The following is a 72089-nucleotide window of genomic DNA, read 5'->3' on the forward strand; positions in this document are numbered from 1 at the left end:
CATCAAAAACTGGCCCTCTTTGGAACTGCTATGAGGGATGCAATGTCCTGGGGCCTCTATGGAGCAGCCCCCCAACCACATTCTTTAACTTCAACACACCACAGCAACAATTCAACCAACTTGCAACACACAAGGAACATGGGTGCAGCAGCCTGCAGCTCTCTTTGGTGGTAAGGATTGTTGGTTGTGTTTGTCTATGCAGGTACCCCAACTACAGCCCCCTCCTGGAGAATGCATTGATCTCCATGATCAATCATTCTCAACTTCACCAATGCAGCTGGCAGACTCCCCATGCTAAAAAGACTGCAGTATCTTGGGGCTGCTTTGGAGCAACACACTCAGCTTGCCAAACACATTCTCAACTACTAACACATTCCACCAACAACTCTATCAACCTGCAACAGACAAGAAACATATACAAGTTTGTTGTTTTTGTTTTTCTGTGCAGGTACTCCAAGAGGCCTAACCACCTCAAAACAAAGACCAACAAGCAACCTAGGGAACCTGCAGCCACCTGCAGATTGGCAGCTTTGGGTTTGGTGTTTTTGTTTTTGTTTGTCTGTGCAGGTGCAGATCCTCATAATTGTAAACAATTGGATACTAAAGCATGGATCATCTCTCCATGCATACCAGATGCATTCCATCAACATCTGCAACAGCTCCACCAACTTGCAGCAGCCAAGGAACAAATACAAGCTAATGCTACAGCAGCTTGCACACCTCTTTGGTTGTATGTATTGTTGGTCTTGTTTGGCTGTGCAGGTACAAGAATGAACCACTTCAAAGCAAGGACCAACAAGCAGACTAACTACAATGGCAGCAACAAGGAGTTTGTACAACAGAACTCTTGGAATTGTTCTTATAATTGTGAGCTTGCTTGTTTGTTTTCTTCTTTGTTTATGCAGGTTTTTGGAGATACAGCCCAGAAGGAACTCCAACACCCTCATAGACAACATCCAAGGACCAACAACAATATCATGAGCAGCTGTAAAAGGTTACACCTCCATCAACTCCAGATACATACTGTGGGAACACAGCACCAAACAACTACTCAGCCACACACCAAACAACAACTCAATCACAGAGCTAAAGCTGAAAGTGCGGAATTGAAAGATGAAGTTCAACAGCATCAGCAACAACAGATGCCAAAACCAACACACCCATGTACAGCAACCTCCAGACTTGGTTGCTTGTGTAGGTTTCTGGTTTTGTCCATCTGTGCAGGTGTAGGTCTGCAGCAATCATACATTTGGACCGCCATGCAGGTGTTCGAATGCAGCTACACTTTCTTCCACAACAAATCAAAGGTTGTTGGCTACTATAACTCCATATACTTCCTATCCTTCCAGCCCCCATAGCTGGTAATCATGTTACTGATACAAAGGCATATTTCACCGGGATTTACTTGGTACGACAAGACTAAAAAGAGCAAAGATGAAAAGAATTTCCCATCCCATGCGAGATAGAAGTTTCGTATACTTGTTCTTCTTCAATATAGCTATGTCTGGTACGTAGCATAGTTGGAATAGGACTAGGTTACTTTTCTTTTTTCTCATGGAAGGGGAGAGTCGCCCTCATTTATGATTTCATAGTTGAATTGTACCGGGAGGAGTCCTCTCACAGGTTTACTGCTTTCTAGTTATAGTTAGTCTCTTTTTTGTATCGGGGATGAGTTAGCCGACCTTAATTGGTTAGTCGACTTATGAACCACCATAGGATCGGAGGTAAGGTTTATGTCCCCCTCCTTGTATTTTTTATTTTGATTATTTATGTTAAGGCTTGGGGGTGTTGCTTAACCCCTGACTGTGCACGAGAGGTGGGAGCCTCGTGTAGGGTCTGTTCCCATAAAAAAAAAAATAAAAAAAAAATACATGGCACCCTATAAAAAGTAAAATAAAAATAAAAATACTATCAATAATTTTTTTTTTTTTTAATCGAAATTTTCCTCATTATATAAAGCAGAACGAAAGAACAAGTACAAGGAGGGGGACATGAAAAGCCTTACCTCCAAAAATAAGATGGATGAGAAGCCGGCTTTAAGGTCGGCATACTTATCCCTGGTACAAAGGTGCTATCTATGTACTAGAAAAGCGTTAAATCTATGAGAGGACTCCTCTCGGTACAATGCGACTAAAAAGAGAAAACATAACTGAGGGAGGATCGATTTTCCCTAAATCCAGAATCAGCCTCACAACTCAGTTTTGGAGTACTAACTTAACGCATTTGCACGAATGGTCTATTTCTTATTGTAAAAGGGTTTTAACTTTTGGAACTGCCTCTTTTGTCATTTCTTGTCTTTATTTGATGCTTATATTGTAGAAATTATTGGTTCTCTGTGTTGTCTTAAAAGTATATGTATTTAATGGTAAAAAAACATCATTTGAATCTTATAATTTTTTAAAAAATAAAACAAAAGGTATAATTAATTAATTAAATTGAAAGTATTAATTAATGATGCTTTAGCAAAATTAAGACTCTATCAGAAGAGTTATGAAAACCAGGTTAAGCATTTTTACTTAGAATTTATAATATTAGGTGACCAATGATATTTAATTACTCACCAAGGTCGAAGAAGCACATGATTAATATTAATGGCATAAAGTAACAAATATTCTTTATCATTTTTTTTAGACTAATCAATTGAAATTTTTTTTAAAACAACTTTTAAGCATATTAGCAGAAGAACTAGAACTTTTAATTAGAAGAACATAAGATGGCGCTCAAAGTTTCTAATTATTCCCTCTGTTAAATTTTACTTGTTTATTATGAATTTTATTCACTTTTTTATGAAATAATAATTAATATGAGTATTTTACTATAATGTCCATATTAATTAATATATAGTAGGGCTCGTTTGGTTGAGGAACAAATCATCTCGGAATTAGATATTTTAGGATTATTATCACACCCTTAATATGGGATAAAAATAACACGATTACTTGCGAATTGCGATAATTAATTTTGAAATAAGTTGTTCCACGAATTTATCCCAACCAAATATGGAATAAGTTTATCTTAAAATCAATTTCTTCATATATGTTGTATCAAACAAACCTTTAGGTCTTGAGAAATGATTTGAACAATAAATAATTAATATTGATAATAAAATATTTTATTTTTTTTGATATATTAGAATAAAAATCTATTTTTAATATATTGCACAAGTAAAAATAAATGGAGTGAGTAATCTAATTAGAGTTGGTAAGGACAATCTTTAAAGCATTTTAATTAGCAGAATCAATGTTGCATGTGCCCTGCCCTAGTGATTGAAAGTACATCCTTCCCTTTGTTTTTTGTGAAGAAACTGTTATAAAAACTTTTGGAATTTGTTGTTGAGATCATGATGAATTGTTTGTTATTCCTCCGTTTTTTTCTTCGTCAAATTTTGATTTGATACATTTATTAAGAACACAATGATTTGATTGATATAGTAAATTACGATTCGAATCTGGGTGTGATGGCACTCATCTCAACCCACCGAGATAAGTCAGCCTAATACTCAACAGAAAATAGATGCGGAAGAAACGTAAATAAATCAAAATTTAACTTAACCGAAAATATGTAAAACAACTTAAACTCCTCCAAGATTGATTGTCATGTGTACAAGCCACTAATACATTAACGAAGTACGAAAGAAAAATACAGTCACAATGTCTTTGTCCCTAGAATAGAACTAAAACATATTAAAAGAGTAAGAGGTGTCCACTAGATGGATGTAACAGCTACCTCAACACTCGAGATGATAGCCTCGAAAGTTGTAGGAAACACTAGGAGATCAAGCAGGTCCAGACTCACAACCTACACAAGTGTAGAAGCAAGGGGTGAGTATCAAACAACACGGTACTCAGCAAGTGGATAACTAAATCTAAGCAAAGCTTAATAGATACAAGTACTCCTGTCATCCCAACCGAACCTCCTTAACTACAACTTGCATAAAATCAGCCTAACTCTACACTCTACACAATAATAATAATACAGTCCACGAATACTCATCAGTAGTCTCATCAAGTGAATCATACAAGTCAAGTTCAACATATATAGAGTAGTAAGTGATAAACACGAATTCACAAATATCAACGAAGTGCGATGCAATGCAATGAGATGATGCATGTCTTTCCTATCGGTACACATCCGCTGAATTACAGTCCGGAACCCATTGGGGACATTTCTGTCCATGTCACCTGCCACAGAGCGTGTGGCCCGTCCCCTCAACATACATATCCTGCCACGGAGCGTGTGGCCCGCCCCTTTTATTTCATAATACCTGCCACAGAGCGTGTGGCCTGACTCCTTTATTTCATATCATTTTCAGTCTTAGCACAGTATGTTAGAACCAATGCAATCAATTCATGTTCATATGATTCACGATAATAACATGACAACAACAATAATTTTTCCTATCTCACATCAACATAGTCATTAGATCACCATTTTATACCCCTCATCTTCATTTTTAAGTCCAATCATACAGTCAATGACCCAGTCCAATTCTCATTACTCCTTAGTGCACATAACAAGGATATACAAGTATCTACAAGCTTAAATTAAGGTTTAGAAATTCACTTGCCTAAAATAATCAGACAATCACTCTGGGACTTGAGCCTTCCCCTTTCGTTAGGCTTTTAAATCAACGTAATCTAATCAAATATATAATCACAATAAGATTTCAAAACTAACAACACACATATTACTATATGTCTAACCTAGACCCAAAAACTCACACAAATCTATAATCAAATTCGTAATTTTGATGTCACTTAACATGTCAACTCCCATATTTTTTGAATTTCAAGCGTAGGGTTAAGTTCTATTTTCTCCAATATCATAAATTTAATTGAATTCATATCACGTGATACACCTAACATTTAATTACCTATCTCAATATATTAAAACTTAATTTATAATCTAAAAATAAAATAAGAAATAATTAAAATTGAAGCCACTGGTTAAGAAATCAGTGGCAAAAACCATGATCTGAAATACCTTATGCCCTTTTGATCTAATACCCAATTACACGTGACATGCCTTCCAACAATTGGTACCATTCCTATACCATTGTCATATAATCAACCCTCCATTAACCCTTTAATTGTATTTTTCAAATGAAAAAACAATAAGAACATCTCTATTATTCTTCCACCTAATATTACAATACCCAATAATCATATAATAATCAACATACCTTGGATAAAAAAATGAGTACCTACAAAACTCGTTTTCCTTTTCTGTTTACAACATGCCCTCGTGTGAATTAGGTGTGGAAGCAACAGTTAGTTCTCTTTTCTTTTTTTTTTTCTTTTTTTTTTCTAGATTAATTATGTACTAAAAGTGATAAACCCTACTAACCTATTTTAATATATATAGATCAAGTGGTACAGGGTCTTGAATAACTTAACAATTTATCCCACCAATTAAATTAATATTTAAAATCACTCATCAACTAATTAACTGAAGTTACTGAATAGTCTAAAATTTTTAACTTAAATATATGGAAAGGGTCTTTTAAGAAAGAAGGAGGACTCGTTCTCGAAATGACCTAACGGATCATTACATTATCCACTACTAAAAACCATGTTCGTCCTCGAACATAAAGTAAAAGAAAGTACCTGAAGCTTCAAAAAGCTGGGAATATCTAGCATGCATATCAGCCTCTGTCTCCCATGTCACCTCTCTGACTGAACAGTGCTTCCATTGTACCTTCACTGAAGCTATCTCCTTGGTTCTAAGCTTACGAACCTGCCTATCTAGAATGGCTATAGGCTCCTTCTCAAATGTCAGGTCTGGACCTAACTCCACTGAATCGAGTGATAACACATGGAACTCATTCGGAACATATTTCTGAAGCATGGAAATATGAAACACGTTATGCATAGCCGATAAGCTAGGTAGTAAGGCCAATTTATAAGACACTTTTCCAACTCGCGCCAAAATCTCAAATGACCCAATGAATCGAGGGCTTGCCCTTCTTTCCGAACCGCATAACGCCCTTAATGGACGACACTCGAAGCCAAATATAATCACCTACCATGGACTTCAATGGTCGAACTCTCCGGTCTGCATAACTCTTCTGCCTACTCTGGACTGTCAAGAGTCTACCCTGAATCTTACGAACCTGCTCCATAGCATCTCTAAGAAAGTTTGTGTCTAAAGAGTACATCTTAGCTAAATCAAATCACCCAATAGGATATCGACACCGCCTATCATACAAAGCCTCAAATGGGTCCATCTGGATACTAGAGTGATAACTGTTGTTGTAGGCAAACTCCTCTAGGGGAAAGTGTTGATCCCATTTTGCACCAAATAAGTACACTCTTTACTCCCACCTTAAGGTGTTCTCCACTCTAAATTTCAGAGTCCACTGTCATTCTAGTTACAATTTAAGACCTGTGGGTTATGAGCCTACCATACTACTATTCATTTACTATAATAGTCCCCACCTAACAACCTTAACCACACAATGATTTCACCCAATCGACACTAGTTCTAGTCCAACTGTCTTACAGCATAAAACATATCCATATCACAACCACACTCTCCAACTCACTTGATCTCTAGGTAGCCACTATCCCTACCGCAGTTATTCATGGAAATCACAATATAACACTCTCTAACAACTAGAAACCTCAACTTCTAAGTGTATAAATATAGAATACATTATACCATATAAATCACATCCAGATCTAATAGGGCCCATTCTCTTCTCCACAAATAAGTTTGTTTCAAATCATTATTCCATATAACTAATATCCCTCAACTCAAGAGTTCATTTATAGGTTCTTCGACCATGGCTCATTTACCACTAACTTTATTAGTACCTGGTGTTATGTCAAAAAATGGACAAAGTGCAAAATTAATTTCATCTTTATAAGAAAAAATCAATTTTAGTAAAAAAAAAAGAGTCGCCACTTAATTTTTTAAAGAAATTAAGAAAACTTATTTTAAAAGACTCTAACAGATTTAAGTCTTAAAAATTTAGAGAAAAAGGGTACGAGGTTCATATTACTATTTTAAGAAGGTTTTAACACTTAAAATAGCCGCTAACATGCGATTATCCAACGATTTGAAATTTATTTAACTAACTTTGGGAAATATTAATTTAAAAAAAAACGAAGACTTTGAAATTATTTTTTAGAAAAAAAATAAAAAAATTGATATCTAAGCAATCATGAACGACATAAATAAAATAATTATTACAAACCGAATTAATAAAATAATAATAAAAAAAAAGTAATGAATCTATAAAAATATGTCCCGACACTTAGTTTCTGTACGCCTGGACTAAGCTGTTGGGCCACCTGCGTTTTGGACTTTTGGGCCAATTCTGATGTATATCACAACCGTATATATACTGTATATTGGTGCATACAACCAACAGTTTTCTTGTATATCAGATATACATAAAATTGCATATCAGTCAATTTTGCTCCAGCGCCTGTAGAAATACTTAGTAAACATGTTAATAATAAATAATATAAATAGTAATAAATAAAATAAAAATAATAACAATAATAATAATAATAATACAAAAATAAAAACTGTCTTATGAACATGAGAGGCCTTGGAAAGCAACGGTAACTTCTTCATCGGCCATTTCAACATGTAACATATAATATATAATGTAAACTAAAATTAAAATTTCCGTCTTTAAAATGGAGAGGCCTCGAAACCCGACGGAGAGATTTTTTTATTGGCCAAAATAAAGTCTGTTACATAAGTAGTAGACATGTAATCATTCCTCCAAATAATAAAAACTATTTAAAACTTATTTGAAAGAAGTGGGTACTAACTTTATTTAAAGTAGTAGGGTAATAACTTTATTTAAAGTAGTAGGGTAATAACTTTATTTAAAGTAGTAGAGTAATAACTTTATTTAAAGTAGTGGTGAAATAACTTTATTTAAAGTAGTGAGGTAATAACTTTATTTAAAGTAGTAGGGTAACAACTTTATTTAAAGTAGTGGGGTAATAACTTTATTTAAAGTAGTAGGGTAACAACTTTATTTAAAGTAATGGGGTAATAACTTTATTTAAAGTAGTAGGGTAACAACTTTATTTAAAGTAGTGGGGTAATAACTTTATTTAAAGTAGTAGGGTAATAACTTTATTTAAAGTTGTGGGGTAATAACTTTATTTCAAATTTAATAAAGGGAGACAAGATTAATTGTGATAAATGCCAAAATAATTACTACATGCTAGCAAATTTTATAAAAAATATACTATAATAATTTCCTAACAGTCAAATATTTCAATCAACAAATTATGCTCGATTAACAAAATATTAAACATTTTCCAAATCTAAATCAAGAAAATAAAATATCGGTTATCAATTAGCTAATCAAATAGATACCCAAATTAAAAGATATGCATTTAGACAATATCAAATAATAATAATCTCACCGTAAAAAAAACTTAATTAAATACAAGAATATAAACATTAACATAATAAAAATGTAAGAACATGAATATGAACATGAAACCTTAATTAAATACAAGAATATAAACATGAACATAATTAAAATGTAAGAACATGAGTATGAACATGAATATGAACATAAACATGAACATGAACAACAACAACAACAACAACAAAAACAAAAACAAAAATAACATAAATATGCTTTGCAATCTTAATCAATTATGAATGAACAAAAATCTTTGAATCTCGAGTTTATCAAATCATTTGGAGCAAAAATAAAGAACTAAAGTGGTGTAGTAACATGTGAACAATATGAATCTTATAAGCAAGAAAATAACAATAATGGTTTGAGTAATTAATCAGCCCAACATTTGTTATGAAAACAAAATCAGTAAAAGGGGTCTAACATGAGAAAGATCTAAATCTTCCAAGCAAAAAAACTTATCAAGAACACCAAACACAAGATGTAATCAACCCAACATATACACAATAATAAAAAAAAAAGAATGAACTTTTATATCTAAAAGAACACAACATATATAGTAAAATAAAGTTAAACGAAACCATACCAAGACGGATTTGTAAAGATCCATCTTAAACCTCTCGTCTTGTTAGTATAGCGGCGGCTTGGTGGCTTTTCCTGCGTGGTTCGTCGGAGCTCTCACCGGAGACGAGTGGAAGAGAAGTATTCGGTGGTATGTAAGAGGAGAGAGATTGAGAGATGAGGGGAGAGAATGGTGAGGAGGGTAACTTGTCTTGTTTTCTCTTTTTGAGAAGATGAAGAGTGTAGAGAGAGAGAGAGAGAGTGAAGAAGAGAGTTTTTGAGAGAGATAGTGAAGAAGAGAGTTTAGAGAGAGATAGTGAAGAAGAGAGTTTTTGAGAGAGGGATAGTTGTTTGATAATGGAAAAAGAAAAGAAGAGATTAGTTTTAGGATTTTTTTTTTTTATTATTTATTTATTTATTTATTATTATTATTATTATTATTTTTAGAAAAAATTAAAAATTTCAAAAATACAAACCATAATTGAACTAACCTGACTAAAATTGTATTTAGTAAAAAAAATAAAATCTTTTGAGATAATTTTCGAATAATCACATAAGTAGTAATCAAAGATATAGTTATATAGAAATAGTTAAGAATAATATATATATATATATATATATATATATATATATATATATATATTTATTTTTATTTTTATAAAAGCTAATTATTTCAAAATGTTCGAATTCAAAGAAACTCGATAGCTAATTTGCGTTGTGGATGGTCAAAATTGGGTGTCAACACCTGGAAGTACAGATATCACTTAGTCAACCATATTCAGCAATATCACAACTCAATATTTTCCACATGCTATAACTTCACCCAAGGGTCCTCTTAATGGACCTACAAACAATCAACTTTGTGTCAGAACGTGACACTATAAAGCCGAATGATCTGACTAATGTACAACTGAGCTAGCTTATCTGTTGTATACCTTATCTTAACTGGAATAAAATGGGAGGACTTTGTCAGTCTGTCAACAACCACCCATATAGAATCATAACCACCCACGATGGGAGGTAATCCCACAACGAAGTCCATGGTGATCATTTTCCACTTTCAAGTAGGAATAGGCATCCTCTGATTCACACCTCTAGGCCGGTGGTGCTCACACTTTACCTGCTGGTAAGTCAAACACTTAGATATGAATTTTGTGATATCCTTCTTTATCCCACACCACCAATAGTGTTGGCTCAACTCATGATACATCTCTACTGCTCTCGGATGGATAGAATACCTTGAACAATGAGCCTCTTCCAAAATAAGTCTAGTCAAGTCACCCACCTTAGGCATAATTAAGGTACTTGAGTACACGTCGAGCTTAAGTAGCAAGGATTACATAGGTTCTTAAAGTGAGATGAGATTACGAACCCACAAAAGAGGGAAAAAGAGGCGTAGCACCTACTTAAAATAAGTAGGTGATGCACTTACTTGGACTAAGTAGGTAATGCACCTACTTGGACCAAGTAGGTGGTACACCTATTTGAGGTAGACTCCATGCTGCCACATGGCAGCTTTAGATTGAGAGCATGGATGAGGTGGCACCCTAGGGGCTGGACACGTGTCACCCCTAGGGGCTTCCACGTGTCACCTTCTAAGAAGGTGTATATATGTATATCTTGATGACTAAGAAGTCATTTTCTTCAGCCTTACACTTAGAAATTTGAGAGGAAATTTTAGAGAGCAAGAGAGAGTAGTTATGACCCTTGTTGCTGCCAAGGTAAGGCCTCTGATTTCACTCCATAAATTAATTATCTAAGATATTCTTCGGTTAAATAACGGTGTTTAACAACATAAACTTTATAGCTGGGGTAGCGAGGAGGTTCTTTTTCTTGTTAGCAAATCCATTTTTAGATGGGACTGCCGCTAGTAATATTAGTATAACTCTTTGTGTAAAGCTTTGTTTTGAGTGATTCAAGATTTTTTGGAAAGATATTTCATAGGGCTATAACTTTTATTTAGGATCTAAAACCTAGTTTTGATTTTATCTACTCTAAAAAGGGTAATGAAGTATAGGGGAGGTGCTGCCCAGATTTTGTTTTGAAAATCCTACATGGACTGCTGTTGGTATTTTGGGCATATCATTTTGTACAGAATTGTTGTAGGGGTGATTCGAAATTGTATGCTACCTTAAGACACTGTCTATAACTTTTATTGAGGCCACAAAGCCTACTTCCCCCATTTATCCCTTCAAAACTGAGCAATAATACAAGACAGTAGGCTGTCCAGAATTCTGGTTTGAATAGTTTGGACTGTTTTTTATTAATTTCATGTTTAGTTTCGATATGATGAGACTCTTAAACTTAAGTTGATATTTGATTGTGTATTTAAGGTGTATATGTGCTTATACAAGCTAAGAGGAACTGTTTGACGGAGTGGATTTTGGTTGGTCTATGACAGAGAGGAATTGAGCTCATCGAGTGTGGTAGAACCTGTTGTATGCTAAAACGTCAAGGTTCGTGTATAAAATTGAACTTGGAATATTTTACTTTCCGAAATTTGACATATCTTGATGGGTTGTTTTATTATTCCTTGTCTTGTATTATGGTATGATTAGTATCTCAAGTATTGCAAAACTTTCGCTAAACTGCCCACTTGTACGAATTGCTTGATCATTTTGCATTTTTTTGGGACTTTGTCCTTCTTATTATGGTGACTTGTCATTGATATTGCCATGCCTATCGATTTGGATCTTGCCCATCTTGACTTTGGATTTACATTTTATCTTGACGATGGGGTTTTTTCCATTCTCGAGTATGAGTGGAAAGTCACTTTCAACATGGTTCTTGATTCTTTTGATATTGGATGACGACCCTTCTTGATTTCAGGGCTTTGGTCCGTCTTGATATTGATTGTGCTTCGTATGAAGGCATGAGTACCTATTAGGCGAAATTAATTATTTGACAACTCTTTCGAATTGAATTATAAGTTTCTTGATACTTAAGCCTTCGAATATTGATATTTTGAAACTCTTCAAGGTTTATATTCGATACTTTAATATGCTTGTTCACTTGGGCTTTCTTTGACCTTATTGAGACACCTGCGATAAACAAGGGAATTGAAGAATTTAATGGCTCCAAGCCCAAAGTTTTTACACCACTAAGCTTTATGCTTAGCGATAGTTATTTTCTATCGTAGATGATGTACGGGACGAGGTATGAAGATGGACATTTGGAGTAGACTTTTTGGAGCCCTTGTAAAGATCACATCTGTATATGCATCTAGTTTTTATAAATATTTTGGGGGACTTGTACATGATATATGTGGCACTTATGTATGAAATTTTGAAGTCTTGTGAAAATAAAACTATATGCTTGTAACTTGAACAGGGTGACTAGTTTTTCTATTTTGGAGTGTGCTTTTAACTCAAGTCATGCCTGTACTGCGTTTATATATTGGCTTGTTATTTTGCACAAAGAAAGATAATAGTTTTCTAGTAACTACTGGTTCAAATTTTGTGTATTTTATGGACCCGCAATGGTGTTGACTATTTGTGATTTAAAAAAAAAGTAAAAAAAACTATCTTTTATTTCGTAAGTGGCATCCTTCCAAAGGGGGTGCTACAAGGTCCAACCTCTAACTGCCTCAATCTTAGTTGGATACACTTTAATCCCTTCTTTGGTCACTACGTGTCCAAAGAATGTCACAGAATCAAGCCAAAATTCACACTTGGAGAACTTTGTATACAAATTTTCTTCCCTGAACTTCTGAAGTACCAACCTTAAATGGCGGACATGATCTATCTCAGTCTTGGAATACAATATGTCATCAATGAATACTATCACAAAAAAATCAAAGTACGGGAGAAACACCCCATTCATCAACTCCATGAATGATGTGGGGGCGTTGGTCAACCCAAATGACATCACCAAGAACTCATAGTGACCATAACGAGTCTGAAAATCTGTCTTAGGGATATCTGACGCCCTAATCTTCAACTGATGATAACCGGACCTCAAGTCAATTTTGGAAAACAATGCCGCTCTCTGAAGCTGATCAAATAAATTATCAATACGGGAAAGAGGATACTTTTTTTTAACAGTTAGCTTATTCAACTGCTTGTAATCAATACACATCCTCATAGTCCCATCTTTCTTCCTTACAAACAGAATCGGTGCACCCCAAGGCGACACACTAGGGAAAATAAACCCCTTACTCAACAAGTCTTGCAACTGATCATTCAACTCTTTCAACTCAACTGGAGCCATGCGATATGGAGGAATAGAAATGGGTTTAGTGTCAGGCTCTAAGTCAATAGCAAAATCAATGTCCCTATCCGGAGGAACAACAGGAAGATCAGTAGGGAATACATCAGAAAACTCTTTTACCATTAGAATAGTCTCCATAGGAGGTGACTCAATACTGGTATCCCAAATAAAGGCCAAATAAGACATACACCCTCTATCAATCAACCTCTGAGCACGAATATATGAGATAACCTTACTGGGATAGGAGCCATTAGTACCCTTCCACTCAATCCTCGGAGCACCAGGTATCGCTAAGGTAACATTTTTAGCATAACAATCGAAAATAGCACAATGGGGAGAAAGCCAATCTATACCCAATATCACATCAAAATCTACCATCCCCAGAATAATCATATCTACCCAAGTATCATATTCCGCCAAAAAAATAAGACAGGATCGATATACTCGATCCACCACTAAGGGCTCACCCACGGGTGTAGAAACATGAACAGGCACAGACATACGATCACATATCAAATCAAAGTCAGATGCAAAATAGGCGGACACATAGGGAAATGTAAATCCTAGAACAAATAATACAGATGCAGGTCAATGACAGACTGGGACAATACCTGTGATAACAAGGTTGGAAGCCTCAACCTCAGGTCTTCCTGGAAAAAAATAACACTGAGCTTCCCTACCACCTCCGACCTGCCCAACAGCTCTACCTCCTCCTTGAGGAACTATAGCACCACCAACACCCCTACCAAGAGTGCGACCACCTCTACTAGTCTAGACTCTACCTTGACCTCTGGCCGGTGGCGCTGGTCCTCTAGTTGAAACTGAAGAACTAGGAATGGAGGGAGTAGGACTTAGGAGTACATTTACTGTTACTCTTTCTGTTTTAAAATAATTGTTATATATTTTTTAGAGTTAATATAATTAATATTTTAATATTAAACTAGATTAAATTTATTTGATATTATATAATTAAAATTTAGATATTATAAAATTAAAATTTAAATATTTTAAAATTAAAATTTAGTTATGAATTTGTCTAATTTTTAATGTTAAAATAGATTAAATTGCTATACGAAAAATACTATAAATTATAAATTTTCTCATATAGATATAATGCAAAAATACATCTTAAAATATCAATTAAAATTTATATTATTTGACTCTAAAAAGGAAATCGTGCTAAGTATTTTGAAATGGAGTGAGTATCAATTTGTTAGAAGTAGATTTAGTTTAATTATTTAAATTAGCTTGAATAATCTATCACTACAGGATGTGATGCAGTGGATGAGATTGTTCCTCCTTTAGGCAGAAGTCTAAGGTTTGAGCCTTAATTATAATTTTTTTTTGATAAAGAGCACTGTCAAATGGGCCCGCAACGCGAATCCTAAACTAAAAAACTTGAATAATCTAATTAATCTATAAAATTACATTAAACTATTAGATTAATTCCTTAAATTTAGTCTTAAGTTAATTACATTTAATTTACTTGTATATAAGTAAATAAAATTATTCATGTTTGTTCTCATTCTTTTAATCTCCTTTATATGTGACACTGAAGTTCTAAATACACAAGAGTATCATTCCGTTAGAACATACTAAAAATGAAAAGGTATCATATAAAATAAAAATAAAAATAAAATAATAAATGCGGTGATAATTTAATTTAATTTTAAATTTTGAATTCGTTTTTATTTTTATTTTTTATCATCAGAGGGAATATGCTTGGGGCCAATGCCATTATTATTATAACATATAGAAAATTACCTTTTAAGGGCATCTCCAAATTTTACACCAAATTTGGTGTAAATCAACTCCAATCCATTGCACCAAATTTTATATCAATTTTTTTTCTCTCTTTATTATTATATTATTATTTTATTTATTATTTCTTATTTTATTTATATTTTCTTATTTCATAAAATAAATTTATTTCTAAAAAATATTTACTATATATAATTTTCATATTGTTTCAAATTATAGTCATTTAATATAAAATTATTTTATATCATAATTTTTTAAATAATATAAATTACTAGCAAATATTATATATTATACATAATAATGAATAACACAAATAAAAGTGAAACCATTAACGAAATATAATTAAATAAATATTACACAATTGAAAATTTTATTTTAAGTTCTACATGAATATTCAACTTTCAAGATCACTACGGTACTCCTATGAATGCTCTATTAATTAATGCATTACGTAGTTCAAAATAAGCTTCTTTGTCCTTAATTTTTTCTGTCGAGTTTTATATTTGTGCATATTTAATTTTTTTCAAGGTTAATTTTACTTATATCCAATTCAAATTTATAGTAGAATTAACATAAATTTAATTTCAAAAAAATTCAAGTAAAGGAAAGTAATATATAAAAAAATTAAAATTTTAATCTAAAATAAATATTATAAAAATATTATGTAAAACTAATAAAATTTTATTATTATGAAAAAAAGCATCTGATACATAGAGTCATATGAATCTGATACATACTGACAACATTATTACCATTTTTAACTGAGTTACAGAAATGGAGTTTTGATGTATCATGACAGGAAAAAATATTTTTTTTTAAGAATGTATCAGATACACACATTCATATGTATCTGATACATACTGTTAGATAATATCCAACATCAAAATTTCCAAATGCAGAATATGCGCATACCTTTTACTGTCGGATCTTTTAACCTTGAAATTAAATTCATTATTGATTTTGTATTTGACCATTACATCAACTAGAGTTGATTTATCCTTATAGAATTGATTCTCCTTCACTTCCGCACCATTTGTATCAGTTATGTAGTTTGTCAAATCCAATTATGCTATATAACAATTTACGACATTACCAGATTCTTCTAAACCAAAAATGGGGGACTCATTCGCTTTTGATTCGGCACAAACGATTGCTCCAGATGTACTGTCGAATGATTTTATCTCACATCTTTTTATATCAGAGCTTGATATGCACAGGGGATAATTTACGAAACCAGACTCTTTCTTCTTCAACTCTATGTAAAGATTAACACCCATATCATTACGAATATAAATTGGCGACGAGTTACCTTCAACTATGTATCGGATTTCAATATTTTTCTCTGATTCATCCACACTCAATTCAGCAGCGATTGCTGCTTTTAGATTTGAATAAGATACATTGTCACCGACAATGATTCCATTACTTTTGTATTGTTCATAAGTAATATTGGATTGCCAAACTCCAGAATGTCTCAGTAGTATCGGGATATTCATATCGATTAATTGATGAAACGTGAAGTTTGCTTTGAATTGATGCTCTGTTGTTTTAATTGGAGTCGATGCTCTGACTTTTGGCTTCAAAATTCATGTACATAACTGTCGCCTTCTTTAACCAATTAATCTCATTAATTAGATCAGTAATTGATATAAAGAGTCAATCATAACTTATCTCAATCTTCTATTCATAAATACCTTATGTGCATTAACTATTCTATAGCTAAAGTTATGTATCAGATACATAACTTATGTATCAGCAAAAGTGAAAAAATAATTGAAATCAACTTCGGTATGAATTGATGCTCTGTTTTTTCCATTCGAGACGACGCTCTGTTTTTTGGCTTGAATCTTCATGGACATAACAATTGCTTTTTTTAACAATTGATGTATCAGATACATAACTTATGTATCACCAAAACTGAAAAAAAAATTGAAATCGAAGTTGGTTTGAATTTATGCTCTGTTTTTTTGGCTTGAATCTTCAAGTATATAACCGTTATTTTTTTAACCAAATTAATCACATTAATTAGATCAGTAATTGATTTAAAGAACCAATCATCCCTTATATTAAGATACTATCCATAAATAGATGATCTTCATTAATTACTCATTAGACAATTGATATATCAGATACATCACTAATGTATCAGAAAAGTTGAAAAAAGGGGATATCGGGTAAATTTGATACAATGAGGGATGTATAGTAATTAGACTTTTCCATTATGGGATTTAGGTAAAGTTTACTTATTATTATAACATATAGAAAATTACCTTTTAAGGGCATCTCCAAATTTTACATCAAATTTGGTGTAAATCAACTCCAATCCATTGCACCAAATTTTATATCAATTTTTTTCTCTCTTCATTTTATTATATTATTACTTCATTTATTATTTTTTATTTCATTTATATTTTCTTATTTCATAAAATAAATTTATTTCTAAAAAATATTTACTATATATAATTTTCATATTATTTCAAATTATAGTTATTTAATATAAAATTATTTTATATCATAATTTTTTAAATAATATAAATTACTAGCAAATATTACATATTATACATAATAGTGAATAACACAAATAAAAGTGAAACCATTAACGAAATATAATTAAATAAATATTACACAATTAAAAATTTTATTTTAAGTTCTACATGAATATTCAACTTTCAAGATCACTACGGTACTCCTATGAATGCTCTATTAATGCATTACGTAGTTCAAAATAAGCTTCTTTGTCCTTAATTTTTTATGTCGAGTTTTATATTTTTGCATATTTAAATTTTTTCAAGGTTAATTTTACTTATATCCAATTCAAATTTATAGTAGAATTAACATAAATTTAATTTCAAAAAAATTCAAGTAAAGAAAAGTAATATATAAAAAAAATTAAATTTTAATCTAAAATAAATATTATAAAAATATTATGTAAAACTAATAAAATATTTTAATTAAAACATACAAATTTATATAATATTTAATTAAAAGTATTGTATAATATAATAATAATAAAATATTTAAAAAGTACATTTGGTGTGATGAATAGTGTATCACCAAATTTGGTGCTACACTATTCATCACACCAATTGTCTTTTATTATTATTTTATTATATAATACTTTTAATTAAACATTATATAAATTGTATGTGTTAATTAAAACATTTTATTATTTTAAATTTTATTATTTTTACGTAATATATTTATAATATTAATTTTAGATTATTTTTTTTTATAAATTATTTTCCTTTACTTGAATTTTTAAAAAATTAAATGTATGTTAATTCTATTATAAATTTGAATTGGATATAAGTACAATTAACCTTGACAAAAATTAAATATGCAAAAATATAAATTGGTGGATAAATAATACAATATACTTTAGAATTATCGAAAATAATAAACATTCAACAAACTAGCAACAAACTTGCTCGACATAAAAAAAAATTAAGGACAAAGAAGCTCATTTTCAACTAGGCAGTGCATTAATAGAGCATTTATGGGAGCACCGTAGTGATTTTGAAAGTTGAATATTCATGTAAAACTTAAAATAAAATTTTCAATTGTGTAATATTTATTTAATTATATTTCATCATTTTTATTTGTGTTATCCATTATTATGTATAATATGTAATATTTGATAGAAATTTATATTATTTAAAAAATTATGATATACAATAATTTTATACTAAACGACTATATTTTAAAACAATATGAAAATTCTATATAGGAAATGTTTTTTTAGAAAGAATTTTGTTTTATGAAATAAGAAAATATGAATGAAATAAGAAGTAATAAATGAAATAAGAAATAATAATATAATAATGAATAAAGAATTATTTTTTTTTGGGATAAAATTTGGTGGAGTAGATTGGAGTTGATTTACATCAAATTTAATATAAAATTTGATGTTAGAGATCTATAGTATGAAAGTAAACATCCTTCACAACATGAGCTGGAAAAATCTTGGTTAGTTAGACCTTGTTTTCCTCTTTAACGTAATATCTCTTTCTTTCCGTCTCAGTTACTACATAACGTACAACTTATTAACACAGTACTAGGGCAGAGCCAGAGTATATACTTACGGTTTCGATCAAATTCAATAATTTTATTCAAATTCTATATTCATTTAAAGAAATCTCCATTTATATATGTTCAAATTCTAATGATGTTTTTCGCCTTTTGTTTTCTGGAGTTGAACTCCAAAGTACACTAAAAAGGTCAAAAACAACTTCAATATGGCCAAGTATCATTTTTTATTTTGAAAATAAAAACTATTTTTTTTCAAATTTCACGATTAAACATGGTCAAACACCCACTTAAAATTCAATAACAAAAAATAACTAGCTAAAATTTAGAATTCATAAACTTCAAATTCTGATTCTGTCTCCGTACAATATTGCATGTGTGCTATTTTAAGGCCCAACAAGAATCATTATGTTGGAAGATTAGCTGTGATTAACCTCTTTAAAGTGTGAAGGAAGATCTTAGTTAAATGAAATGATAAATTATATATATGTAATGAGGAGGGGAATCTTGAAAAGCCACAAGCATACAAAAGAGGCAGCCAGAATAAGAGCTGTCTTCTCATTTTTCATAATCAGTGTCTTATCTAGTTGTAAATTCAATTAAATGCATGCATATGGCAAATTCAATCTAAATCATTACTCTATAGAACTCCCTTAGTCCAACAATACTTCTTTACTATTTACTTTCCACAATTCTTAAAAAGTATAAATAAAAAGATAATTTTATCATATCAATTTTTGAATATAATAAATATAATATTTTGAAAAATATAATAGAGAAATGACTACTAATTAATGATAAGGATAAATTAGGAACTTAGTTAAAATTATCTCTTAATTTTATAAATTGAACAAATATTATTGAACATCTATTTTAATATAGTAAACAAATAAAGATGGACGGAGGAAATAGTAAACTAATGTAAAAGGGGACCAATTTTTTTTTAGGGATATGACAATGATAATGTTGATGTTGCAAACGATATCTCATATTACAATTTATTATGAATAAGAGAAAAAAGTTATATATATGTGCGATGTAATGATAGAGATGCTCACGATTCAGTTTCTGATTAAAATTAAAATCAAATTAATTTAATAGGTTAAAATTAAAAATAATAAACCTTCATTGTGGTAAATAAAATAAAACCATAACGACGCGACAAAATATAGTAATGACGTATTAATTATCCAAATCTAAATATTTGTCCGCTTTTGTTTGTTTGTTTGTTTATGGAGTGTTATCAAACCTTACAAATTTAATGTAGACTATGGGTGTGTCCCCAGTATGGATATAAAATCTATTTTAATTTTTTATGTTTGGTTGGTTAAAATTTTTTGAAACTATTTTTCTTATAGAAACAGTTTTTTTTAAAATGAGAAAAATGATTTTGCTAATAAAAGTAGGAATAATAAGTTCCACAAGTGATATTTCACGCCGACTATTTTCCACCTATATCCTCCAATACATTTCATCTTCATCTTATTCATGTAGGTTGTAGGCTTGTAGCTCCATCACCACCACCCCACACCCTTATCCTTGATCCCATAATATTTGTCTAAATTATATGATTATTATTCTTTTTGTTTATGCATCGAATACAAAAAAATTAATTAAAAAATTCACTTATTTTCTTAATTTCTTTTTTTAAGAAAACAGTTTCCTTCGTACTGAACCCACCATATGTTATGATCTTGAATTTCTATTGAAATTACTTCTTCAGTATTTTTTTTAGTGTTGTTCTTTTTCATGCATTATTTTATTCACGTTTGTATTAATTTGTGTGGTAAGGACTTTAAAAAGGGCCTCGTCGTGTTAAATTACATTATGTGACGTATCCAGTAGTGGAAAAAGACTTTATTTGATTAAGACTATTTTTTTTTTCTTTTGTTGTTTTCATGAGTTTTTAATGCCATATATTCTTCGTTGTTTCATAATATAACATACTAATAATAGTGTACTAGTTATTATTATTATTATTTATGGCGGAATCTGCACATGACCATTGGGTCCACTAATCAACTCGTATTAAATTACAGGAAAATTTGACTAATAATTTTTGCATGAAGAGGACGTAACCATTCCCATAAATATAGCAACACAATTTTGAAATAAATGGATCATAAATGCGTATTAAATTCTTCCTTTCTGTAATTGCAAGAGTCCCGTTTCAACTAAAGAATGATGTGTTTATAGTTTATTCCCTCATCAAATTGACAATAATTAAACATAATACCTATGAATTTCAAGAGTCAAAATTCTTACTCTTGACTGTAAATCTAAACATATAATCTTTATATTTATTGAAATAAATTTAGTATTCAAAAATTATATATAAGAATATTATAAATTATTTTTATAAATAAAAAATTATTTCACTCTCGAAATTCTAAAGATATTTTATCTTGTGCATTGGAGAGTAGTGCCCGCCGGATTTTGGGTGACGTGGCTTTCCCAGCACGAAAACCTCTGCTCGCTGTTACATTCTCATTTGTATTGACTATCTGTCTTAAGTCACTTACTAATATAGTAATTAGTAATAACTTGCAATTATAAGTTAAATAATATTGACCTTATATAGATTAATTTGCTAGTACACAGTTGCGCAAGTTAGTGGCGTAGGCAGAAATTTAATAAATTATGTCAAAATTTTGAATAGTAAATATTAAAAAAAATCTATGATATAATGGTATTTTATACTATTTTTAATTAATATATTTTCAAACTCAATTCAAAGTAAAATTACAAAAAATATCTATATGAATTCGAATTTGGGACATCCAACAAGATTCTACAACCATCTGCCACCAAGCTATGCATATTTCTGTCAAAGTTAGGAGTTGAACCTGAGCAGGGCACCATGTAGTTTTTTGAGAGCTTACGCCGCTACGCTACAAGTTTTTTATATTTTTAAGGGTGTTCAAAATATTATATATATTAACTTTATTTTATATTATAATAAAAATTTTCAACAAAGGCGTCTACACAGTAGCGCCGCCCTTTGTGTAAGTTATACCTATTTACATGGTATAAATAATTTTCGCTTTATTTCATTAATATCTCAGTCGTACCCTGCTATACCTTTCTGATAAGGGTATCCATAAGTAGTACATCAAGAAAAGACTCAAAAGTAACATTGACATATTTTAATTTTTTAACATTGAAATACACTAAGTTTATTAAAAAATTGAAGACAAGATGACTGGATTAGGAGGGAGTAGTTGAGTTTTTCAGTACCTTTTTCTAATCATTATTGTTTTATATATTCATGAATTCTTTAATCAAAAGTCTAAAGAGACATATCTCTTCTGTCCAATAAACTCCCTGCCTCGCACCCACCCACGCACCTATCCTCTTGTGGGCAGTTAGCCACCCCCACCTCTCTCTCCTTAAAGAAACATTGCCATTTGCCTTTTCACAACTTGTTTTTTCTATAAGAACGGATCTGATATAGTGGATGAGACTATTTTTGTTTTAATCAGAGATTTTAGAATCGAATTCTGATATGAAAAAATTCTTAATAGGAAGCGCTATCTTCAAATGGGGCTCTACCCAATGTGAATTTAAAATAATTATACTTTAACACAGATATCAAACACCGAGTGAAAATAATATTATTGTTCTCTACAATCAGAAAACAGAAAATTTTATATGATCAAACAGAAATCCCCTCAAAAACAACTGCCACGTGTCATCAAACCATTCTCCATGAGACTCCTTCTAGTCCTCTAACTCTACTCATAACCAAATTTTCCTAATTTCAAAATTTACCGATTCAACTAATTAAGAAATCATATTCATCCCGCTGCCCTCAATACTTATATTAAGGTGTGTCACTCTTTTCTTCAGTCAATCATTTCTGTTAAATCCCATTTCTAAGTCATGCTAAAAGTCCTCAACGAAAAGCTTAAGCGCCTCTGTTTTGGTCTCCGGTGGCCCATGCGCCGCCGTTCGAAAAGCAAAATCAAGATTACTGTGAAACATCTCGGAAAATCGAATTCTCGGTCTCATTCCCAAATTGATCCATCAATTGCAAATGGGTCTGCAGCAATTCATCCCAGCAATGGTGAATTGAGTCGTTCTAAAACCGGACGTACAATACGTGTAGCTACATTTAATGCTGCCCTCTTCTCCATGGCACCAGCACTCCCGAAGAATTGTACTGACAGATCAGCTAGTTTTGATTTTGAAAATGACGAATTTGGAAAAGCTAATAAGTTGAGTGCTTACTATAATTTCAGAGCTAAATCAGCAAATGATCATCCTAAGAGTATACTTAAACAATCTCCTGTTCATCCCACAAAAGAAACCGATACTACTCTTCTGTTAAAAAGGCAAAGTTTCTCGAAATCGAAGTTAAGGGTTTCGATTAATTTACCAGATAATGAAATATCTCTAAAGAAAAGTGGGCAATTGAGGATTTTGGGATGTGATAATGAGAGATTTTCGGGGAGTGGTATATGTAGAGGAAAAGCTCCTTTAAGGTCTACTGTGAGTATGCCTCGGATTGATTGTCAGAGCTATAGAATCACGAGAAGTGTTCTTGAAGTTTTGAGAGAATTGAATGCGGATATTTTGGCTTTGCAAGATGTTAAAGCAGAGGAGGAAAAGGGTATGAAGCCATTATCGGATTTGGCTGTTGCTTTAGGGATGAATTATGTTTTTGCAGAGAGTTGGGCACCTGAATATGGTAATGCTATTATGTCAAAATGGCCAATTAAGTCTTGGAATATCCAAAAGATCTTTGATGACTCCGATTTCAGGTACTAATTAATGCTTATCGAAATTTATATGTGATTACTTTAAACGTGATGTGATCGTATTAATCGTCAGTACAAACCCTTAATGAATTATGTTTCTCTTCTTTTCTTTTTTGTCAAATAAATTACAAATTTGCCGAGGCTGAAACTACAGAAAGCACCATTGTCACTTTTTAGTATTCCCCACAAACAGATTTTTCATGGTAGATACTTTCTGCACCTTATGCTGCAGGAACTTTGTAATTAGTTTACTTCATATTTAATTCACAAAAGTACTTTATGTGTCATACATGTTGTACCTTGCTGTATTTTCTATGTCTTGACAAACTTATGCCAACCTAAAGCAAAAATTAAATGAATTAATAAAGTTACAGAAAGATTAATCATCTAAGCCAAAAGTTTAAGCAAATATAGAAATTCTAACCAGCTAATTTAGCGTGGTAAGATCCGTGTACACTCTACCTCCCCAGACTCCACTTAGTGGGATTTCACTGGGTATGATGTTGTTATTGTTGTAATTTAGTGCTCTGAGAGTATTTTTATTACTTATGAAGTATAGTATCCCAATAAAGTAACAGAAAATTCATAGTTTTTAAAAATCAAATACAGTAACTCACTAAGTTCAATTATCTGGTCTTAAACCTCTGGTAAATTTTATATTTTTCTTATGAAATATGTATGTCAAAATTACTAGTTTGTTTTTTGGCATAATATATATACAAACACTCAAATTTGGCTTTAACTGGCAAGTCACTCCACTTCAACTTGATCTCAATTGGACTAAACAATCCAACTCGTCCCCGTTGTGTCTCGTGGACACCCAACGCTGACTTGGCTCATACATATTTATAGGTGTCTAGATGATCACTTTGTAACTTGGAGTTTTCAACTGACAGCTTGACACTATGGAGACGAATTGAGGTGTGTAGAAGTGCATACTCAAAGTTAGAGTGTTTATAAATCAGTTGAGGCCGAGTTTGAGTGTCTGTTTATGTATTAGGCCTTTTTTTTTGTAAGTGGTTTAGTTTAACTGTTCATTTTGCGCGGATCTAAGGGTAGTATTCTGTATTCATGCAGTAATATGCAATTATGGTAGTTCGTTTGTCAAGATGTACATAAGCACTTGATTCAAATTTTACAAGAGAAGCACAGTACCATAGCGCGAAGTATAAAGAGACTATTGCATCTAATGAAAGGATGTTAATCTTTTATGTGAATGCAGAAATGTTCTAAAGGCAACAATTGATGTTCCTCGAGTTGGAGAATTAAATTTCTACTGCACGCACCTTGATCACTTGGATGAAAATTGGCGAATGAAGCAGATAAATGCAATAATCCAATCATCTGATAAGCCACACATTTTAGCCGGGGGTCTAAATTCTCTTGACGAAACAGATTACTCTCCAGAAAGATGGACAGAAATTGTAAAGGTATATACAATCCTAAATCCCATTTGGAAAAAGGAAAATTAAATCGTATATAGTGTTTGCTTCTTTCCTCATTCTGTTTGAATCATCGTTTTCCAGTATTATGAAGAGATGGGAAAGCCAATACCAAAAGTCGAAGTAATGAAGTATTTGAAGAGTAAAGAATATACTGATGCTAAGGATTTTGCTGGTGAATGCGAGTCTGTTGTAATGATCGCCAAAGGACAGAGTAAGATATTCCTTCTGTTTCAATTTATATGACGATCTTTTTGTATTGTTGGCTCAAATCTTGTTAAAATTGTACAGGCGTGCAAGGAACGTGCAAGTATGGAACTCGAGTGGATTACGTACTCTCATCATCTGATTCACCGTACAAGTTTGTTCCAGGATCATACTCGGTTTTCTCCTCGAAAGGAACTTCTGATCACCACATAGTGAAAGTTGATATGGTAAAAGTAGATACAGATTCTCACCACTACGTCAACAAGAAAAGGCGGGATTCAAAACATAAAGTAGTCAGAATTACTCATTCAAATCCAAACAAGGGTATATGGAAATAGACACGTGAAAACATAGGCAGATTGTTAATTATTGTGATTGATTTATGGCTTTTTGCTTTCTTCTCTGTTCTTTGTAAAAAAAGATCTCTTTGAGAAATCTTTTAGGGTGGGGAAAGTGTTGTTTCCACCTCATTGCACCTTGCTTTATAAAGGAAGATGTAAAAGGAACAGATAGACATAATTTATATGACAGATCTTGTGATTGAACAATTTATCTAAAGCAGTTTGAGCTTAACTATAAGAGCTAAATGTGCTGGTCCAGCTTGATGAATTTGTTCTGTTTCTTTAGGTTAAGCTAGCCTGAGGCGAATCCAAGATTTGAAGTTTATGACTTCCTATAACAACCTATAGTTAATACCTACAATAACAACTCGATAGAAAGTCATTATTTATAAAACTTTAGTGGATACATATACAGGGTCTCGACAAAAACTTATTAAATTTAAGTGAATCCACATATTACATTATTGGATATTGATCCTCACCTAATCACGACAGTGTGCTTACAATGAAGAATTACCTACCTAGTTTATACTTGTTTACTCGAGTTAGTTATGTAGAAGTAATAAATCTAACTATTCTAGAGGATAAACCGTAAGTTGCTGTGGTGTAGTGGTTATCACGTTAGTCTTACACACTAAAGGTCCCCAGTTCGATCCTGGGCAGCAACACTATTGCTGATCTTTTAAATGTTGATGATCACATGATTTTAAAAAGAAGATTTTTCGTAAATTCATTATTCATCTTTTGAAGTTTTTGATGATTGACAAATTTTGTACAGTGACATTCACATTTTTTTTTTGTGAGGACATTCACAGGTCCTCACAAATCTTCAAAGAAGAGACACACAAAGCAACACTGCCAAAGAAACTCATCAGTAACCTAAGTGCTATGGAGATTCAGCAGTGAAGACACTGACCTATGAAGAAAATTTATTTCCCAAAAAATTAAAAAATTTAACTATAGTATTATTATTTATTTTTTTTACATATATTGCCAGACGCCATGTATATAAGTGAATATCGTTTGTGACTTTGTGTTCTTAGTTTATTTTATATGCCATTGAATGAGTAAAATCATATATGCCATTGAGTTTTTCCATTAGTTTGATCTGTAAGCTGGGGTTTATAAGTCAAATGGGGTAAGTTGATTCGCATGAATTAAAATGAGTTAAGTTAATAAAGAAAAGAGAATATTAATTAATCTGTTCAAAAGATTATTTGAATTGAAATAAGCTAAACAAGGAGTTATAATCTAATCCCCTAAATAACACTTACTAAGTTCTTATTTCTTCAAATAACAAATAAAATTAATAAAACTTTTTTTCTTTTATCAAGACTATATATAATGATCAAACAAAATTTTAAGAAAATCTACTACATATGCACAAATTAACCCAACTTTAAATAGGTTGAAATAGACTATCAAAATAGATTGAATAAATAAATGAATGAATTGAGCGAGTCATTCATTTCGCGTTAGATTTGCCATCTTCTAGTCATACTCTTACTTTTTATTTCATTCTGTTTTAAAAAGAATATTTGCGACTCTTCAATTCAAACTTTTCATATAATATTTTTAAGACCACAATATTAAAAAATATGTCGATACACACATTTTATAAATGTTTAGTTTAAGATCATAACATTAATCAAAAATCCTATTTATTTTGTTAAACTTTATGTTAATTTATATAAATAATACTTATTAAACAATCCAAAACCCCACATGAGAAATGCATTGCTAAAAGAGTAGTAATTCCCAGCTACCAATAACTAAACTGTTCTTCAATTACAGCAAATTAAATTAAAAATAAATAACAAGTTCACAGTTGAGCCCACACAATCTATAGACGGTAAAAAGTTATAACTGAAACGGTAATAACAGTTAAAATGACTTAATTAGCTACAGTAAAATCTTTTTGTTTTCAGTTAGCTGCGCGCTCTAATTGTTTTGAGCTTCTTAAATAGTTCCAATTCAATGATTTCTCATTCGTATGGAAAATAACAAATTACAAGAACATTTCAATTTCCATGCAAAACTAGTTCGATCTCCCCGCTTTCTTTCTTACTTTTTTTTTTCATCGATCGATCAATTACTAGTAATTTAGAGAATCTGTCCATTTCAGTATACAAATTCTCTAATTCATTTCAATCTATGGCGAACAAAAACAAAGGCAAGTCTATCGAGTCATCAGACTCCATTGATGATTATAATAAACGACTTGTACCCAACATTTCATTAGATATATTGACAGAGAGCCTAGGATTTGAGAGCTTTAACGAGAAATCAAAATGCATTTTCGATGAAATAGTAGAGGCAGCGGAACGAAGATCAAGATCAAGATCAAATACAAATGCCAAAGAGGAAATAAAATCTACTACTAATGCAGCAGTTAGAGATTTCCCGCCACTTCTATCAAGTTTGTATGAGAGTGGACGGCCCAGATTTAATCTAGAAAAAGTGCGGGAAAACGGACGGTTACAGATTTCAAGCGTGAAAAACACTCGTCCGGAGGTTATTGTTGAACGTACACCTCCAGGTGCAGATCATGAAGAAAGTGATGGCCGAGTCAGAATAAAGTTCATCGATGGAAAAACAGATTGTTCTTCTTCTTCTTCTTCTTCTGGTAAGGAGGAATAATAATACAAGAACAGTAGAAACAAGAAAAATCTTGAAAATGGCAGTTATAGTGAATATTTGTGTTGATATAGTGATAGAACTGATAGTGAGGGTAGTTTAGTAATTTCGTTCTATTTGGATCCTGCATGAAGAATAAATGTAAATGTGTGTGGCATGCAAAAGAAAAAAAAATCAAAAAGATTTTATGGCGATCTTGTTTCTTTTAGATGAATGATGATCTTATTGTGTTTATGGAAAAATATATTGATTTAGAATAATTAAGTAATATAATAAGGTGAAAATATATACTATAGTACATCTTTCAATTTTATTATACGGGAATTTGTTTGATTGAATATGAAATTTGAAAAAAAAAATGGATTTTTGGAATTTGAAATTTGTGATTTTATGTTTTGAGATTTAAAATGTCTATAAAATAATGTTGGTAAAAATAAAATGAAGTTAAATTTTTTTTTGAAGAAGATTGATTTTTTTAAAACATGAAATGGAACATATATGAAGTATTAATTAATAACAAATGAGTAATAATAAAAGATGATTTGGCGTAAATATTGAATGTGATTACGTATTTGGTGAGGTGCATTGGATGGGGAATTTGCATTTGATGTCCCTAATTTTCCATTTTTTTGGTTACTTGATCCATTAAAGAATTTTACCCAACAGGCTAAAAATGACTTTTACCAAAAATTATTTCTTTTGCTCAGTTTCATTTTGTTGTATATATTTAACTGTAATTTTATTTAATGCATCTAATTAATTCTACTATTTAGAAATCAGGCTCAACTCATTCCAGATTGGATAAATTTAGTAGTATTTTTTAATAATTCTAATATGATAAGTTTTATTTTTTGATATTTATATGGATGTATTATTTTGTTAATATTTCAGGACCACCAATATATATTTTTCATGTTATTTAAGTTATATCCCGTTTTTAAAATTATTTAACTTGTAATTAGTATTGATAAACTTCACAATAGGAACCTGCCTAATTTGCCAAAGAACTGCGAGGTTTAGAGGTAAATTCAGATCATACTAAAGCTAAAAAAAAAATATTAATTACTAGCTAGAAGAGATTGTTTATCAAAAATATTACTTGAATTGGTTGAATGATTTTGAAACTGGAATCACATAATTAATTCTAACTATATATTAGTTACTTTGTAATTTTTGAAACTCTAATTAAATAGTAAATACTTCATAATTTCTGAGTATATATTAAACAACGTCCAACCAGCTATCTATCTGAAAGAGATTAATCCCTTGATTTATTTTATTAACCTCAATAGTTTATATACACAAATGCAAGAGTATAATTAGGCTATAATTAAGGAAACTAAATATCTCTATATTATGAACTAAATAAACTAAATATCTCTATATTAGGAACTAAATATATGCAATCTGTTACAATCTGTCAGAATATATTTTCATATATTCTAACACACCCCTGCAGTCGAAGCGGGAGGTTGCCGAATGCTAAGAATGTCCCGAAAATCCTCAAATAACACCAACAGAAGACCTTGGGTGAAAATATCTGTAATCTGATAATGAGAGGGGACATGTAACACTTGAATCTGGCCATAAGCCATCTTTTCCCGTACAAAATGTATATCCATCTCAATGTTCTTAGTGCGTTGATGCTGAACAGAATTACCAGCCAGATAAATGTCACTAACATTATCACAGTAAATCAAAGTAGCCCGTGGAATAGGACAATGAAGTTCCAAAAGCAAGTTTCGCAACCAACACGACTCAGAAACCACATTGGCAACCCCTCGGTATTCTGCCTCTGCACTTGAATGAGACAAAGTAGCTTGACGTTTGGCGGACCATGAGATCAAGTTATCACCCATAAAGACACAATAACCCAAAGTCGAACGTCGTGTATCAGGGCACCCACCCCAATCAATATCAGTATACGAGACAAGAGTGATTGTGGAAGAGGGATAAAGGTGAAGACTATAATCCAAAGTACCTTGTAGGTAGTGCACGATGCGCTTGAGAGTGTTATGTGCCCATCTCGTAGGTCATGCATGAATAAGCATGCCTGTTGCACAACATAAGTAATATTCGGTCTCGTGAATGTGAGGTATTGCAGTGCCCCTACAAGACTCCGTTAAAGAGATGGGTCCTCAAACGGTATGCTCGTAGTAGCCTCGAACTTTGGTTTTGGAGAAATCGGAGTAGGAGATGTCTTACACGATGACATGCCAGCTCGGTCAATGATCTCGGCCGCATACTTTCTCTATGATAAAAATAAGCCACTTGTATGACGAGTGACAACAATGCCCAAGAAATAACTCAACGGGCCCAAATCCTTCATAGCAAATTCGGAGCTAAGAAGCGATATGATAGACCGGCAGAGCGCATCAGAGGAAGTAGTTAAAATAATATCGTCGACATACAATAAAAGATAATCCATAGAAGTACCTTGACGACAAAAAAGCAAGGAATGATCGGTATTACTGTGAGAAAACCTAAGGGTACAGACATAATCAGCAAATCACTTATACCAAGCCCGCGGAGCTTGTTTCATCCCATAAAGAGATTTCTTCAGCAAACACATATTATTAGGTCTATCAGGATCCTGATAGCCCAAAAGTCGATACATGTAAATAGTCTCCTTGAGTTCTCTATGTAAGAAAGCATTTTTGACGCTAAGTTGATGAATCGGCCATGCCTTGGAGAGAGCCAAACTAAGAACCGAACAAATAGTCGCCGATTTGACAACTGGACTAAATGTCTCACCACAATCCATGCCAACCAGTTGGGTTTTACCATCACCTACAAGACGAGCTTTATGTCGCTCAAACGAACCATCAGATTTTTCTTTATGAGCAAAAATCCACATACACCGAATAACATCAATATTTAGAGGACGGGGCACCAATTTCCACATCTTATTTTGAATAACATTACATTCATCATCCATAGCCAATTTCCAATTCGGATTATGAAGAGCAGACACAAGATTACGGGGTAGAGGAAAATTCGAGATGGATGTAAGAAGGTTGAAGGACCTCTTAGGCTTATAGATCCCATGTTGACTCCTAGTAAAAAGACCGGTGGGTAGCTAGAGGGAGATACGAGAGTGGGTAGAGAAGGAGAGCTAGGTGGGAGAGCGGAAGAAGACGCTGGGGCCGACCTAGCAGGCAGCGAAAGAGCGATCTGTCCAGGTGAGGGGGCAGAGCTGCTGGCTGGGAATGATGGGATGGGCAGCGGTGCGGGAGAAATGGGGTGATCCGGCGAGTTTGTGGAGGTAGTGAGATGACGAACCACATGGAGAGATAGTCTATTGTCTAAAAATTGGTATGTGTGATTTTAAGGAATATGTAACTTGAAAAAAGGAAATTGCGTCTCATTAAATATTATGTGACGGCTAATGATGATTTTTCTAGATAACAAATCAAAATATTTATACTCACGATGATGTGATAGATATCCCAAAAAAACACACAGAGTTGATCGGGGTTGAAGTTTGTTTATGAGTGTGGAGTGTATGAGAGGATAACATAAACACCCAAATACACGAAGATGGGAATAAGAGGGATCCTTCCGATAAAGAATGCGAACAGGGGATTGATAGTTTACCAGTTTATGAGAAAGAATGTTGAGAAGATAAGTTGCCATTTACAAAGCATGATGCCAAAAGTAAGGAGGAAGGGAAGCATGGGCCAATAAGGTACGAACAATGTTATTAATCATACAGATTTATCTTTTGGCTTTCTCGTTTTGAGGAGATGTGTGAGGACATGACAATCGAAATGACAGACCATTAGCTCTACAGAAGTCCCAAAAGGGGCCATTATCAAATTTCTTGCCATTATCACATTGAATATTCTTGATGTCCCGCTCAAAGTGAGTTCGAATAAATGTCTTGAAAGTTAAAAATGTGGAAAAGATTTATGATTTGTGCGATAAAAGAAACGTCCACAAAAATTTAGAATAATCATCCATAAATAAGACATAATATCGATGACCTGAGGAATTCAAAACGGGTGATGTCCAAAGATCACTATATATAATATCAAATGGCATAAGAGTGCTAGAATTCGAAGCATAAAATGGCAACTTAACATGTTTTCCAAGCGGACAAGAATGACAAATACGAATATCTCTACTTGGATTACAATCAATCAATTTAATTTTCCTAAGGGAATTCAACACAGGTGCTCCCTGGTGACCCAAACGAACATGCCAAAGAGATGGTGTCAAAGTAGCAAAATTAAATGGTAAAGTGACCAGATTGGTGATCAGATAAAGCTCTCCCCGACTATTACACCTCATTACCAGCCTCTCCGTCTGAAAATCCTTCACATAAAATCCAAAGGGATCAAAATTAGCAGAGACAGAGTTATCAGTGGTAAATTTGCGGATGAACACCTAATTTTTAACTAGGTGAGGGGAATGAAGAACATTGTTTAAGTGCAAGAAAGGACACAGGAAAGACAAAGTCGTGTGACCATACCCATGAATTGGAATTGATTAACCATTACTAATAATTATACCATGTTTATTGCTCTTATTAAAATAAGACGTGAGGTTACCTTGCGTGGATGTCATGTGAGAAATGGCACCGGTGTTCATGCACCAATTTACATCCGGAGGAGTGATACCAAGAGTATGCATGGCAGTTTCAATATCCGTAGGAGTAGGGGCTATCGTATAGACCTGCTGAGGTCGGGGGCCAAGAACACCCGCTCGTGGTGGTTGCTGCTATCTATAATTGGGTCGGGACCAAGAAGTTGAAGGATATAGATACGATGGTATAGCCCAAGGACCCCATGATGCCATCCACAGCCACTGCTGCCCGTCAGCCCATGGAGAATAGGGCGAAGGGTTCTGCCCTGCTGACTGCTGTCTAGTACCGCGGTTGTTGCCGCCTCCCAACTGACCACCACGCCTATATTATCGCTGCTGCTAGCAGCTCCTTTGCCTCCTCCACGACCACCGTTGTTGCCACGATATTTTCCTCCATTATTACTTTGGTTGTGGTTCTTCTTCCCACCATTAAAATTGCGGTTGGAAGAGAAATTATCGGGAACATCAGGAGGACCCTCGGACGAGCGAGTAATTAAGGCAGCGGAGGAGCTTTGGGACGCTTTCTTAGCACCGCCAACCTCCTCAAGAGTGAGCATCGAACGGGCTTGATACCCTAGAAGAAGAAGAAGGTCGGATCGTGCCCTAGAAATCTGATACCATGAAAAAGATTAATCCATTGATTTATTTCATTAACCTCAATAGTTTATATACACAAATACAAGAGTATAATTAGGCTATAAATAAGAAAACTAAATATCTCTATATTAGAAACTAAATAAACTAAATATCTCTATATTAGGAGCTAAATATATATAATTATATATTCTAACACTATCATTTAATTAGTTTTTGTACTATACTTGAAACTTGTTATTCTTCAGAGGAAGAAGAGAAAAATTAGTTGGAGAGATATTTGAAGTGAAATAGCACAAAAGTTAAGTGTCAAATACACATTTAAACTATCTTCTCTTTTTGAATTTTACATCAAAACTATTAGGAGTGTAAGTTTCATACATAAACTATCACTCATTAGTTTGAGAAACATACCTCTCACTCTTATTACACTCTTTTGATGGTGTGTGTACTACAAACTCTCTTTTATTTTAAAAAATTATCACATGACACTCTACATGGACAAAATATTTCACTTTGACAATAAATAAATAAATTATTAGTATTAGTTAAAAGTTAAAAATTAAAGTATCACTATCCCCAAAAAAAAGAAATTAATTTTTTTTAAAATAAAATTTAAAACATTTTTACCCTACTCTACCACCTCCCCCCCCAATTTTTATTTATTTTTATTTTAATTTTTTTTTTATAGATTTCTTTTTAAAAAATAAAATTTTAATTTCCGTTATATTCGGTACGAAAACAGAAAAGAAATATTTTTCTAAAAATATATGTATATATCTAACACAAAAAGAGAAAAATATAAAAAATAAAATAAAAAATTGGGAGTGAAGGGTTAGATGGGGTAGAGTAGATTTTTTTTTAAAAATAAAATAATATCTAAAACAATTTTGAGAAGGAGTGGGTGGTTGTGGGGGTGGGTATAGGGGGAGGAGGTGGTAGAGTTGGGTAAGAAAAATGGTTAGAATTTTTCTTCTCAATAAAACAGAGAATGTATTACACACACCAATGAACTAATGAGTGATTAGTTTATGTATGAAACTCAGACTCTCAATAATTTAGTAGGAGTGTGCATCGGTTGGTTCGATTTTATGTATTATCGATTTTTAAATATATACGCTAAATCAATAACAAACTAATAAGATATTTTTATCGGTTTTTGATCGTTAACGGTTCGATTTTCGATAAAATAGTCATAAATAAATATATGACTTCGCACTTCTCTAACAATTTGACGCCATGTAGTGAAACAAGCAAATCAATTGTAAATGCTTTGATATAGTGAAAGAAGAAAGATAATGAGAAGTTGCATCAATAACAACAGATGTAGTACGAAAGCTACATCAATTACATGTTACATCCAAAACATAATATGAAATTTTTGATGTTAATCAAATTAGAGATGTTTACGAACTTGCAAAAGCTACAATAACAAACTAATCTTTAGGTTTTGAAAAAAGAGTAAGGACAAACGCAGTGTGAAGTAGTAGTGATATAGACATATAGTGTCTAGTTAGGTTAATATTTAATATTTATGAAGGTTAAAGTAGTAAATTACTATTGTCTTAATGGTTTATCGATTTACCTCAATAATAAAAACCGAAACCGAATCGTTAAACCGATATTTTTTTTTATAAAACCATTAAAAACTCGTTAACCCAATAACATACTAGCAATAACCCAATAATATTTTTTCGGTTTAATTTATTGATCGATTTGATTTTTGTACATCCCTATAATTTAGACATGAAATTCAAAAAATAGATATAATTTAGATTTTGTTTTTTTACAGTTGACTCGCACAAAATATATGATACGCAACCGAATAGTTATACTCAAGTGGACCACTATATATGATTACGAGGGGTCCAAATCCTATTTAGTTACCTAATTTGTCATCTATAAATAATCCATTTAGCATCAATGTTATTTTTCGATACACACTCATTTATGCATACATTTCTTTTTAAGCAAAAGCTCCCAGCTTCTCACTTCATAATAACGACTTGATTACTTTCTTACTTTCTATTCATTGTCTCTTATTATTGATGTGATTTATTTCATTCACAAGATCAATCTCACTCACGGACCGTCAAATTCCATTGTACCATTTTCCAGATAAACAATAACGGTATCATGCCTCTCATGTAAGTGTGTTTCAAATTGGATCCAAGTAAGAGTTTGAACGCCCTTGCAAGCACAATGCTATTTCTTAAAGATAAATCAATGAGGAGAAAAGCTTTTCTTGACTAACTAAATGATGCTCTTCCCACAATTTAAAGAGGACAAAAAAAGGTACTGGAACAGGTCACTCTACCCTTTTCCTTCATCAATTAACAGTGTTCATACCTAAAAAAAAATTGGAAAATGTGATCCATGATGCAACAAACACTCAAATGTAGTTTCAACCGGCAGCACGCATACTGTCCTGGCAACTCCTCTGGCTATTTGATGGAGTAAATTTCATGATGAACCGAAGCGCTGAGGTAGAATTTTATGATGCATTAATAGCAGCCTGAATTTGTTCCAAAGTTCTTCCTTTGGTTTCAGGTACTACCTTTATCACAAACAAAATGGAAAGTGCATTGACTGCAGCATACAGAATGAAAGTACCTGCAAACAGTGAAACTAATGTGAGTTGAAAAATCTTATTTAGTTTTTTTTGCACGATTCTCATTTTTTGCCTTACTTTAGAAATGATATCTTCTGATGACTGCTTACCGAAAGAATTCCAGGTCATGAGGAAGTTAAAAGTGTAGGAGCACGCCCATGCTCCGAACCAATTCACTAGTGTTGCAAGGCTCCCAGCAGCACCTTTAATATTGATAGGATATATCTGCACAAAAGGCAATTCTTAAACTCAAAATGTCTCGAGAATGTTAATTGGAGGATTCAGGATAGTATAGATTTACATACCTCTGACATCACAACCCACGGAACTGCTCCCATTCCTACTGAAAAGGAACCGATATAGACCTGCATTTGAGAACAAGTATTAGATAAACTAGAACGAAAATCTCTATGTTTTTTTTTTTTCAGATCGGGGATCGGGGTAAGATATTGTGCGGAGGACAATGTTAGAAAGAATAGGTAATGGTACCAGTATGCCTGTTACAGCAAGTATCGGCGCTGCCTTTATTGCAATTTCGTGTCCCTGGTCCAAATAATTTTATTTTTTTGTCAAAATGTTCAAGAGACATGCTAAGAATTTTAAGCAGTTTCGGTTTTAATGCTGACCTTCAGATAGAATGAGACTCCTGTTAGTATACAACCTATGACAAGTCCTGTTCCAGAAACCTGCAAAGATATCGCTATCATTATATTCTGTGAATGCAACGTGTAATATCCTCTAGAAAATAGCTTTCTTTTTCGAGATATACCAATAAAAGAGGTTTTCTTCCAGCCCTGTCAATTAAGGCTGCACCCAATGCGGTGATGGGAACCTGATGAAGAAAATAAAGTGAATTATCCGTTATAACACCAAACCTTAGGAGGGAATCTAGCATACATAGAGAACTGAGAGAGTAAGAGTTGAAACCTGTATAATTGCATAGATTATAGTTCCGATATCAGAGGGGAACCCTGCAAATAACTTTATCATTCAACACGGAGTTCTTTGCTTCAAATTATTGAGGTAAAGGGAAATGAAATGAGATTTTGTATTTTACAGGCGTACAAACTTAACTTGAGTATATACATACCAATGGCGAAGAAAGTAGTCTAAGGAGGTTAGTGAGGTTTCAAGTTCCTAAGCATTATTACAATATTGAATGTCCTATGTTTCTTGTCGCGTGTGTAAAATGATATTTGACAATGAGGGATTGCTACCTGAGGACTCAAATATGCTACCGGTGTAGAAACAGATTCCATTGATTCCACCAAACTGTTGAAACACCATAAGTCCAATTCCCACCTGTCCATAGATTTATCATAAATATAAATTAACCAACAGTTTCAGCTACCAGAATGTCGAAAAAAAATGTATGGAAAAGGAATTTTACTATGAGTGAGCTCGAGTATCTTCTTTGAAACAAATCAAGCAAGTTGACTTTAGGAAGCTTTTCGAGTGTTTCTATATAATCCTGTCAGGCAGATCAGATATGGAATATTAGGGGAGTATTTAAAAGTTTTAGATGGTTTCCGAAGAATGAAAGAAACTGAAATTTGAGCTTTCGAGAATAACGTACCTTGATTTCAGCTGCCTCCTCAGATATGTCAGCATCTTTGCCTCGAAGTTTACGTAGTGCAAGTTCAAACTCCTTTTGATGTCCTATTTTTGCCTATTACATATGGTGGAAATGTTAATGTCATTTTCTTGATTACTGACAGTAACAACTATTAACCATTTGCTTTTGTAACTCACCAACCACCTAGGTGACTCTGGAATGATAAAGAGACCGAAAAGGAGAATAGCACACGGAATTAATCCTGGAAAAAAGTAAAACAAAGTCTTATCCCTTGAATACATTGTTCATTGTGGTTATTTCTGTGTATACAGCTTGATGTTAAAAACAAACCTGTTAACGCTAACGTCCTCCATGTCATCATAGTTCCTATAATGAAGGCAACTGAGACTCCACAACATATCATCAGCTGGAGGTTTAGACGTAACAAACAGTCAACGCTATGATAATCAAGAGCCAACAGCAACAATATCTACTCCATACCCAATAATAGTATAGTATGCTTCTTCCTATTTAGCTTTTCTTCATTTCTGTGAAGACTCAAATAACCCCATTGTTTTCATGTTATCTCAGCTAAAGAGATGGTGATATAGACTACTTATAATTAAATGATAGAAAAAGTGATCCTATTAATACTATATAATATCAACTATAAATACAGGAAGTGTATGGAGAACATATAGCAAGTTTATTACTTTACCTGGTTTATGGTTGTCAAAGCTCCTCGTAAATCTTTAGGTGCAATTTCAGCTATAAATACCGGCACCTGATTTGTTGTTGTCCAAGGGAAATGTCGGAATCAAGAAGGTTGAAAACATACTACAGTTGGATATTTTGATAAAACTACAAAATCTCTAGGAAACCGATTAATGTACCACATAAGAGAAAACTCCCATTCCGTATCCTGTTGCCAATCTTCCAATGTCCAGAGCAAGTGCTCCCTTGAAGATAGAAAAAATAATTATCAGTTTGTAAGACCTACGTGGCAATTCCTTTTTCATGAATATGATAAGAGAGCTTGTAATAAACCTGAGCGAAGTAAATGGCTAACCATCCAGCAACACAGAAAGCACTTGACATTCTCATTGCCTGTTTGTGTGTTACATACATAATTATCAGGCTGTATAAAGACAATATGTTAAGGTGGATATTGGTTTAAGAATTTTCTTCAGCTTACCCCTTTACGACCAATATAATCAGCGATTGGACCGCTTGTGATTGCTCCAATCATTGCACCAAATGTCAATATTGAACCAAAGAGCGAGAACTGTATTGGAAAAATGTTGGGGCATATTCAATGTATGGTCCAATACAAAAGCACAGGTCAAGAATACCAAAAATTTCTCCGACAAAATTGATATTCCATTAAGGAGGGGAGAATTCTAATCAATGTAGATCCTTGATATCATGTTAGTGTTCTTTCCTCCAGTACAACCTTTTCCTCTAGTACAGCCACCCTTTCCAGAAAATTAACCAACTCCATACAAACACTCCATCCTAATACTAGTTCTTTATCGTTTGAGTCCTTGTGGGTTGGAGTCCTACATCTGTTGGGGAAGGGACTAATGGTCTGCTTATATGGATATGGACAATTCTTTCCTCGTGATCTAGCTTTTGGGGTTGATTTAAGTCCAATATCCATTTCTTTACATGGTATGAGAAACAGGTCCATTTCCGTTTGGACATCAGGTCCACGCTCTAGTAAGGCCTGAGCGTGAAGGGAGTGTTAGAGTGGGTAGAATGCTACATTGGTTAGGGAATGGATTGGTTATTTGTTGATATGGACTTGGGCAATTCTTCCCTCGTGAACTAGCTTTTAGGATTGAGTTAAACCCAAAATTCATTTCTTTATAGTTTGATCACAAAAGTACAACAGGCTGATTGCTGGTGAATTGAGCATTCTTGATTATATTAACTAAAAAAATGCTCACCTAACCAAGTGAATGAGTGAAGGATTTAACTTATATATACTAACAGTAAGAATTTTTACACCATACGAGTAGTTTCACTAATGTAGCATGTTATCTGCCTAATTTTCCTGGCTACTAATCTCACTTATGATGGATTATTACATGTAGTTATCGTCTGTAACTTGATCGTATAGAACTTCTTTTACACTGCCAATATATAGAAATCATACTCTTTCAAAAAAAGAAAAAAAAACATTTATTTTGAAAAGTACTAAAATCAAAAGCAAGACAAACAAATTGAAACCGAGGTAGAATGAGTACATCTTTTGTCTAACTAACCTCTGCTATAGATAAATTAAGATCCTCTCTGATGGCGGATTGTGTTGGTGATGAATAGCCAGCCTGAAAAGGGGGAAAAAGAAAGATTTAATTTATACACACTAACAACAATCAGTAATCAATTTTATCGCGTTATCAACTAATGTTTATCCAAAAAATTTACCTTATAGACAAATATTTTTTTTATGTACAAACACCAAGTGCATAGAACTTAATTAAACTAGCGAAACAATAGAGTTGATAATCACTCAATTATAATCTCCAAAAGTCATGTGACTATTAGTTGAGTGAATCAGTAGAACCTTAAATGGACTAATAAGAAAGATGAACTTACACAAGATCCAAATGCAAAGGAACCACAAACAGCCACAAATGTGCTAAGGTAAACCATGCACCTATCTTGTTTCTTCTCATAGCATCCATTTTCAACATCTTCTTCTTTTACACTTTTATTTGTTTGGATTATAAGAGGAGTTCTTATTTCTTCATGTACCCTCTTCTCACTATGCTCTATTTCTTCCTTCATATTTTTTTTCTTTGTTGTTTGCCTTAGACTATAGAAAAGTAAGAAGATTTTCTTAGAGGCAATCAAGAAAAGAAGGGAGTTTATGGATGAGCATCATATGCGTACTTTTTATGCTTGTGGAAATTTTACAAATGGTACCTTTCTTATATTTAATTTAATTTTCTAAGTGTAAATTAGATCTACGTCCCAAATTTTGTGGCAATAGTGACTTGGCAGAGCTCTAGAACAGATGTGTCAAACTTATTAAAGTCACAAAACTAATTAGTAATTAGGTAATTTCTAATTAGGAAAAAGGGGGCGGATTATAATGAGGAATATGTGTGTTCGGTAGAAATTAGAATACAAGAGTTTTAAAATATATTATCTAATCAGATAAATTTATACACTATATTTCTCAACTATAGCGAGAATTTTAAAAAGCTATTAAAGATGGCGAGAATTAAGACAAATAATAGTTTTAGAATTAGTGATATAACGATTTTTGAAATTCACTTTATATTCAGTAATATAATGATTTGCTATGATATAACAATTTAATTTGTATTTATTGTTATATTACTAATACAAAGCTAATTCTTATATAATTGACACAGAGCGAATTCAAAAATTCCAATTGTGAATTCACTCATCAATTTTTATATTCAAATTTGTCAACAAAAAAAACTTTTTTTCCTGTGTGTTTGGTTCACACACTTGACTCTTTTCTGACTGTAACCTACTGCTAATCCCCTTTCTTACGTTTTTATTTTCTCTTTTTAACCCCTTCTAATTTGGGGTCGTTTAAGATCCATTAAAATCATTTGAATATGTATATTCTTTGTCCATACAGCTCATTTGTCTTTTCATTTAATATTGTGCTAAATATCTTAACAAAAACTGTGGTCCTTATCCTAAGCTACTAGGCTTTCTCCCTTAATTATTTAATGTATATACAAAATTATGTCTGAGATAGAATTAGGTTCGATAGAATTTGGTAACATTAATTTCAATTTTATAATATTTGTTTAAAATTCTACTTAATATGTGTGAGTTTATTATCAAGAACTCAATGTTTTTAAAAATTCATAACTCATAAATTTAAATTTCTAGCTCCATTAACTTGAAAAAAAACAAAACATAGACAGGCAGACTAAAGGACAAAGATTAGCTGAGTAGTATGTTTTTGGGGGTATTCTACATATGACAATTTAAAACTCAAGATACTTCAGCATCCAGCTAGGTATCTTAATTTTACGTAGTTCCAATTCAGAAGAGGTCATTGGTTTTCTTGATCCAATATTTTTGGCGTCTTAAGACATGATCTGCGTGAAAAATGCTTCAATATATCAACTTGCACCATGATATTGACAGAGATCAAGAACAATTTTGATTACCCAACTTTTGAAAATTTGCTTGATTAGGAAAGTTAGGTATCCGAGGGTATAAGGGGAATAATGCATCTATCAAATCAAATGAACATAAAGGGTGTGTTTGGTATGAAGAAAATGTTTTCCATGTAAATATTTTTCTAGAAAATGTTTTTTTGGAAAATAAGTTGGTTTCTAACTTATTTTCTCATGTTTGGTTGGTGATTGGAAAATAATTTCTATTGTTTGGTTGGTGAATGAAAAATATTTTTCAGAAATTATATTTTATTATTAGTTAGAGAGTGGAAAATACTTTTTAGGAAAATAGTTTCTGACATGAAAATCAATTCGGACCTGACCCCGACACCCTAATCTAGACACGATCGATCAATCTGGGGTTCAATACTGACAGTCGAATCGAGATCCGACTTTCAAACCGGGACCCAACTCTACTTTCGATCCAATCTTTCAAATTAAGACTCGATCCCGACTTTTGAACCGTGACCCGACCACTCCCGACTCGAGACCTAAATTTCAAACCAAAATTTGAATCTTTTTTAAAAAATAATTTTTTAATTTTTTGTTTTGTGGGGAGGGGAGCTGATAAGGGGTTGGGATAACGGTGCGAAAAAAAAAGTGAAATTATCAAAATTCGAAATATTTTTCAAAAATAAATTTTAAATTTTTTTGAGGGTGGGGGCTGGGGGCTAGTAGGGGGTCGGGATAAGGGTGAGAAAAAAAGTAAATTTTTTAAAATTCGAAATATTTTTCAAAAATAAACTATTAAATTTTTTTTGGGGGGGAGGGGAGGGGGTTAGGGGGGTTAGGATAAGGGTAGGGTAAAAATAAATAATTCAAAATTCGAAATATTGTTCAAAAAATAAACTTTTAAATTTTTTTGTTGGGTTGGGGTGGGGGTGGGGGTAGGGGGTAGGGGAGTAAGAAAAAATTGTAATAAAAATTTTATTTTTTTTGGATGGGAGGGTCGGGGTACGGGATGGGGCAAAGAGGTTGGAGGAGAGTTTTGGAAAATGTTTTCCTTAAGTTTTGAAGGGAAGTCATTTTCCTTAAATTTGAGAAAAATAAGTTGATTTGAAAAACATTTAAGTCAATCAAACACAATATGTGTATTTGATACAAATATTTACATTTTGCCAATGTATTTCGAGTCTAACTCAACCTCAAAAGCTAGTTTATGAGAAAAAGATTGCTCAAATCTATATAAGAATCGAAGACCATTCATCTCATTAATCATTGATGTGAGACTTTTTCATTCTTCAATATTGCTTATGATAAAGTAATTCTTATGTATTTTCTCTTTTTAATTTTATATGCTTGATTAAATTGCTTGTAAACCCAAGGAGGAAAAAATCATGTTTAAGAATTTTTATTCAGGTGAATTGCAAAATAACATTGCTTTCCTAATAACCATAATGCTCATATTGCTCTCGAAAAAGTTTACGCCCCACCTTTTAAAACACTGATAGCGACTATTCGCCCTTAACATCGACTACTCTATTACTGTCAATGAGTTGTATTGCAAGTGTAAGTTGTTGTACACATATATTCATCTGGCCCTACTTGCATACGAGAAGTTTGAAATGTTTTGAGTCAAATTTGGACAAATTATTAATTATTGGAATGACCCTAACCCACATAGAACGTCGATATTGAGCTCTCATATGACAAATATCAATTAGTTAGGAACTTATAGTAGTTGTTGGAACTTCTTTTTTTGGTGGGGTAAATTAGTTGTTGGAACTTGAAAGAGAGTACTACTAGTTTGTTATAGGAAATTGTTTCTAGAAAAATATCTTGTAATTATAAGTTTACTAGTTTTCAGCACGTGTATCTCATGATAATTACATTAATATAAATACATAAGAAATATTATAATTAGTGTAACAATGAGTTGCATAGAAATTGAAGTGAAAAAATATAAGTTTCGATCTATAGATGATGAGCCTATTCAATTGATATTATTATCATTGCAAGATACATCATACTGCAATATTGGTATCAAATGAATTTCAAAAGTAATATTCAAATGACTTCAATTATGTAAGTCTTATAATATCTCAAATATCAACTTAACAAGAGTTCTTTTTTTAATATGTCATAACCCAAATTTTAGATCTCGGCACCATGATTACAAAATACTTCATATAAGTTTTTACCTCTGTTCTAAAAAATTGTAGTCTCTACATTTTTACACATGCATATATATCAAGAAGTTGTTGAATGGGAGTAGCATTTTGTAAAAGTTGTATAGAAATTCGATCAATATATGCCTTCCTTAGGATGGCTAGTAGATCATTATCAACTTTGTATTGAACACATACACAAAAATAGTAATTATTATTTGTGATAGAAATAATAATAATTAGCATATTTAATTGAGAATATAATCATAATTATACATGTACCCCTCCTCTCCTTCGCCCGATTCAAAATTATTAGTTACGTTATCTGTAAATTTGACCAAAAAAATATTACATAATTAAGTTGTGTAAATATAATTGTATCACACAGAATATTTACACTAAATTTGGTGAAGGCAAAATTTTAACCATAGATAGTAATCTACAAAATGTTTTTTGGTAACTACAAAGAAATGCCTTTACCTGATAACCACAAAGAATTACAAAGGAAAAATATTGGTTGCCAACATATTCATTTCTTCACACACCATAATATATATAGTTTTTAATATTCATGTTTTTGCCTTTTCAAATTTACAATGTTTGGTCAAATTATATGAATGAATTGATTTCATAATATATAAAAGTTGCAATAAGTACACAATAGTAATCATTTTTCAAACGTATGAACACCATTTTTGTTAATAAAGGCCATGTTTTAATAGCATTAACATAGCATTAATGGAGTAACCGAAATCTTAACTACAATAAAGTAAAAGTGCAAATCACAAAAAAAAAGTGATTGAAATCTTAACTTCACATTTAGATTTACTGTTTAAACTTCTGTTTTGTTTATTTTCATTAGAATTATTATTTAATTAATATTTAATTAGTTAGATGTTTTATAATTAGTGTAGGGGCAAAATTGTAATCCAACTTTGGAGATAAGAGCTTCTCACTTTTAATATAACTAGTGTCTACGAACGTGCCTTGTACGTTACTCCATATCAATTATCATACAAAAAAACAACTCTGATGACTAATCCGAAGTCTCATTCCGACACCCGACTCGAAACTCTATCCCGCAATCTGACACCTGAATCGACTCAATTTTCGAACCAAGACTCAACCCCGACTTTCGACCCAAGATCCGACCCAACACTCGTCCCAAGACTCGATCTGAGACCTGACTTCTGACACTAATTCTCGACTTAGGATTTAATTCAAATTTCGAATCTGGACCCGACTTTTGATTCGAGATCCGACCTTGCTCCTGACTTTTGAATTGGGATCTGACCCCATCCGACCCTAACATTCGATATGAGAACCGACTTTGGCTTTCGACTCCTGATCCGACATGACTTTCGATCCAATACCTTACCCCGATATCAGACCCTGGACCTGACTTATAAATCGGGATCTGACCTTGACATCCGACCTCGATTCCCGACCTAGGATTCTATCCAGACTTCTGACTTAGGATCCGACTCTAACTCTCGATTGGGGACTCGATCTCCAAATCAGGATCCGACCACGAGATTCGACTTTCAAATGGAAATTCAATTCCGACACTCGACCCCGATAATAGATTAAGGATCCACTTTGATACTTGACCTGTGACCCTACCTTGACTCTCGATTTAAAACCCGACACCCGACACGAAACCTCACCCTAACACCTAACTCGGACCCAACCCTAACACCCCATCTGAGATCTTACCTCGATTTCTGACTCGAGATCTAACACTCAAATTGAGATCCAACCCTGATTTGACTTGAAATTCAGGAGTTGAGTCTTGAATCATCTTGAATGTAGGAAAAAAAGTTAATGACGGGAGATTGTATCTTATTGAATTGTTAATTGAACATTTTTGCCTTTATTGAAAGACTTTATAATAGATAAAATTAGCATTTGCTATTTTTCTACAATAGACAAAATTTTCATTTACTATTTTTTAAAAATAATTGTTATTTAATTATTATGCTAATATGTAGGACTTTGAAATTAATTAAAGTTATAACTATTAAATATTTAATTATTAAGGATATAAAAGTCGTTCAATATTTAATAAATATTTTAGTCAACGAATATTATAAATCATGTAGAAATTCTCTACTCATAGTTTAGTTGAAATAGATTTAATGTTAAACTCCTAGTATTACTAGGATAACATGTATCCTGCAATAATATTTAGTCCTAATAGAAATATGTTTTTTTAGTTATATTACAAAATTATATTTATACCCATTAGTAATTTTTTTAAAAGGAGGAGATTTTAACTTAAAAGGACAAATAAGTCAATCAACTTTTAGTGGATATTTTGGCCAATCAACATTTATATTCATGCTTTTATAATAATTAGTGTCTATGAATGTGCTTTGCACGGTACTCCCTATCAAGTATCATACAAAAAAGAACTCTAATGAGTAATTTGGAGTTTCATCCCGATACTCAACTCAGGACTCGACCCCTACATCCGACCTCGAAATTCGACACTTGAATCGGGACTCTACTTTCCAACCAAGACTTGACCCTGACTCCCAATCTATTTTCTGGTCCAATACTTGTTCCAAGACTCGATCCAAAACCTAACTTCTGACTCGAGATCCGATCTCGATATTCGACTCTGAACCCAAATCGAAACTTGACCCCGATATTCGACCTCGACATCTGACATCCTACATTGATTTGGGATCGTACTTCCGACACCAACTCTCGACCTAGGACCCGATCCGAATTTCAAATTGGGACCCGACTTTCGACCTGGAATTCGATCCTGCACTCGACTTTCAAATTGGGATCCGACCCCATTCGACCCTACATCCAACATGAGATCGACCCCAACTTCTGACTCCTGACCCGACCCAGCTTCCGACTCGAGATTCGATCGTGACATTAGACCCTTGATCTAATTTGCGAATCAAAATCTGACCCTGAATCTAACCTAGGACCCGACTCTAACTATTGATTCAGAATCCGACTTCTAAATTAAGACCCGACCATGAGATTCAATTTTTGAACCTGGATCTGATCCTAACACTCGACCTCGATGATCAATTAAGAATCTACTCTGATACTTGACCTAAAATCTTACCTAGACTCTCAATCTGAAATTTGACTTCGACACCTAACACGAAACTCTACCATGACACCAAACTCAGGACCCACCTAACACCCTGAAATCTTACCTCGATTTCTGACTAGGAATCCGACACTCAAATTGAGATCCGACCCCGATTCGATTCGGGATTCAGGAGTTGAGTTTCAAATCATCTTGAATTTAGAAAAAAAGTTAATGACGGAAGGTTGTATCTCATTGAATTGTTGATTAAACATTGCCTTTATTGAAAGACTCTATAATAAATAAAATTATCATTTACTATTTTTCTATAATAGACAAAATTATAATTTACTATTTTCTTTAAATAATTGTTATCTAATTATTATGCAATTATGTAGGGCTTTGAAATTAACTAAAGTTATAACCATTAAATATTTATTGTTATAGGATATAAAAACCATTCAATATTCAATTGATATTTTGGCCGATCAATATTAATAAACGTGCAGAAATCTCCTACTCATATTTTACTTGAAATATATTTAATGTTAAGCTCATAGTATTAATAGAATAAGGCTGAACCCATCGGTGGCCCCCTAAAGTTGGCACCAATTTCATTTAGACACCTCAACTAAGCTTTGTTCATTATAGACACCTTATGTAAGGCTCAAATATGTCATTTTGACACTTTTCGCTGATTTGGCACATGGTGTGTATTGCACGGACATCTGAGCGCGTGAAAAAGTTTTTTTGTATAATATATTTTTTTTTCCTTCTTCTTCTTCTTCACTTTTTCTCTCTTCCATCAACTACACCTTCCACCACCACACATCCACCATTTATCGTCATTCACCCCTCTTTATTACCACCGGAATCATCCATGTCCTTCATTTACTTTTTTCCTCCACCAAGAACCATCAAATTTCCACTCTTCTAATTCATCTGTAACAATAATTCGAAAAAATTAAATCTGGATCTAAAATAATTTTCAATGAAACCTCATTTTCATATATCCACGACTTGAAAATTCTTATTGAATAAAACCTATGTAATTAATTTTATTAAGTAAGGATCGGGAGGGTGTGAAGTTGACTGGAAAAAAAGTTGGAAGATTGTGAATGAGTTGTGCTTCGAATCTGCGAAGAAAGGGGCATTTTTGTTATAATCCGGAGAATTCTCATATTCAAGAAGACGTTTCTATGCCTGTTTTTCGTCTTTGCCCTGAATCTTTTCAATTTCTCAAAAAAAATCTCAAAAAAAAGTTGAAAAAAATATTGAGTGCTAAATTTTGTTTGGAATGAACAATAATAGTATTCGTATTGCAATGCTTGATTTAAATATTGTTCCATCACTTTGGATTGAAGTATTTGAGATAGAAATTAGAAGACTCCATTAAAACTCATTTGAAGCTTCTTGCAAAATAAGCCCAGAAATGGTTTTAATAAAATATTTTTTACTTTTCTTTTTATTAAAAAATCGTTATTTAAAAATTATTTGAACACAAATAACAAATGTCATCATTTTATTTGATATTTTACACGTCATTTCGCGAGTGTAAAACACACACGTTATATTTTGCTGACTGTGAAAAAAGTAACAAAATGACACATTTGGACCTGACATAAGGTGTCTAAAATGAACAAAGCTTAGTTGAGGCGTCTAAGTGAAAGTTGGTGCCAACTTTAGGGGGTCACCGATGGGTTCGCCCATAGAATAATATGTATACTACAATAAACTTAGTTCTAATAGAAATATCTTTTGTTTAGTCCTAGTACAAAATTACATTTATACTCATTAGTAATTTTTCAGACGGAGAAAATTTTAACTTAAAAGGACAAACAAGTAAATCAACTTTTAGTGGATATTTTGGTCAATCAACATTTATATGAACGTGCTTTTCACATTACTCCTTATCAATTATCATACAAAAAGAACTCTGATGACTAATTTGAAGCACCATCTTGACATCTGACTCGGGACTCGACCCCGATATCCGATCTCGACACTCAACACCTAAATCGAGAATCTACTTTTGAATCAAGACTTGACCCTGACTCCCGACCCATTTTTCGATTCAACACTTGTTCTAGGAATTGATTAGAGACCCAATCTTTGACTCGAGATTCGATCACAATATTTGACCTTGGACCCAACCCAAATTTGACCCTGACATTCAACCTCGACATCTGACATTGATTCGAAATAGTATTTCCAACATCAACTCCCGAACTAGGATACAATCTAAATCTCGAATTGGAATCTGACTTTCGACCTGAGATTCGATCCTGCACCCGAATTTCAAATCGAAATATGACCCCACCCGGTCTTAACATCCAACATAAGATCGACCTCGACTGCCAATGCGAGATACGAATCCGACATCAGACCCTGGATCTGACTTGCTAATTGGGATCTGACCCCGAATCTAACCTAGGACTCGATCCTAACTTTCGACATAGGACCCGACTTCAACTTTTTATTCGGAACCCGACTTCTGAATCAGGAACAGACCACGAGATTTGACTTTCGAACCAGAATCTGATCCTAACACTCGACACCGATAATCAATTAAGGACCCACTTTGATACTTGACCTGGGATCCAACCTCAAATCTCGATCTAAAACCCTAATCTAACACCTGACATGAAACCCCACCCTAACACCTAACTCGGGACCCAACCCTGACACCCCAGAATCTTACCTCAATTTCTAATTCGAATTCTCGGGATTCAGGAGTTGGGTCTTGAATCATCTTAAATTTAGGAAAAAAGGTTAATGACGGAAAGTTGTGTCTCATTGAATTGTTGATTGAACATTTTTATTATTGACAGAATCTATAATAGATAAAATGATCATTTACTATTTTTCTATATTATACAGAATTGTCATTTACTATTTTCTTTAAATAATTATTATTTAGTTATTATGCAAATATGTAGGACTTTGAAATTAATTAAAGTGATAACTATTAAATCTTTACTCGAGGATATAAAAGTCGTTCAATATTTAATAAATATTTTGATCGACCAATATTATTAAACGTGTAGAAATTTTCTACTCATAATTTACTTGAAATAAATTTAATGTTAAGCTCCATATTTTAATAGGATAATATATATTCTACAATAAACTTAGTTCTAATAGAAATATGTTTTGTTCAGTCCTAGTACAAAATTATATTTATACTTATTAGTAATTTTTTAGATGGAGGAAATTTTAACTGAAAAAGGCAAATAAGTAAATCAACTTTTAGCGAATATTTTGGTCAATCAACATTTATATTTATACTTTTATAATAATATAGATAGATATAGATATGATATGATAAGCACGTTCAATTATAAAAGTTAGTTGCCAAAATACAGCTTACAAAATTCTAATTAGATAAGGTAAAAACATACCATGATTTTGTGAGAAATATAGAAAAAAATATTATTGAATTATGTCTCTACATTATTACACAGAGACCCTATTTATAAACACTACAATACAATCCTTTACCAAGTAGGATACTACTTACTATTTCTATTCCTATTACTATTCATAGTAGGATTGTATATACTTATTCTTATTCTAACACTCACCCTCAAGCTAGTGCACAAGTCATATGTACCTAGCTTGTTACAAATGTAATTAATACTAGGACGAAAAGGAGCTTGTTGAGATATCTGCAAGTTGATCACTCGACTTCACAAAATTGACAGTCAATCAATGTGCTTGGTCTTCTCATGAAATACCATAATGTCGATAAAATACAGAGTGATAAATTCTTGAATTGCAGTGTTGAACTTCCCAAACCAAGTTTGAGAAGACTATTTCTGACCATAGAGTGATTTACACAATCGACATACAAGGCTACCAGACTTCCCCTGAGCAACAAAACTAGGTGGTTACTCCATGGAGACTTCTTCACAATGCAGCGGTCACCGAAAATTGCTCAAAATATGATATAAAATATATGGATCATCTTGGAATCAATAGACGAGTCGACATTAAATAAGAAAGTCACAGAAAAACCGATCGGAATATATTCATGCATTGAAGTATTATATTTAATGGCTCAAAGTGATCATAATTTGAGAAATAAAATTATGTGGATAGGGTCAGAATGATGACATGACCCTTCTGGAAAATAGAAAGTATATGAGTAGGATCGGAATGATGATACGATTATACACAAATAAGAAAGTAACCGGAAAGACGGTATGGTGCTATGCAAATTGGATATGAAAATATAGTCACCAGAAAGATGGCGCGTGCTACACAAATCGAATATGAGAAAGTAGTCATCAAAAAGATGGCACGGTACTATACAAATTAAATATAAAAAAAATAGTCATTGGAAAGATGGCACGGTGCTACACCAACACTGACAAATATGGGATTAACACAAAACAGCCCTAGAAAGTCATCAGAAATTGACGCAAGGTGACCTGTCTGATTGAGTTTTCTTTCCTTGAATGTGAGATTCATACATATATCATTGACCCTACTTTTATTAACATAACCATTCGCCAGACGGGCGGCATATATGGGTAATAACCGCCCGCCGGTAGCGGAAGCTCTTTGATTCTCTACCAAGATCGTATGAGCTCTGATACCATGTGAGAAATATAGAGAAAAATATTGTTGAATTTGTCTCTACATTATTACACAGAGACCCTATTCGTAGACACTACAATACAATCTTTTATCAAGCAGGATACTATTTACTATTTCTATTCCTATTACAATTCATATTCCTATTCCTATTCTAAGTAGGATTATATATACCTATTCCTATTCTAACTTAATGAAGTAAAAATGCATAAGTCCCTAGTTTGGATGGTCTTCAATTTTTGCCTCTCAAAATTGTTGGTCTTTAATTTTTACCCATTCAAATATCTCAAGACATAAGTTCAGTAACACAAATTATGTCCCAAGACATAAGTGCAATGGTACAAGTTCTTCCTAAAGACAAAAAAAAAATGTCTTGCCCTACAAATCAGATACTATAAAATTCCATATGTCCCGGGACAAATCTTCTCTAAAGTTTTGCTTGTGAAATTAGTTTTGCCAATGAATTTAGAATAGTTTATCCATAATTTTTTATTAAATAAGTTATAGAGACGAAAAATTTGATATAAACATTCATTAGATCGGATCGGTGTTCTTATAATAACAAGAAGGCATGTCGTTTTTAATCATATGGGATTCAAACCAATTTGGCTTTTTGTGAATTCTCCATTCAAGATTTACATAATGTATCCCACAAATCTGAATCTCATATAAACCAAAGAACATAATGCAGCTTTTATAAACTGAATACATCACTAGTTCCTTGTCTTTTAACCTTAATGAACATCTTGTTAGTAAAGTATACATCAAAAATAGTTTATTTTAGTATTATTGTGCATTTTAATATTAATAATTAAAATATTAAGTACATGATAATTAATAGATATAAAGTAGAAAATATAGTGTCATTATTTTTTTGTAACTCATGTAAGCACAATAATATTTTCTCATCATTATTTCCTACTAATTGCCCTCAAACGATTATTCACATTCTGGACGGGTGTTTTCTTCTTTGCGTTGCGTGTGTGAGAAAAAGATGAAAAGCACTATATTGTGTTTACATTTTGAAGTTAGTGTAGTGAAAGAGAGAGTTGAGACAAAGAAAAATATTTCAAGTCTCCAACTTATTTGTTATACAAAAGAGAGTAATAATATGTTGAACGAAAGTGTTCTTTTGGTTAAGCTTTGTACTCTTCAGCTACTTTGGAATTATTTGAGTTATACAATGTTGTTGGGTTGTTATATCCTATAAGAGACAAGTCAAGAGTTATATTGTTGAATAGGTGAAAATTATGCTCAACACTGCTACTTTTCTATAGCCTCGTTTGTCATTTTTACTGCATGCATGCCAAGTACTCTACTTGTCAAGAATCCAAAGACAAGTATCCAATGCTTTGAAATAGTTTGTTTCTACCCAAAAAACTTACAAACACACAATATAAATTAGTGTTGGTGCTTTCAAGTTCTCTGTGTCACATTATTATGCAGTCCAAAAATAAGTACATAATTACCCTTTGCTTTTCCCAAAAACTTATTACCCCCATCGTGATTGTTGTTGCAAGAATCCCCTTACTCCTCCTGCCTATTACAGAAGAATCAAAGTTGACTATACATATTCCTCCTGTTGAAGAATGTTTCATATCCATTAGGAGTCACCACATTACAACCACCAGAATCATGGTTTATTAATACTGGTTAAACTTTTTATACACGGAGAGTGCGTAAAAGTTAGTAACATGTTATACTCAGTTAAACTACATTTATAGTGTAAAAACTCTAAGCACTGACAATGTAGAGAAGTAAAACCTTACCACTAAACAAACTAGATTGGCTGCCAAGCAATGTCTATACCGCTATAGACAAGCAGATTGAAAACAGAACATTACCTGTTCATGCAAATTTTGATCCAAATTAAGAACAAATGAACATTTCTACAGGGAGGCAAACAAAAACGCCTGGCTGAAGATCACTTGTCCTCAAGAGTGTGGAATGACTAATGCAATTTACCATTAGACACATGCTAGCTATAGAGGTGATTTAGTTCTTTCCATGAACTTAGTCCACCCAGCATGATTGTTGTGGCTGAAGAAACAGAGTCGCGGCCTTTCCTTTTAGGACTTCAACCTTATATGGTGCATAGTTGATTCTAATCGAACAGTTTTCTTTTATGCCTTTACGAGCTCTGCTTCAATATCATGGAGATTGCCTCTTTGATATTTCACATGTTATTCCTAACAATGCGATCGCAACCTGCTGTTAATCTATTGTTAGAAAAGAATAAATGAAACATATGTGATAGCAGGATCAGTTAGTTGAAGGTAATCAAATGCATTACATAATAGGATTTAGCAGTAAATTTAGTCTTTGTAAAGCAAGGGACATTGAGAGAGCAAGTTGAGTACTAAACATCATGTTTTATTCATCCTAACTATTACATAAGAATCAAAAGTCAAGTACACATGCATAGTCACTGTACAATTTGTGTTAGTATTCTGGTTCCTATATCAGAAACAAATTTGAGGCAAATAAACCAAAGAATGAGCTATTCATCACAACTCAAATGTCTATCAAGGTAGGCATATCAAAATAATACTGTAAAGCTCTATCACGATCTGAGATCCAATGTTCTAGCCCTGACAGAATCACTATCTGCCAGGGATGTCTCGCGCTCAAATATGTAAGGCTGATAACCTGCAGTAGTTGACAGGTTACCTGAGCCACCACTACTGCTAACAGACCTTTCAATGTCATCAAGATCAGCAATGAGAGAAATTGGTCTCTCCGGTATGGTTGGAACAGGTATCTCAGCGTCCAACATGTTCACAACCTGGTCCATTGTTGGCCTTGCGTACAATTGTGGATGGGAACAAAGAACAGCTACCAATACATACTTCTCCATAACTTCTGGATGGCCCAAATGCGGGATATTGTCTTCAAGAACATCTAATGCTCTGCCTTCCCTGACTAATGACCAGGCCCAATCAGTCACAAGAGTTGGCTGCCCATCATTAAACTCTATTATTGCTTTCTTTCCACTCAAAAGCTCAAGAAGCACGACTCCAAAGCTATAAACGTCGCTCCTTTCTGTCAATTGGCCATACAAAGCATACTCAGGTGCTACATACCCCATCGTCCCTGCTACACGAGTGCTCAAATGCGTCATCCCTTCAGGAGTGAACTTTGCCAATCCAAAATCCGCCACCTTAGGCTCAAAACTCTCATCTAAAAGTATATTACTAGCCTTAATATCCCTGTGAATAATACCCGGTTGTGCTCCATAATGCAGGTAAGCCAAACCTCTAGCAGTGCCAATTGCAATTTTCTGCCTAATACCCCAACTCAATTTTTCATGTCTCTTCCCAAATAAATGATCATGAAGACTCCCATTCTTCATCAAATCACAAACAATGATCCTTTGGTGACCTTCAAAAGGGGTTGTCGCCGTGCAGTATCCTCTTAAAGCTACCAAATTCACATGCCTAACACTAGCAATAACCTCCACTTCATGTGTGAAATTTGCATCTCCAGCAACTGAACAATTCTTGAACCTCTTCAAAGCTACTTCAATCCCACCAGGCAACACACCCTTGTACACATTCCCATACCCTCCTGTCCCAACTATGTTCACCCTCGAGAAATTCTTCGTGGCCACCTTAATTTCATCGAAAGTATACCTAATCAAAGTAGTACTACCACTAATCGAATCCAAACGAGAACTCAAATTACTCTCCAATCTCCTAGTATTCCACTTTTTCGCCAATCCAATTTTCCTCCGCCAACACAGAAACCAATAACCAAACACAACGAGTGCGAAAACCAACACACAAACTACCACAACCACAATGATAACCACATTCTTCTTACCTTTCCCTGAGCTAGCACTACTAACATCAAGAAGAAATAAACATTTTGCAGTACCCTCATCAGCCGGTCCAAAATGATTAGCAAAAGCAGCTGCATAAACCGAAGGATAAGCCGCACAATCGAACAAGTTTCCAACAGAAGGACCAGGTAAATACGAAGCAAGACCAGATAAGCTAGTAGTACAAGTAGCACAAGGAGAATTGTTCTCTAAAGACTGATTACACGAAGAAACAATATTTGTAATCGCAGCAGGGGATACCTTAGATTCGAACTCGAAACGGGTTGTGATATTCATACAACCTTGAGAGATCCAAGATGTTTGAAATCCACAAGTTCGCCGGATATCGAAATTGGGGATATAATCGTTGACCACGGACTGGTAAGAGTTCCAGCAAGAATCGGCTGAAGAAAGAGGTGGGAAGAAAGAATTGGTGCGGCGGAGATACTCCGATTGGACTAGGCGTAAACCCTGACGAATGTGTTGACACTGCGCGGTGGAATTCAAAGTGGGTCTTCTTGAATTTTGATCTATGAAATTACGAAGTGAGCTAAAATCAAGAGGACATGATGAAGTTGGAGAAGAGGAAGAAGTTGTAGTTTGTCCATAACAACAAGAGAATGATAAGCAAAGAAAGAGGAAGAGACGATGAAAGGCGAACATGATTGATTAAAAGTTGAAGAAACAAGATTTATTCAGCTATACGTGGATGTAACATGTAAACACTTGTAATAAAATTCTTGAGTTGGAGATGATTGATCTTCTACCACTTTCATTAGTATATAGTAAGTAGTAGTATTTTAATGCAAAATGAGTGAATATTCATAACTGGCAGGCAGCCAAGATTTTGGAGTTTTTGGGTTGTAGTAGTTGTGTAGGTTCTGGGAAATGGCTTGGAGGGTTGAGAATTGATATATATATTATTCTGTCTCTCATAGGGCTAACTGTTTAGTCAAAACTTTCAAAAAGGGATTAAAAGTCAAGAATACCTTCTTCCCATGATCAACATGGAGCTTCATATTAGATTTATTACTAATTAGTAGTTATGCTTGACAAATAAGGGAGATGATAAGTTGTTTTGTTGATAACATGGTTAAAAGATGTTCTTAAATTCTTTAGAAAAAAAAAACTTATAAATGTAAAAGCATATCTGTAGAAAAAAAAAGGAGGAATGACATATATCATATATGAAATGGAAAGGAAGTTGAGCTTTTTGTTTTAGGGAAAATACCTGCTGGTGATCAATTTATGACTTTTAGGTCATTTTGGGCAAATGCCTAGATATATTTTAAAATATTTATAGGTCTATTTGATAAACTTATAAAATTACTCAATTATTCTTTAAAGTCATTTTATATGTATGTGGATGAAAGATAGCATGCACTTAATAAATCATTAAGAGAAGGTCAAATCCATCGATGGCACCTTAATGTTGGCACCAGCTTTTACTTAGACATTTAAATCAGGAGAGGTTCATTTTAGACACCTAATGTAAGGGTCTGATGTGTCATTTTGACACTTTTTAAACAGCTGGCACCTCGCGTGTTTTTCACTTACATGAAATGCGTAGAAGCTATTTTTTCATATGATGTGGCATCAAACAAGGCCTATAACGGTCATATCTCTCTTATCTATATATTTATGCCCCATCTTCTTCATTTTTGCCCTAATTTTTTAGCTTGTTTCTCTGATTTGAAAATAGAAAAAGGCAAAAATGAGTTCTCTTCTTCTTTGTTTTTCTCTCTTTCATGTCACTCTTCTCCTACACTTCCATGTCGAGCTTCTCCAACTCTTCCATGGCCTCTTTAGATGAATGTCGATATTGTAAATGTGGTAATGAAGCACTATTAAAGACTTCTTGGACCCAACTAAATCCAGGTCGTAGATTTTTTACTTGTAAACTTTCAAAGGTAAAGTAATTCTTTATGTTAATATTTTTACTCATATATTGCAACTTTTATTCAATGTGAATCTTAAAGCTCCATTTATTTCTGGTAAGTACAACAAAAGAGGAATAAGTATTTTCTATTAATTGTGGACTTCTAAATTTTTTTTGATTGATTTTGTAGAAAATGGGTGGCTGTGTTTTTTTATTGGTATGAAGATCGACACCCTCCTCAAGCAAATAAGGTGATCTAGGGTTTGTTGAAGAAAGTCAAGGCTTTTGATGAAAAAATAAATCGAGCAAGAAATATATTTATTGTTGGTGTGATCACTACTGGGTTGGTAATGTTTGGAATACGGAGATTGAAGCCTAATTGTTAAAATGTGTTGTGTTGTTGCTGTAAAGTTGTCTATGTTTTGGATAGGTGGTGATGTAGTATTATTTTGATGTTGTTGTTGCTGTAAAGTTGTTGTGAAGAAATAATCTTCATGTTGTTGTTGTTGTGAAGAAATAATCTTCATGTTGTTGTTGTTTCTGTAAATTTCTAGCTAGGACACATTTGTATGTATTTTGATTTTATTGTTGTATACAATTTACAATTCACTTCTTGTTGAAGTGAATACATATTTCACTTATTAAAAGTTCAAAATCCTACATTGTAATTCAAAAATAGTGGACTGGTTAATACCAAAAATATTATATGACATGACAATTTATTATCAAAAATATTTAACAATATCACAATGTAACTCAAAAACATAATTCACAATGAACTCATAGTTAGCATTATGCTAAATACCACGATCAGTGGACTGGTTTAACAAGGTTACAATCCTTAAAAGTGATTACGTTACACTTTATGTTAAGCTGCTAAGCAATCCGCAAAAAGTATTCAAAACTTCAAGTTGCTGTTACTTCTTTTTGTTTGTCATTTGCTGCAACTGGTTGGTAGTGACTGCATCTCTATTTTTTCATCTCAAGCTCTAGGCTTAAAACCAAGGTCTATGCTTGTTGAACTTGCATCCTTAAATTTTGAATCTGTTGTCAAAATCCTTTGACTTGAAGTCCCTCGCTGTTTTTACAGAAAAAGAGAAACCAAAATTAGTAAGTAAGTTGCATGCACTATTGAAGATTAGTATGTAACCAAAGGAGAAAACAACATATATTGAGTATTTGGGTTCCATTTGCACTTGTGAATATGCCAAATTCAACATTACTTGATCCACCATATGATGGCTTCTTTGTCCCCCCTCTTGCAGAGTCTTCTCCAGTTGTTGCAACTCCTCTCTTTTGTCCAACAGTCTTTTTTCTCCTCCGAGGTAGTTGACTTGTTATTCCTCTTGTAAAAGGAATACGTGTATCCACATATGATGGTGGTTGACTTGAGCTTGTATCATTCACCCTCTTAACTCTATTTGTATCAGCACAAACTATTGTTGAAGAAGCATGCTTGCTTGTTGTTGTTGATGCAGGTTGGCTGAATGTTGTTGGTTTAGGTTGACTGAAGTTTTTTGGTTCAGGTTGGCAATTTCCTTGTGAGCTTTGACCAATATATTATGAATTATGGCTAGCTGCTTCTGAACTTTGAACAGTAACCTGAATATTTAACCACAAAATATATGTTCATTAAAAATTCAACAAGTGATTAAAAAAGACACAAGCAAGTATAAATTATGTTACCTTGCAATATCTCTTGTTATGACCTTGTTGTTTACGCATGAAACAAGTCTATTTCACCCCTTGTTTGGATATTTTTTCATACTTCTTTCTTGGTTCATCTTTGCCCTTTCTTCTACTTCTTGCAGGTCTGCCAAGCATTGATTTAGGTTCAGGAGGTTTAATCCTTGTATTGTTAGTTTCAGGCCACATCTTCATATTTGGAATTGGTGAAATGACTATAAGCCTTTAAGAAGGTATCATTCTTATACTAATAATCCGCAAGAGGTTCAGACTCATGTTCTATGTGGCACAAAGCAGCAATAGCATGTTGGCATGGAATGTCTCTCAGTTGCCAAGTTCTACAACTACAGACTCTATCAGCCAAGTTAACTGTATGCCTGTACTCCCCTTCTCCAATCTCAAACCCAACATCAGCATTCCAAAGCACATTGCATGTCCTAGACTTGTCCTTATTCTCTTTTAAGATAAATCTAGACATAGGCACAATAGCAGATATCCAGGTGTTGACAAACTTAATCATGTCCACAGTTCTTGTCATTATCTTTCTCCTAATTTCCTCCAACATTGTTATTATAGATTTGTGTCTACATGATATGATCCATAAGTTAAAGGTCTTACAAATGTTATTTTCAACTACATCACATTTGAAATGCTCTTGAAAGAATTCCCTAACCCATGACACCTTTGGATAATGCAATAAGTCAGCACAAATATCCTTACCAAGTTTGCTCATTTTATGAAGCTCATCCTTGAACTTCACTTCAAAACTTACCTTTGAACATCTCCAGAATTGTTTTCTCCTTTTCTCTCCTTTTCAGGTTTGATTCTAATTAGACTAAATGTGTCTAGCACACATTCTAACTTCAGTATTTGATAGCAGTTCAGCAACAGCTGCATGAAAATCCTGCAAAGAAAACAAAATGCAAGTCAATACTTAATAGATAATTTAATAGCTTTAGCAAATGTAATATGTAATTACCTTTTGCATATCTGTCATCACAGTAAGACCTTGTCCAGTACCCAACTATAGGTCCTCTTTCAAATAATTGATAAAGAAATTCCAACTATGCTTAGTTTCCTTATTTACAACTGTCCAGGCTATAGAAAAGATCTGATTATTTCCATTCTTGCCAACTTCTACTAGAAGTTCACCCTTGCAAGCACCCTTTAAGAAACAACCATCAAATCCTATTATTCTTCTACATCCTTCCTTCCACCCCCTTTTCAATGCATCCAAGCACACATAGAAGTATACAAATAAATTCTTTCCTGGTGTAATTTCTCTATCCATTCTTAAAAAAAAGAACTACAAGGATTGATCTGTTTTATAAACTCAGCATAATCACATAATCTTGCAAATTCCATATTCCAGTCACCCATGGATTCTCTAAGAATCATTAGCTTTGCCTTGTAACAGATGGTCCTACCCACATACAATCTTAACTTCTCCCTGCACAATTTTTGTATTTCCTAAATCTTTATGGATGATTGTTTAGTTATTTCATCCCTGAATTTATTTGCTAGGAATTTACTTGTACATATTTTGTTCTTATTTGATGGAGAACACTTATGTATAGGATGGTAGTTCTTGATCAAAAAGTTACCAAAATCTCTATCAGTTGCACTATAACACAACCATTTGCATTTTTCTTTGAATTTACATTTAGCTCTCACTCTATGAATTTCATTAGGCCTTAACTTAATCTGATAATTATTTTCTACTACATAATTTGCCAAAGCCTTTATAAATTGTTTAGCATTTTCAAAAATTATTCCAACTTCAAAAATAGAGACTTCACATTCAGCATCATACATGGCATTTTTACTCTTCCTTCTTCCTGGTTGATCAACACCCCTAACAGCTTCTACATCTTCCACATTTGTGCTATTATCACTATCACAGTCTGAGTTATCAATATACTCTTTATCTCCTCCTAATCTGCCAATATATCTATCCTTCTTATTTCTTCTAATATCTTCAAAGCCTCTATCAATACCAGCTTCACCTGCTGGTATTTCTTCAGGTATTTTATTTTTTCTCTTAGGATTAAGATTTCTTTTGTTCCTCCTTTCAGATCTAAATGATCCCAATTCTTCATCAACATCTGAACCATCTTCATCAGGAATGACATTTATATCTGAGTCACTACTATGCAGATCTGACTCATTCACATCTGAAACATCCTCAGTCTCATTCACATCTGAAACATCCTCAGTCTCATTCACATCTGAAACAGCTTCATTCTCCACATTTCCAACATCAACAGAGTCTGGCTATGATAAAAGACCAGCTGGAGTTGGCAATTCCTCTAACTCATCAATTTCATGGACCACATAAACATGAAATTCATCACCATCTATTAAGTTTTTCACATAGTCTAACAACTGAATATCAGAAATAACTTGAACAAATTCATTGTTAATTTTATTTTGACAATAAAAACCCTTCACATTTGTGTACCCAAGGTCTTCAGTGTATGAAAGAAACTCGACAAGGCTAAAATGATCTTTATCAATGGCAACGGCAAATACATCTACTTCTCATTTGTAAGTAGGGTTAGGGTCTGCGATAACATGACCCCCATGATAAAAACATGTCAATATATAGTCGTTCATATTTCAAAAAGAAAATACCCAAAAGCCCCTTACTTTATCAGTGCAATTTTCAAAAAAAAAACTAGTTACAAAATGCTAACAGAAAGTGGACACAACCAGAACATACACCTTCTTCTTCAAGGATGAAACATGCAAACACAAGAAGTAGTTGATAGAAATGTCAAAACGCCCAACAAAAATGCAATCTCCAACACTTGATTTCAACCTTTAAACCTGGAAATTGGCAACATAAATTAACATAACAGTTAGTACTAACTAAGAATTGAATGAAAATCAAGAAAGACTTTCATACACTTACCTAGGTTTTGATCGGTGAAGAAGGAAGAGGGTTTCGTTTGAACTGAAGAGACGATGGAGTGACAGTGTTGAAGATCAACTTTTTGCCATTTAATCTTAAAGTTATATGACGTGTAAAGTTGGTAGTGTTAGCAGGATTTAATTGGTTAGCTAATCTATGTGGAGGAAAGTGTAATACACGCTTTAGACTCCAACTTCAGATTATTTAAAAAGTGTCAAAATGTCACATCAGACCCTTACATTAGGTGTCTAAAATGAACATTTCCTGATTTAGGTGTCTAAGTAAAAGTTGGTGCCAACTTTAAGGGGTCATCGATGAGTTTGGCCTTAAGAGAAATTGATATAAATAGACATCCAGTAATAGCGTACCTAAATTTATAGTAGAGTATTAATTAGAGGAGGCAGATATTCATGAAATAAATAAGGTAAATGCACAATAAAGAAAAGTAAAAAATATCATCAAAACATGTGGTACAGTGGATGGAGATACTTCTCTCTTAATCAAAGGTTTCAGATTCAAATTCTGAATATAAATTTTTTTTTGATAGAAAGCGCTTTCTTCCTAATGAGGCTTTAAACTATGTGAATTCAGAATAGTCGAGCTTTAATGCGAATACGGATAGAAACTAAAAAAAGAAAAGTCAAAAACACCAGCTGCTGCTAGTAGTAGTAGTTGGTACAAAAGCTGATTCAAGTCTTGCGAACACAACTCCCTCCTTATGATTGGACCTTTCTGATGGTAGGGAAAGTCAAATTGATATTCCTAGTAGGTTATCATTTCTTATTTGAATGCTAATCTGCAAATCTATTTACTGCACAATGATTTATCAATGAAAAGTCTGAACCAGCAAATAGCTGGATTTGAATTAGTAGTGGGTTTAATTGTTGCCAAATTCACTTTTCTTGGAACATTTTAAGATATTTTAATTTTTTAAAAAACTTTAATCTCTATGAATTAACGATGTAAAAGAAATTACACAATCATAATCACTAGCTATAGGTAATTAATTAGTAACTTGATGAAAATAATAATTAACTTAGAGTTAATGATAAAAAAAATACACCCAAATTATCATATTCCTGCTAGTTTCATAGTTTAACTATCCATTATTCTATTTATTTATCTAAACTATCACTTTTTTGCGAGCTTCATACTTCAACTATATTACTCTCTTTTGTATTAAAACGTACACATCGATGTTGAATTGGCATATATGCAACATCAGCTAAGCATTGAAGTGTGTTTTAGTACAAATAAAGTAATAGTTTAGATAAGTAAAAAAAATAATGAATATATAATTGATATATAAAACTCGCAAAATAATAATAATTTAGATGTATTTTTATTATTAACTTGCTATAATAAGCTAAACTACATACAATTATTCTCAGTTTATTATTTATCCTAACTGATCTCACATTCTTCTTTCCTACATCGACCCCTTGTCAGGGATAAATATGGAGTGTATATATTGACAAAGATGTTTAGATTATACACATTATGTTTTGTTTTTTTGAGCTTTGTAATCCTACTATTTGAATAATAGTTGTTTGGATTGATTTATTTTAAGCAACTTATAAGTTGAAAATTGTTTATAAGTTAAAAAAATAAGTTGGGCTACACCTACTCTTTTTTTTTTGACTTATAAGCAATTTTCAACTTATAAGTTGCTTAAAATAAGTCCATTCAAACAAATTCAATTATTTATTGATGCTTATTTTAAGCATAAAATGACTTTAAATTTAACAGTCAAACACTCAATAAAGTTAAAAACTGTTTATAAGCACTTTATAAGTCAATTCAAACAAGCTCTAAATCTTATATTTCAGTAAAGAAACGTAAAAGGACGATGAGTTGGTCTTAGCAACTCATATTTAGTGCTTTGCATTTCTTTTTCTCTTTAGCAATTGAAGTACTATTTAGTGGGGCATAATTTCTTTAGCTAAGTTTTGATCATAAATTTTAAAAAATTATTTTTAAATATTTGTTTGATCATGAAATTTGGTTAGATTTGTAAATACTTTCAAGTTTCCAAACACTGATCTTATTCTGACACTTCCACTCACAATATTTCTAAAAATTACCAAGTTAAATTGCATATTCGAACACATTTTCAAACTTTAAAAATTATAACTTCAAAATCTATGACTAAAGAGGAACTTAGAATCTCAAGTCATGAAGACATAACTTAAAGAATATTATAATACGAAAATATAATATTTATGACCGATATATGTCCTTTTACTATGAGCGGCATAAGTTAACGACCAACACAAAATAAGGGCATACGTGTCAATGCCCCCCCCCCCCTCCCCCACACCCCACCCCTAGCGTTAAAGGTGCTAAGGTCAATCAGGGCTTCATGGTGATCCATCTTGCAATAACTTGCTTTCTTGTATTTGAAAGGACTTTGTTTGGAACCCAAACCACTCAGCTCCATATGCAATGACCCAACAAGTTTACTACCTTTCTCTTTACTTGGGGATTCCTTTTACATTATACAACAGCTTAATAATATTATAATTAAAAATAAATTTTAACTAGTATAATCACTATTTTATAATCCATGTGTATATAATATACATCAATTATACACTTAGTATACTTTTGTCATACATTGAGTATACACTGATTACTACGTTTTTTCTGTGATATACTTTTCATAGCTAGTTACATATTCTGACTATTCATAACCAAATAAACAATCTGTTTACTTTAATACCAGTTGTATTGTATTAGTTGAAATTTTAAGCAACTATCTATTATATAGTGTTTAAAACGTGAGAAAATAAAGTAATTATGTACGTAGTTTATTTCTTTATATAGCTTCTAGTTTCCCGTCGACTTGGACGTGGTCAATTAGTTATATCTAAATTACATACGAGCAACTTGTAATTTATTCATTTAGTATTAATATTAGTGTAAATGGACAAAATGGTGGTCAAAATCAAAGGATTTTTTCCCGTAATTGAGGCTAGCTAGCAACAAAAAAAAAATTAAATAAATAAAAAAAAAAAATATATATATATATATATGATATTTTATCATGACTTAAAAAACCTAATTAGTGGATTAGAATAACACGCACGCATCGTTTTACAATATCAACCACGTGAGAGACTAATATAATACTCATAATTAATTAATTTTAAATATGGAAACTGACTTCCGCAATAAAAATTTCAAAAGATTAAAGAAATGGCAGGTGAAGCCACAGATCCAGTTCAAAACCTCAATCAAAATCATGTCAATGTTCAACGAGTTGGTATACCTATTTCTGCAAGCTCTGCAAATAACAATGGACAAAGTATTGACTATAATCATCCTCTATTTCTTAGCCCTACAGATGTAAGTGATAGTAGCATCATATCATTTTAGCTGCAAAGTGTTGAAAACTACACCTTATGGAATCGATCAATCAAACTGGCTCTGTTAGGAAGAAAAAAGTTAGGGCTAGTAGATCGAACATGCAGGAAAGAAATATATCGTGAGGAACTATGGGGCCAATGGGAAAGGGTAAATTCGATTGTGCTGTCATGGCTAATGAACTCAGTCTCTAAGAGTTTGCTTAGTGAAATTGCGTTTGCTTCAAGTGCTTCGAGTGTGTGGACTGACCTGCAAGAGAACTTTGACAGAGTTGATGGATCAAGAACTTACAACTTACACAAAGAAATAACCACTTTACAACAAGGAACAAATTCTGTATCAGCATATTATACTAAGCTGAAAGCATTGTGGGATGAGTTTGAAGTGCTAGTACTCTCACCTTGTTGCAACTGTGAAAAATCCAGAGGATTTGTAGCTCACATGAATAGACAAAAGTTGTATCAATTTCTAATGGGATTGAATGACTCATACAATCAAGCTAGGAGTCAGATTCTCATGATAGATCATCTACCAACTATCAATCAAGCATATGCTATGATAGTAGGAGATGAGAGCCAAAAGGTTGTTGTTACAGGCATCAACAATTTAGGATTACATTAATCCATTCCAGATTCAGTTGCTATGTACTCTAGAGTTGGAAGCAGTTCAGGTAGCAGCAATAGATTCAAAAAGAATACATTCTTAATCTGTGACTTTTGTAATTGTAGAGGCCATACCAAAGAGTCCTGCTACAAGGTTGTTGGGTATCCACCAGATTTTAAGTCCAAAAGAAAGGTACAAAGTGCAAACACTGCCTATGCTTATACTACTGGCCTTACTAGCCAACCTCAATAGTTAGTTCAGGCTAATTTCTCTTACGGTTTGAACACAAATGTGACTGATGAATCAGTGTGGGACAGAAATATCACAGCACAGTATACTGCAGACAAACTACCAACTGAAGGTTCTTCTTCGAATAAGATTGTAAGTCAAGATGAGAAAGATGTCAAGCAACTACTTCAGCATTGTACATTCATAAAAGATCAGTATGAACAAATTCTCAAGATGATGAGTCAACAGTCAGGTCTAAAAGTGTAACACCCCTCACAATTTTCCCCTAGAATTCAAACCCTTCTTGTATACAAGTAGGGTCGAACTCGAGTATTGAGGAGTGTATGCATGAGTTGAGATGAGTCTTTGAGAATCTGAGCAGTGTTAGAGGTAATGCGGGGTCACCAAGGACCCCTAGGACCGAGCTAAGTCCAAAGGATTCGTCGTGGCTAAGTTTAGGATGAGTTCGTATAAGGGTCGACTTGTAACGACCCTATCTTTTGAAGGACGTCAATCTGGGTGGCCCACGACCTATCAAATTAAAGGTTGTCGAGTCTTCTTTCCAATGCCACCAAGAACATAAATTTTGGAGTTCGGAGTCAAAAGATATGACGATCCTAAGATGAACTAGCACGGTAGGAAATTCATTCTTGGCCTGGGTTGCAACTGCTGGGGAAATGGCCTTGGCGCTGTAAGGGCGCGACGCGCCACTATCACACCAGAAACATGCCTCAGTAGTTTGGTCCTTGGCGCGACGCGCCACTAAAAGTTGTGCAGGGTTTTTCAGGCCAAATTCCCAGAACCCAGAAAATTTGGCCTAAGCGCTGTAAGGGCGCGACGCGCCACTATCGCACCAGAAACATGCCTCAGTAGTTTGGTCTGTGGCGCGGCGCGCCACTAGGAGGTGTGCAGGTTTTAGGCGTATTCAGCCTGGCGTTGTAATGGCGCGACGTGCCACTATCGCGCCAGGTGCATTTTTGCCTATTTTTCAGAACTTTTGAGAAGGGGCAATTTGGGAATTGCCCCAAATTATATATGTATCACCCTAGACTATTTTGGGATCATTTTTTCAGCCCCCACTCTCTCTCTAAAAGCCCTAGAAACCTATCTCTCTCTCTCTCTTCTTCTTCTTCTTCTTCTTCTTCTTCTTCTTCTTCTTCTCCATTTCCAATAAGGAATTGTTCCAAGAGCTTCAAGACCTCAAGCTTCCATTGAAGACCCAACAACAAAGTTTCTTCAAGCATCTACTCTAAGGTATGTAAGGCTATCTAAAATATGGGTTGAGTCCACCCATGTGCCCTATTCTTGCTGTGAGGTTAGATGTCCATAGAAATGGAGTTTCTTGGTATGGTTTATGCTTATATGAACTTTGCCCCCTATGTATTTGATTCTATATGTGTTGATGTTGTTGAGCCAAGAAGTTTCTAAAATTGAGCCTTTATGTGAGTATGAGTCGATGGAGATGAGTTGTTAAATATGTTTTATTGATCTTCTTAATTATGTGGATTATGATGAAGGATGCTATTTTCTTAAAAATGTTGCTTATCTTAAATTGTTGACTTAAAGCCTTGTAGTTGTGATGAGTTTCAAAGATTGAGTAAATGGATAGAGGAAATGATTGGTTGTGCTTATATGTTGCTATAAATGTGCATTCAAATTTCTTTTGAAATATATGACTGAGATTGACCGGATAGTATGATTGGAAAAGATTTGATCATGATAGCATTGATGAGTTGACAAGGTTGTAATGAGACTTGTCGATATGATTTGATTGAGTTGATTGGATGGAGTTTTATAAGCATTGAGTCTTGGGAGGAGTATCAAGCACCGAATTGGGCAAGAGTAAAGTCCATACTCGAACCCAATAACTACGTCGCCAAACGTAGGGGGGATTGAACCGTTAAAGTCGGATGCTTCCCCGAGAAGTTTGTCCTGACATTATAGGACTTGGTTGGATTGGATCCATGATTGGTTGATTCGTTCATACCCTGGCAAGGTATGAACGGACGCGGCAACAATGTCGGTTTGTTGTACTTTCACTGGCTCATAAGTGATGGTTGTCGGGTAAGAGAAACTCCCAAATAGGTCTTGATAGTACTCTGAGTTAGATTGAGTTGAATTGTATGTGATTGGTCCCGTCTAAATCATATTCTTGTTTAGACATAGGATATTTGATTGAGTTATTATTCCTCTTGAGTTGAGCTTCCGAGTTGATTGATTCTTTCGTGATGTTCGTTGTATTCGGCTATTTTACATACTCGTACATTCTATGTACTGACGCCATTTGGCCTGCATCATTTCATGATGCAGAGATAGGTACTAGAGACCATCAACCGGCGCTCCGTTGAAGATCCACATACACTTCTAGCTAGTCGGTGAGTCCTCCTAGTTTTCGGAGGATGTTGAGCCTTCATGTACAGTTTTGTTGATATTTCCTTTACTTTGATTGTGGTAGTCATGGACTTGTCATCGGCACCTCTTAGACTTTGATAGAGGCTTCATAGACTGGAGTGTGGGGAGGTCGAAATGTTATTTTGAGGAGTCTTATTTTATTACCTTGTTGGGTTTGTAAATGTTTGGCCTTCGGCCCCCATATATGAATAGTATTTCTTTAATTGAGCTTCCGCTAAGAAAATGTGATTGAATGAATGTGTGACTGGACCAGAGGGTTCGCTTGGAGGTCAGAAATGGCTTCGGGTGCCGGTTACGTCTAGGGTACTCTCTCGGGGCGTGACAAAAAGCTACTGCACCTGACTATAATAAGGCAAACAATGCAGGTAAAGCCTTATTTGTAACTGAAAATAGTGATGTGTGGATTGTAGATACAAGTGCAATAAACCATATGATTTCTAAGTTAGAGATGCTACTAAAGGAGTCTATGCTAAAGCTTGACACTCCTAAGGATGTGTGTTTACCAAATAATGGTACAACTCAAGTAACTCACATTGGTTCTTGTAGTCTATCATCTAGAAGTGTGATAACTAATGTGTTTCATATACCAGAGTTCAAGTATAACTTAATGTCTGTCAGCAAAATAACTAAGGAATTAGGTTGCTCAGTCTCCTTCTTCCCTGATTTTTGTATTTTCCAGGAGTTTTACATTGGGAAGGTGAAGGAAGTTGTAGAGAAAAAGGAGGCTTGTATCATCTGTGGAGATAATTAACTCAAGGTAATGCAAGTAACACTAAGGATTCTGCTTATACTGTTGATGTTGCTCATTCAACAGGAAAGGAGTCAGACATGGAGCTATGGCATCAAAGACTTGGACATGTATCTTCAGCTATACTTGCCAAGATTTTTACTATGAATAAAGTCAGGTGTCTAAGTGCGTAGTGTGTCCATTTGCAAAACAAACGAGACCTATTTTTTCTTCTAGCATCATCAAAAGCAACAGTTGTTTTGACTTGATACATGTTGACCTTTGGGGACCCTATAATACAGCTACCTTTAATGGCAATAAGTACTTTCTTACAATAGTTAATGATTTTTCAAGAATAACTTGACTATTTTTAGTTAAATAAAAATCAGATGTGTGTGTGTCTCTTAAACTGTTCCTGCAGTACACTAAGAATCAGTTTGGCAAAGTGGTCAAAGTCCTAAGATCTGATAATGGTACTGAGTTTATTAACTCAGTATATGATAGTATGTTCAAATCACTGGGTATTATACATCAAAGATCTTGTCCTTACACTCCTCAATAAAATGGTGTGGCTGAGAGGAAACATAGACATTTGCTAGAAGTAACAAAAGCCCTAAGATTTCAAGCTAAAATACCTATCAGATTTTGGGGTCACTATGTACTAGTTGCTGCTTACCTCATTAACAGACTTCCTAGTAGTGTGCTTGAGTTCCACACTCCTTATGAAAGACTTTATGGTAGAAAATCAGTGTTATCTCATTTGAGGACAATTGGCTGTCTAGCCCTAGCAAAGAACCTCACTGAACATGATAAACTCATACTCAGATCAGTCAGTTGTTCACATGGGATACTCTGAAGTGCATAAAGGATATATTCTGTTTGATTTGCACAATAACTCCTTCTTTGTCAGCAGAGATGTTACCTTTAGAGAAGACATATTTTCATTTGCCAAGAATGACAGTTCTGCTAAACAGCAGCTATTTGTAGACAACCTGCAAGGACTAGGTGAGATAGATCAACAACTGCATCAACTGGCTCCATTAATAGTCTCAGGTAATGGACTATCTGTGATGTCAGAAGGGGATACATGTGTGGATCCAGGTGGTGGTGAGCAAGTCTGTGTACAGCAACCTGAGATACATACATAGTCACACACTAATGCAAGTGGCTCTGAGGTATCCCATACAAGAGGTTCAACTAGCACTAGAAGATCTACAAGATCTAAATAGCCTCCTACATGGCTGAAGGATTTTGTTTCCCTGGATGTCCAATATCCCTTATCTAACTATGTGAGCTATTCTCATCTCTCACCCTCTCATCAGTGCTTTATTGTTGCTACCTCATCTGTGATAGAACTTACCAACTATGCAGAAGCAGTCAAGGATCCAAGATAGGTTGAAGCTATGCAGGCAGAGATCCAGGCCTTAGAAAATAATAATACCTGGGAGATCACCTTCTTACCTGCAGGGAAAAAGTCTATTGGTTGCAAATGGATCTACAAAGTCAAATACAAATCCACAGGTGAAATAGAGAGGTTCAAAGCAAGGTTAGTTGCAAAGGGATAAAGCCAACAAGAAGGAATTGATTAAAAAGAAACCTTTTCTCCTGTTGTGAAGATGGTGACTATCAGAGCTATTCTCTCTATTGCAGCTTTTAGAAAATGGCACATTCATCAAATGGATGTCTTCAATGCCTTCCTACATGGAGACCTGCAGGATGAAATCTATATGCATCTTCCTTAAGGATTTATCAATCAAGGGGAGAAGGTGTATAGACTAACAAAGTCCCTCTATGGACTCAAGCAAGCTCCAAGGCAGTGAAACCACAAACTTATTGAAACTCTCATGTCTCTCAAGTTTAAGCAAAGTCAATATGATTACTTCTTATTCATCAGAAAGTCAGTAGAAGGTATTGTAATTGTACTTGTATATGTAGATGATATGTTAATAACTGGCAGCAGCCAAATAGAAGAAACAAAAGAGGCTCTACAAAGGGCCTTCAAGATGAAAGACTTAGGAGAGCTCAAATACTTTCTGGGGATTGAATTTACAAGATCCACATAAGGGATACTTATGCATCAGAGGAAATATATAATTGAGCTTATAGCAAAGGTAGGGATGACTGCATCCAAGCCAGCAGGAACACCTATAGATGCCAACATCAAGCTCACATCAAGGCAGTATGATGACCATGTGAACAAGAAGCAAGAAAAGTCACATGATCCTTTGATAGACCAAGCAGCATATCAAAAACTTATAGATAAGCTTTTGTATCTCAATATGACAAGGCCAGATATAGACTTCAGTACTCAAACATTAAGCCAGTTCCTAAATCAGCCAAAGAAATCTCACATGGATGCAGCACTAAGAGTAGTCAGGTACTTGAAAAGGCAACCTAGATAAGGTATACTACTATCCAGTTAATCAGACAACCAAGTCACTGCATTCTGTGATGTAGACTGGGCAGCTTGTGCACTCACCAGAAAATCAGTCACAAGCTACTTGATTAAGATGGGAAAGTCATTGATATCATGGAAAGCCAAGAAACAAACCACAATATCAAGGAGTTCAGTTGAAGCTAAATATAGAAGCATGGATGCCACTGTGTCAGAACTTGTTTGGCTGTTGGAAATGTTGAAAGAAGTGGAGGCTGAAGTTGAAGAACCAGTGCAGATGTATAGTGATAGCAAAACTGCAATTCAGATTGCAGCAAATCCAGTATATCACAAAACAACAAAACATATAGAGTTAGATTGTCACTTCATTAGAGAAAGATTGCAACAAGGCATGATCAAAGTCGACTACCTACCAACTTAAGAACAACCA

At 33.5% G+C, this 72089-nt stretch overlaps 4 protein-coding genes and 1 non-coding gene across 5 annotated transcripts; 3 read left to right on the top strand and 2 right to left on the bottom strand.

The window, feature by feature from the left end:
- The first annotated feature begins 22574 nt into the window (after window positions 1-22574).
- Window positions 22575-25933, top strand: LOC129882870 (uncharacterized). Its single transcript, XM_055957359.1, has 4 exons — window positions 22575-23718; window positions 24938-25145; window positions 25242-25371; window positions 25449-25933. The coding sequence occupies exons 1-4, from the start codon at window positions 22838-22840 to the stop codon at window positions 25700-25702; spliced, it is 1473 nt and encodes a 490-aa protein (XP_055813334.1). The 5' UTR covers window positions 22575-22837; the 3' UTR covers window positions 25703-25933.
- A 367-nt stretch (window positions 25934-26300) lies between these two features.
- On the top strand, window positions 26301-26373 carry TRNAV-UAC (transfer RNA valine (anticodon UAC)). The gene has a single exon. It is a non-coding gene; the product is annotated as a tRNA-Val (tRNA).
- A 1486-nt stretch (window positions 26374-27859) lies between these two features.
- On the top strand, window positions 27860-28536 carry LOC129883666 (uncharacterized). Its single transcript, XM_055958285.1, has one exon. The coding sequence runs from the start codon at window positions 27860-27862 to the stop codon at window positions 28343-28345; it is 486 nt and encodes a 161-aa protein (XP_055814260.1). The 3' UTR covers window positions 28346-28536.
- A 7135-nt stretch (window positions 28537-35671) lies between these two features.
- On the bottom strand, window positions 35672-40612 carry LOC129882871 (sugar transporter ERD6-like 7). The gene is made up of 18 exons (XM_055957360.1): window positions 40291-40612; window positions 39957-40019; window positions 38885-38974; window positions 38737-38796; window positions 38583-38648; window positions 38408-38473; window positions 38041-38116; window positions 37887-37951; window positions 37711-37803; window positions 37525-37605; window positions 37352-37436; window positions 37062-37105; window positions 36904-36966; window positions 36761-36820; window positions 36624-36677; window positions 36440-36499; window positions 36245-36359; window positions 35672-36136 (listed from the first exon to the last, which is right to left on the bottom strand). Exons 1-18 carry the CDS (start codon window positions 40480-40482, stop codon window positions 36018-36020), a joined length of 1452 nt encoding a protein of 483 aa, XP_055813335.1. The 5' UTR covers window positions 40483-40612; the 3' UTR covers window positions 35672-36017.
- A 13369-nt stretch (window positions 40613-53981) lies between these two features.
- On the bottom strand, window positions 53982-56348 carry LOC129882872 (probable LRR receptor-like serine/threonine-protein kinase RKF3). Its single transcript, XM_055957361.1, has one exon. It carries the CDS (start codon window positions 56110-56112, stop codon window positions 54193-54195), a length of 1920 nt encoding a protein of 639 aa, XP_055813336.1. The 5' UTR covers window positions 56113-56348; the 3' UTR covers window positions 53982-54192.
- Window positions 56349-72089: the final 15741 nt, after the last annotated feature.

The sequence above is a fragment of the Solanum dulcamara genome, chromosome 3 (assembly GCF_947179165.1).
Source record: "Solanum dulcamara chromosome 3, daSolDulc1.2, whole genome shotgun sequence".
In the NCBI taxonomy this organism is placed as follows: domain Eukaryota; kingdom Viridiplantae; phylum Streptophyta; class Magnoliopsida; order Solanales; family Solanaceae; genus Solanum; species Solanum dulcamara.

Coding starts and splice junctions, on each gene's coding strand:
- LOC129882872 (XM_055957361.1), bottom strand. CDS start 56,112: ATGTTCGCCTTTCATCGTCTCTTCCTCTTTCTTTGCTTATCATTCTCT.
- LOC129882870 (XM_055957359.1), top strand. CDS start 22,838: ATGCTAAAAGTCCTCAACGAAAAGCTTAAGCGCCTCTGTTTTGGTCTC. Junction 23,719..24,937: donor TTTGATGACTCCGATTTCAG/GTACTAATTAAT, acceptor ATGTGAATGCAG/AAATGTTCTAAAGGCAACAA. Junction 25,146..25,241: donor GATGGACAGAAATTGTAAAG/GTATATACAATC, acceptor ATCGTTTTCCAG/TATTATGAAGAGATGGGAAA.
- LOC129883666 (XM_055958285.1), top strand. CDS start 27,860: ATGGCGAACAAAAACAAAGGCAAGTCTATCGAGTCATCAGACTCCATT.
- LOC129882871 (XM_055957360.1), bottom strand. CDS start 40,482: ATGAAGGAAGAAATAGAGCATAGTGAGAAGAGGGTACATGAAGAAATA. Junction 38,474..38,582: donor TGGGAGTTTTCTCTTATGTG/GTACATTAATCG, acceptor ACAACAAATCAG/GTGCCGGTATTTATAGCTGA. Junction 36,821..36,903: donor GAAGAAAACCTCTTTTATTG/GTATATCTCGAA, acceptor ATATCTTTGCAG/GTTTCTGGAACAGGACTTGT.